The sequence below is a fragment of the Spermophilus citellus genome, assembly GCF_964194105.1.
Source record: "Spermophilus citellus genome assembly, chromosome: 14".
NCBI classification, from domain to species: domain Eukaryota; kingdom Metazoa; phylum Chordata; class Mammalia; order Rodentia; family Sciuridae; genus Spermophilus; species Spermophilus citellus.
The window spans coordinates 40,815,806-40,887,894 of NC_138194.1; positions in this window are offsets into that span (position 1 = coordinate 40,815,806).

A 72,089-nucleotide genomic window follows, 5' to 3' on the forward strand; every position below is an offset into this window, starting at 1 on the left:
CCGCCGGCCAAGCCCTCACTGACCCCCGGGATGAGTACGGGATTTCAGACGGGGAAGGAAGAGATACAGTCCCATCCCCCACAACGGAAACCCCTCCAAGGCAATCAGCGGCCACCATCTTGGAGAGCTGAAGTATCCACCACCACTCTCCGACAGACTGCAACAATAAAACAGGTCTGTGTCTCCTAGGCTCTCCTAGGCTTTCTGGGGGAGGGAGTATCAGAGTGAGCCCACATAAAGACTAGGGGAAAACTAGAGACACCTGACCTTCAACTCCCCCTCCCATCAGCAGCCAAAACGAAACCTGTCTAGCCAGCGCTGGGGGAGGGGCAAGCAGAAAAAATCAAAACTATAGAGTGCCAGGGATCCCAATAGCCAATTGTGCGACCCCGGGGATCCAGGCTGACTGATTCACCTGGCCTTCCCCACGGCTACAGAAGGCGGGGCGCCGCAGAGAAGTAATTAATTAGCAAGCAGGGAGAAAAGTGGCTGCAATTCTGTGGAATCCTGCTGGATGAGCCCGCACTGACCCCCGGGCTGAGTACGGGATTTCAGAGGGGGAAGGAAGCGGTACAGTTCTATCCCCCACAACGGGAACAAAACAATAGAGTGCCGGGGTCCCCAATAGACACCCTCCACACCCAACAAAAGGCAGGTCCAGAGTACAGTTTGAACTGCCGAGAGTCATCACTCAGGGGAAATCTGGTCTAGCAGGAGAAACCAAGACTAGCAGGAGAAACTAGGGGATCAGAGGCCAGGGCCTCGCGACTGGGCGGCTGGAAACCGCAGGCCCGCCGGCGACAGTTCACCCACTGTCCGCGTAACTGGGCGGTAGGAGAACGCCCGCCTGCTGGCTACCGACCGCAGGACGGGGTGCTAGAGATCGCCCGCCCACCGGCGACAGCCGGCCAGCTGCCCGCGCGACTGGGCGGCTGAAGTCCACTCCCCCGCCGACGACTGTTCACCTGCCCGCTGCCTGAGATACTGGGCAGGTGGAGACTGCCCGCCTGCCTCGACGGGGAGATGAAACCAAACAGAGACAGTCCAGTCACACAGCCCCATTAGGACACCCCAGCAAGGAGCCTGGGGCCCGTCATAGCAGAGTAGTGACGTCACTGGAGCTCGGTCGTTCGGAATTCCTTCCCAGCAGAATCCACATTAGCAGGCACAGTTTAACAACACAAAGAAGAAATAACAGAGTAATACAGAACCAAAACAAACCTATAGAAGAGAGCAGAAACACGGCAATCAAATAGAGCTGGAAAGTAACGTGGACAACATGAGAAAACAAGGGAAAAAAGGAGTACAAACAATACAGGACAACTTAATTCTACAGGAGGACATAGAAACATCAGAAGCAGGGATAGGGAATGAACTCAAGGCCTACCTAACTCGAATGGAAAGGAATATTAGGGAAGACACGAGACAGCAAGTCCAAGCAATAAAAGTATATTTTGAAAACGAATTAAACAAACAAATTCAAATGGCAAAGAACCAGGAGATAGAGATCTTAAAAAAAAAAATCAAACAATAATCCTAGAATTGCAGGAAAATATAAACCAAATTAAAAACTCAAACGAGAATATTACAAACAGACTTGATCAAGTAGAAGTCAGAACATCAGATAATGAAGACAAGGTTTATCAACTTGAAAAGAATATAGTCAACACAGAAAAGATGCTTAAATCCCATGAGCAATCTATTCAAGAGATATGGGATGTCATAAAAAAAAAACAAATTTGAGGGTCATCGGGATAGAAGAAGGCACAGAGACTCAAACCAAAGGAATGGACAGCATATTAAATGAAATAATTCTAAAAAACTTCCCAGAGATGAAATGGATTGCCAAATTCTGGAAGCCTACAGGATCCCAAACATTCAAAACCATAGTAGACCAACCCCAAGACATATAATTATGAAGATAGCCAACGTACAGAACAAGGAGAGAATATTAAAAGCTACGAGAGAAAAGAGGCAGATTACATTCAGGGGTAAACCAATTAGGTTAACGACTGATTTCTCATCACAGACTTTGAAAGTGAGAAGATCCTGGAACAATGTATTTCAAACGCTGAAAAATAATGGATTCCAATCAAGAATACTGTATGCAGAAAAATTAAGCTTCAGATTTGACAATGAAATTAAAATCTTTCACGATAAACAAAAGCTAAAAGAATACGCAGCAAGAAAACCAGCACTGCAAAGCATTTTGAGCAAAACACTACAAGAAGAGGAATTGAAAAATAGTGCCCAAAACTAACAGCAGGAGGTGTCTCAATAAAGGGGGAGGAAAATAACCAAAAAGTAAAACCAGCCAAACTAAAATAAATAAAGAAGCATGACTGGAAGTACAAATCATATCTCAATTGTAACCTTAAATGTTAATGGCCTAAACTCACCAATCAAGAGACATAGGCTAGTAACCTGGATCAAAAAAACAAATCCAACAATATCCTGCCATCAAGAGACTCATATGATAGGAAAAGACATACACAGGCTGAAGGTAAAAGGTTGGGAAAAATCATACCACTCACATGGCCCTCGGAAGCAAGCAGGAGTGGCCATACTCATATGGAATAAAATCAACTTTAAACCTAAGTTAATCAAGAAGGATAAAGAAGGACACTATATCCTGTTAAAAGGAACCATCCACCAACATGACAACAATTATCAATTTGTATGCACCAAACAATGGAGCTGCAACGTTCATAAAACAAACTCTCCTCAACTTCAAGAGTCAAATAGACCACAACACAATAATTATGGGTGACTTCAACACACCACTCTCGCCATTAGACAGATCCTCTAGGCAAAAACTGAATAAAGAAACTATAGAACTCAACAGCACAATCAATAACCTAGACTTAACCGACATATATAGAATATATCAACCATCATCAAGTGGATACACGTTCTTCTCAGCAGCACATGGATCCTACTCAAAGATAAACCATATATTATGCCATAAGGCAACGCTTAGTAAATATAAAGGCGTGGAGATAATACCATGCACCATATCTGATCACAATGGAATGAAATTGGAAATCAATGATAAAAGAAGGAAGGGAAAATCCTACATCACATGGAAAATGAACAATATGTTACTGAATGATCAATGGGTTACAGAAGACATAAAGGAGGAGATGAAAAAATTCTTAGAGACAAATGATAATACAGACACAACATACTGGAATCTATGGGACACAATGAAAGCAGTTTTAAGAGGAAAATTCATTTCCTGGAGTTCTTTCCTCAAAAAAAGAAATAACCAACAAATAAATGAACTCACACTACACCTCAAAACCCTAGAAAAGGAAGAGCAAAACAACAGCAAATGTAGTAGAAGACAAGAAATAATTAAAATTAGAGCAGAAATCAACGAAATTGAAACAAAAAAAAAACCATTGAAAAAATTGATAAAACTAAAAGTTGGTTCTTTGAAAAAATAAATAAGATAGACAGGCCCTTAGCCATGCTAACGAAGAGAAGAAGAGAGAGAACTCAAATTACCAACATACGGGATGAAAAAGGCAATATCACAAAGACACTACAGAAATACAGAAGATAGTTAGAAAGTATTTTGAAACCCTATATTCCAATAAAATAGAAGATAGTGAAGAAATCAATAAATTTCTTAAGGCATATGATCTGCCCAGATTGAGACAGGAAGACACACACAATTTAAACAGACCAATAACAAAGGAAGAAATAGAAGAAGCCATCAAAAGACTACCAACCAAGAAAAGCCCTGGACCGGATGGGTATACAGCGGAGTTCTACAAAACCTTCAAAGAAGAATTAATACCAATACTTTTCAAGCTATTTCAAGAAATAGAAAAAGAAGGAGCTCTTCCAAATTCATTCTATGAGGCCAACATCACTCTGATCCCAAAACCAGACAAAGACACTTCAAAGAAAGAAAACTACAGACCAATATCTCTAATGAACTTGGATGCAAAAATTCTCAATAAAATTCTGGCGAATCGAATACAAAAACATATCAAAAAAATTGTGCACCATGATCAAGTAGGATTCATCCCTGGGATGCAAGGCTGGTTCAATATACGGAAATCAATAAATGCTATTCACCACATCAACAGACTTAAAGACAAGAACCATATGATCATCTCGATAGATGCAGAAAAAGCATTTGACAAAGTATAGCATCCCAAAACAATAGAAAAACTAGGGATAACAGGAACTTACCTCAATATTGTAAAAGCTATATATGCTAAACCTCAGGCTAGCATCATCCTAAACGGAGAAAAACTGAAGGCATTCCCTCTAAAATCTGGAACAAGACAGGGATGCCCTCTATCACCACTTCTATTCAATTTAGTTCTCAAAGTACTAGCCAGAGCAATTAGACAGACAAAAGAAATTAAAGGCATAAAAATAGGAAAAGAAGAAATTAAATTATCGCTATTTGTGGATGACATGATAATATACCTAACAGACCCAAAAGGGTCTACAAAGAAGCTGCTAGAGTTAATAAATGAATTCAGCAAAGTAGCAGGTTATAAAATCAACATGCATAAATCAAAGGCATTCCTGTATATCAGCAACAAAACCTCTGAAATGGAAATAAGGAAAAACCACTCCATTCCCAATATCCTCAAAGAAAATAAGATACTTGGGAATCAACCTAACAAAAGAGGTGAAAGATCTATACAATGAAAACTACAGAACTCTAAAGAGAGAGAGAGAAGAAGATCTCAGAAGATGGAAAAATGTACCCTGTTCATGGATAGGCAGAACTAACATCATCAAAATGGCGATATTACCCAAAGTTCTCTACAGGTTTAATGCGATGCCAATCAAAATCCCAACAGCATTTCTTGTTGAAATACATAAAGCAATCATGAAATTCATATGGAAAGACAAAAGACCCAGAATAGCAAAAGCAATTCTAAGCAGGAAGAGTGAATCTGGAGGTATAGCAATACCAGAGTTCAAACTGTACTACAAAGCAATAGTAACAAAAACAGCATGGTACTGGAACCAAAACAGGCAGGTGGACCAATGGTACAGAACAGAGGACACAGAGACTAATCCACAAAGTTACAACTATCTTATATTTGATAAAGGAGCTAAAAACATGCAATGGAGGAAGGATAACATCTTCAACAAATGGTGCTGGGAAAATTGGAAATCCATATGCAACAAAATGAAATTGAATCCCTTTCTCTCGGCATCCACAAAAGTTAACTCAAAATGGATCAAGGAGCTAGATATCAAATCAGAGACGGTGCGTCTGATAGAAGAAAAAGTTGGCTCCGATCTACATATAGTGGGGTCAGGCTCCAAATTCCTTAATAGGATGCCCATAGCCCAAGAGTTAATAACAAGAATAAACAAATGGGACTTACTTAAACTAAAAAGTTTTTTCTCAGCAAGAGAAACAATAAAAGAGGTAAATAGAGAGCCTACATCATGGGAACAAATTTTTACCCCTCACACCTCAGATAGAGCCCTAATATCCAGAATGTACAAAGAACTCAAAAAATTAAACAATAAGATAACAAACAACCCAATCAACAAATGGGCCAAGGACCATAACAGACACTTCTCAGAGGAGGACATACAATCAATCAACAAGTACATGAAAAAATGCTCACCATCTCTAGCAGTCAGAGAAATGCAAATCAAAACCACCCTAAGATACCATCTCACTCCAGTAAGATTGGCAGCCATTATGAAGTCAAACAACAATAAGTGTTGGCGAGGATGTGGGGAAAAGGGTACACTTGTACACTGCTGGTGGGACTGCAAAATGGTGAGGCCAATTTGGAAAGCAGTATGGAGATTCCTGGGTAAGCTGGGAATGGATCCACCATTCGACCCAGCTATCGCCCTTCTCGGACTATTCCCTGAGGACCTTAAAAGAGCGCACTATAGGGATACGGCCACATCAATGATTATAGCGGCACAATTCACAATAGCTAGACTGTGGAACCAACCTAGATGCCCTTCAATAGATGAATGGAAAAAAAAATGTGGCATGTATACACAATGGAGTATTATGCAGCACTAAGAAATGACAAAATCATAGAATTTTCAGGGAAATGGATGGCATTAGAGAAGATTATGCTAAGTGAAGCTCGCCAAGCCCTAAAAAACAAATGCCAAATGTCTTCTTTGATATAAAGAGAGCACCTAAGAACAGAACAGGAAGGAAGAGCACGAGGAAAAGACTAATAGTAAACAAAGACGAATGGGGGGAGAGAAGGGAAGAGAGAAGGGAAAGCATATGGAAATGGTAGGAGACCTTCAATGATACACAAAATTATAAGAGGTTATGAGGGGCAAGGGGGAGGGGCGGGAAAGGGGAGAGAATTGAGCAACAGCAGAGGAGGTATAGAGGGAAGATGGGAGGGGAGGGGAGGGGAAGGGGGATAGTAGGGGATAGGAAATGTAGCAGAATACAACAGTCACTAATATGCCATTATGTAATATTGTGAGTATGTAACAGTTGTGATTCTGCAATCTGTATCTGGGGGTAAAAATGGGAGTTCAAAACCCAGTTGAGTCTAATGTATGAAAGACGATATATCATGAGCTCTGTAAAGTTTTGTACAATCAATAAAAAAATAAAAATAAAAAACAAAAACAAAAACAAAAATAAAAAATAATAATAATCATTTAAAATCCATGGAAATAATTTCCATGGAATAAAAATTAATAGATGAAGAGTCAGCCGTTCAAGAAAATCGATAAAATTGGTAGGAAAAGCAAGAGTCTTTGGTATTTCAACCCAAATCACGGCCTTCTCTCTTCTCCCAGCTCACCAAGGGGAAACTGTACTTCTGACTGCCAATGCCAAGAACACAGGACTCCTTGGTCCCCCACTCCCACCTGGACGGCTCTCTTCCTAGAAGGAGCAAGAAATCAGTGTTCCTCATTTTACCATGAATTACCTGTTCCTCAGGCTAGGTTCTGAGCAAGTGTGGTTGAGAAATGAAGCCTCCAACCTCTGCTCAGCCTTGAGTTGTTAAATGGAGCCTCTACATTAAGCAGGAAGCTGCTGAGAATACTCACCTCCTAACTGCTCTTGCCCCGGCTTCTAAGGCAGTGGTCCTCTACTAGAAGAGGAAACAAAGCCTGATACCCACCACCCTCCACTGAGCCCTCAAATCCTAGAGTGTGAGTGTCACCAGAAAGGAAGCTTTCTGTTGACCCCCATCTCCAGCTGCAGAGCCCACGCACAGAGATTTTATCTGGGTGAGAAGAAAGCTGCAAAAGAGATAGCACCTAAAGTATTTCCAAAAGTACAGACTTCATTTGCCACAGAGAATGTAGAAGTCAAATTTTTAGGACAGTGGAAGTTATAAAGGGGGACCAGTGGAAGGAGATTGAAAACACAACATAAACTGTAGACTAGTTAGAATTCAGGCAAGAGCTAGGAGAAGATCTCTTGGGATTAGAGCAAATAAACACCAAGCTTCGTGATTGTTCCTCTAGGGAGTTCAAATGGAATTGGTTTGTAGAAGAATTTGAAACTCAGTGGAGCCTAATAGTTGGGTGTGGTCAGAGAGAGGGAATATGGAACCCTGCTAAAATCACTGTCATGCAGAGTAATGAGGGTATGTAAAAAGCTGAGCGTCCTTTAGAAGCAAGATCATAGGCTTAATACTATGGAAGTGAAAATAGATTCCTAAAATAATCCATCCAGTCAATAAACAAAGAAGTAACAAGCTGCAGAGTGAGGGAGATCCAGTACCTAGAATTGCTATATTATCTCAAATGGCTATTTTCTAACAACAATAACAACAAAAAAAGTGAGATGTACAAAGAAACAGGAAATCAGGCGTCAGAAATAAAGTCAGGCAGCAGAATTTGCCTGTGAGAGTGTTGTGCAAATTAACACCAAAGACTTAAACATAGCCACTATAAATATAGTTGCTGTTCAACTAATGATAGAGCCACATCCCTATACGCCCAATATATAAGCTGAAAATCTCATAATCTGAAAATGCATTTAAGAGACCCAATCTACTGCACATCATAGCTTAGAAACACAGTGCACTGTGGATCCGTTATCCTCTTTCTTGCATGGTTAATGGGAGTTGCTGCCCTCTGTTGTCTGCTGCCACTGCTTGTCATTATTGTGGGGAAGACCTTATGGCACTGTACTAGGCCAGGAAAAGGTCAGATTCAAAATATAGTTTCTATTGAATGTATATTGCTTTTGTACTATCATAAAGAAAAAAAAGAAAAGAAAAAGAAATTCATAAGTTAAGCCATTTATAAGCCAAAGACTCAAAGACTATGTTTGAGGAGCTATAGGAATCCTTGATTAAAGAAGTAAAGTGAGACCTGATGGCAATGAGACATCAAATGCAGAAAACAACAAAAAGAAATTATTAAAAGATGAACACAAGGAAATTTTGAAGTTGAAAAGTATAGTTGCTAAAAAGACCAATTCATTAGAGCAGCTCAGGTAGGTTTCAAATGTCAAATGGAAACACGAGCAACCTGAAGGTAAATTGCTAATGCTGTCCTTTGAAAAAGGGAAAATGCAAGAAGGAAAAAATGAAGGTAGTCCAATAAAATAGTTCCTCTATTTTTTTGTGTGTGTGACTATTTTAATCACATCAAACAAAACAAAACAAACAAACAAAAACACAGGTAATGAGCATTTCAGGAAGAGGTGAGGGATAAAGAAGCAAGGAAATATTAGAAGAAATAATGGCCCAAATTCTCCCTGTTATTAAAAAACATTAACCTACATATTCAGGAAATTGGAATAAACAAAAAGAGGTCCACAACAGCCACAAATGGCCACAATGCTGAAAGTTAAAGAAAAGGAGAAAATCTTGACATTAGTAAGGAAAAAATTACTCTTCATTTACAGGAAATCTAAGAAAGATAAACAGCTGACTTCTCAGTAGGAAAGTAATAAGATTAAAAATGTTCAAAGATAAAAGCTCTAAACCAAGATTCTTATATCCAGCAAATCAACCTCTCAAAAATAAAGGTGAAATAAAGTCATTCCCAGGTAAACAAAAATTGAAAGAATTTATAACGAACCGATACTCCTTACAAGAAATACTGAAGGAAGTTCTTCAAACAGAAATGTGAATCCACATGAAACAACAAAGAGAACTGGTTAGCTGATTATGTGATTATAGACAATAGCATAAACATACTCTTTTCTTCTTTCTTTTTGTAACTAATTGAAAAATTAGGTAAAATACTATGCATGCAATGTATTGTTAGTCTGGCCTATAATACAGAAATCAATATATTTTTAATACGATTGCTAATAAACAGAAAAGACGTGGGTGGAGCAAAGGTATCTTTGGTTAAGGAAATGACTACATAAATTAATAATTTGTGTTTTAAGTTTTGTAACATTAATAGATGTAATGTGTAACAACAGTGCCATAAAAGAGGAGAAAGGAGAATATAGGAGAAACATTTTATATGATATATTATAATCATTATATATTTATTAAGAGCACTAAAATAGTAGAAGAAAAACCTGGCAAAAATAAAGCATGAAATAAAAAATTGAATAAATAGAAATCGTAAAGTTTAGTAGCCTCCTTTAAAAAATACAGCAACTACACGAAAGATCAACAACATCAAAAGGAAATAAAACACAATGAAGATAAAACATACTAACACTTCTGAGATGTGCTTAAGAGATTTACAGGTGTATATGCCTATGTTAAAGAAGAAGAAAGGTTCATCACTAAGCTTATTTTCCCCTTTAAGATACTGAAGAAAGGAGAACAAACTTAACCTAAGAAAAAAACCTAAAATAAGAAAAAGAAAGGTAGAAATAAAGATGAGCAGGCATATTGGTGAATAGATACTAGAAAAATAGAAAAAAATCAATGAAATTAAAAACTGATTCTTTTCAAAGACCAAAAACCTGAGACACTTGAGTTAGACTGATAGAAGAAGGAAGGGAAAGAAGATTTACTAAGAAAAGGGACATGATTAACGGAATTTACAGAAATAAAAACGATTGTAAAGGAATATCCTGCAAAACCGTATATAAATAAATTAGATGATTTCAATGAAATGAAGACACAAGATACCAAAACGATAAGAAAAGACATAGCTAATGTGAGAAGATCTATTTCTGTAGTGAAGAATTTGAAGTAGGAATTAAAAACCACCCCTAAATGAAATCTCAGTCTCCAAAGGCTTCGCCACTGAATTCTAACAAACACTTAAAGATCGAATGCTAATTCATCATAAAATTCATTTTACAGGGCTAATAGTATCCTGATATCAAACCCAAAGCTATCTCAAGAAAATTATAATCTATATCTTTTAGAAAATGTATTTTAAAAATACTCAACAAAATAGCATTAAACCTCACTAAGTTGCTTTTTAAATGTTCTTCAAGTGAATCTACATAAAGTTATAAAACACATGAAGTTATATCATGTGAATATAGACAATAGCATAAACATACTCTTTAAAAAGAACACAAATGCTGTTTAATGCTTGGAAATTAATTAATATGGCACACAGACTAACAACAAAAAACATGATTATTTCAAGAGACCCAGAGAAAGCATGTAAAAAACATCCAACACTCTTTCATGATATAAACATTAACAAAGTAGAAAGAGAATATAATTTCCTCACCTTAACAAAGAGAATTTATTTAAAAAACAAAACAAAACACAGCTAACATACTTGCTGAAAGACCAGATAATTTCCCCTTAAAATCAGGAACACGAAAGGATGTCTATTCTCATTTTCACATTTTCCTGAGTTTCTAGCCAGGAAAATTAGTCAAGAAGACTTAATTAAATTCATCCAAATTGGAAATAAATAAGCAAAACTATCTATATTCAATGATGACATGGTATTTATAAAAAAAATTCAAAGTAATCTTCTAAAAAATACTATTAGAACTAATACACGAGGCCAACAAGATTGCAGAATATAAGATCAATTATTGTATTATTTTATTTTTCTACACTTATAATGAACTACTTAAAATAAATTAAGAAAAAATCCATTAAAATAATGGGAAAATAATTAACAAAATACATATCTCATACTCTAAAAAGTACAAAATATTGTTTGATAAAATTAAAGAAGATCTAACTAAATGTAAAAACATCTGATGTTTATAGATCAGAAAAATTTAACACAGTCATACTCCCCCAATTTATCTATATATTCAATGCAACCCCTATTCAGAACTCCATTTACTTCTTCACAGTGACAAACTGACTCTCAAACTCATATGAAATTGCAGATGACCCAGAATAGGAGAAAGAATGTTGGGGAAACAACCCAAATTATAAAGATTTTGCATTTTCTAATTTCAAAATTCTCTATGAGCTGGGTGTAGGGGTGCATGCCTGTAATCCCAGTTAGTCCATAGGCTGAGGCAGGAGGATCACAAGTGCAAGGCCAGCCTCAGCAACTTAGCAAGGCCCTAAGCATCTTAGTGAGAATCTGTCTCTAAATAAAATATAAAAAGGGCTGGGGATGTAACTCAGTGCTTGAGCATCCCTGTGTTCAATGCCTGGACACACACACACACACACACACACACACACACACATACACACACAGAAAAAAAAAAGAAAGAAAAATAGAAATCTCTGAAGCAATGGTAATGATGGTGGCAGAGATGTCTATTCTCAGGTGATTTTCAGTAAGGGTGTCAAGACCATTCAATGGGGAAAGAAGAGTATTTTCAACAATTAGTCGTATAACAAGTGCATAGTCACATGCAAAATTATGAAGCTGGATGTTTACCTGAATAGTATACAAAATACAACATTAATGGATTGAAGACCTAATTATAGAGCTAAATCCATAAAACTCATAGAAGATAACTTACAGATACATCTTTATGATCATGGATATGGCAAAGGATTCTTTGTGTACCAGAAAAATACAAGCAACAATTACAAAAAAATAAATAATTTTTACTTCATCAAACTTAAAATCTTTTGTGCTTTAAAGGACATAACATAGAAAGTAAAAGGACAAATGCATAATGGAATGAAATATTTGTAAATCACTTATCTATCAAGGGACTTATATGAATAATATAAAAAGAAGTCTTATAATGCAACAAGTAAGAGACAGCTGACTTTAAAGTCTTTGTGAAATGGCAATGTATTATTGTAGTCACAGATATGTCAGTGATGTATGAGGTATTTTTTGATAGTGGGGTAGGGTATGAAAAAGTGAGGACAAACAGAACATATTTAAGAAATCTCTGTCTTCTATTCAATTTTGCTGTGACTATAAATTTCTCTAAAAAATTAAGGTCTGTAAACTGTAAATAATAGGCAAAGAATCTAAATAGATTTTTTTTTTCCAGAAAGATTCGAAAATGGTCAATAAGCACATGAAAAGATGCCCTGATCTTTAGTTTTCAGAAAAAGGCCAATCATGTTACACATAAATTATATGGAAAGATATAACCACCAATACAATACTATGAAAAAAGATAATAGCTATCAACTTGGGGCAACAAAAACTCTATCTTTGGTCATAAATAATAAAATATTCAGGCAAGCAAAGTTTATTGAAACTTGTCTAAAAACCTGATATATTAACAAATTGTATAGTCATAGTGATAAGAGTTTTGATATTATTTTATGATGTTCTTCATGGACCTAGGGAGCCAGAGAGTGAACACTACTGGTGTTTATAAAGCATTGTTCAAGGAGAGGTGCTCTTTGGAAGAGATAAATAGAGCAGTCCTTGGAGAAATTCATTGTATCATGAAACGCTATGAGTAGATTAAATTTTTCCAGACCCTGTAATTAATAAGTATTCTCAAAATAACTTTGGGTCTCATAATTTTCATGCCCCGATAATTTGAAGGAGAAGTAGTGTCAGTCAATATCAGTAGTCTACTATCTAGAAGTGCATCTGCTCTGGTTAAAAAGAATAAGTCAGTATTCTAATAAGTCAATGTCCAAACAATCAAGGATATTTGAACATGTAAAATTTTCACTTTTGTATCTTGTTTCTGAGACAGATACTGCACTTATACATACATATACATTTCCAATATAAAAATGCACAAATTATATGATGTAAATTATATTATTCTGTACCTAGAGATAGATCATATCCATTATGGCTAATATCTTCTTCTAATGTCAATTAACAAAATCACAAACTTCAATTCTCTTTAATATATATTATAAAAGGGTCATTTACCAACTCAAGTAAGACATTATACACTGATTACAGGTGTAATAGGTAAATATTAATTTAGTCTGAATCTCCATTCTGGAATGTCAGAAATGTGAAATTTAAATACTATCTTGTATTGACAGGCTGTAATGACTATCATGAAGGAAGAAAGTCTTAGTTAAAATGGAGAAAAGCTTATGTTGACAAAACAAATAATTCCTCTAACTTATGAACACAGCTCAATGTTTAATCTTTAGCTATGAACTATTTTATATTAGAGATTTTCATTAGAGTTTATTATTCTTCCAGTGGTTTAAAAAACACTATTTATATTAAAACAAATTCTAGTTTAATGATAAAAGTTTCTTCCCCCTGTGCTATCACATCTGTACCAATCCCAGAGACACTCAAATGTTTTAGAGTTATTCATGCTCCTTACCTTTATTTTTAGACATCACAAAAAATGGTCATATAAAAATTGAAAGATAAACTTGCTAGTGATTGAAGTAGGCAAGCAACAAAAATATAATGAGTGAAGTTTCAAATAAAAAAAATTACACAAATTGGAGTTAGTGTGTCTTTACTCTGTACCAGAGAGATATTATCCTATTTTATTTCTGACCACTGCCCTACCAGGGCACTCTGGACCAGATGGTGGATGTGATTAAGAGTTTAAGACCCTCTTCCAGATACCGTGGCTAACTAGGGGCCGTATTGAATCTGGATTCAGGTCTATCCATGCCCAAAGATCATGTTTCATTGTTATTACCAATTCCACTTGAGAGGGATCCTTCATCTAACCTCATAAACTCAATATTATAATCATTAAGAGTTTTCATTTCCTAAAGCAAAAGAGAGAATGAGAAAGACAGTCCAAATTTAAAAACAAAAATTCTGAGCAAAGCTAAAAGAAAAGATGTTTCAAAATCTAAAAACATACTACTTATGCACGAAGGTAATGTTAATAAGACATTTTTTAAAAGCAGGTATGATAGATATACTGAAAGCAAAGACATAAAAAAGTTAAAACTATCAGGGTAGAAATGTATGGCTCACACAAGTAGTACCCAGAACAGGGATTTTGTGGATATATTGATTTCAAAGAAAATAATTTTTAAAGCAAAAGATATCTTTAGGGATAGAGAGAGAATTACATAATGATACATGTATGGTGTATTGAGATGATAGAATTATTCTAAACTTGTGTGCACTTAATAAAACAAACTAAAATGTATAAAATAATATGAATACCATGAAGTAAAAAGAAAAACTGAGAAATTGTTCCAGATTACATGAAATCAATTATTTTGTAATAATTTGCATGTTCTTGGATTTGATCCTAAAGCAAGAGAAAAAAGACAAGCTTATTACAAAATATTTTATTCTGACTGGAGTGAGATGCTATCTTAGAGTAGTTTTGATTTGCATTTCTCTAATGGATAGAGATGATGAACATTTTTTTCATATATTTGTTGATTCAGCTCCAGTCAGAATGGCAGCTACTATGAAGACAAACAACAATAAGTGTTGGCAAGGATGTGGGGGGAAAGGTACACTCATACATTGCTAGTGGGACTGCGAATTGATGCAGCCAATATGGAAAGCAATATGGAGATTCCTTGGAAATCTGGGAATGGAACCACCATTTGACCCAGCTATCCCTCTCCTTGGTCTATACCCAAAAGACTTAAAAAACAACATACTACAAGGACACAGCCACATCAATGTTTATAGCAGCACAATTCACAATAGCTAAACTGTGGAGCCAACCTAGATGCCCTTCAGTGGATGAATGGATAAAAAAAATATGGCATATACACGCAATGGAATTTTACTCAGCAATTAAAGAGAATCAAATCATGGCATTTGCAGGGAAATGGATGGTGTTGGAGAAGATAATGCTAAGTGAAGTTAGCCAATCCCCAAAAAACAAATGCCAAATATTTTCTCTGATTTAAGGAGGCTGATTCATAGTGGGGTAGGGAGAGGGAGCATGGGAGGAATAGATGAATTCTAGATGGGGCCAAGGGGTGGGAGGGAAAGGGAAGGGGCAGGGGATTAGCAAGGATGGTGGAATGTGGTGGACGTCATTATCCAAAGTACATATATGAAGACACAAGTTGGTGTCAACCTACTTTATATACAACCAGGGATATGAAAAGTTGTGCTGTGTATGTGTAATAAGAATTGTAATGCATTCCACTGCCATTTATTTTTGAGAAAATTAATTAAAAATGACTTTATTGACCAATTGGTGAAATTTAAATATGGATTTATATTTCTTATTTTCTGAGTTTGCTTATATTACTGTGGTGACAGAAGAAATTTTTTTCATTTCCAAGAAATACATGCTGACATAATTAGAAGTGAAGAAGCATGCTGACTGCCATTCATTTGTAAATGGTGAAGCACATGTACATATGTTCTTGGAGGAGGGTTAAGAGGGAGAAGAGAGAGAGAGAGAAAGAGATGGACAGAATAAATGTAGAAAATATTCAGGATGGTGCCACTACTTTATGTTGCATTGAATAGTATCCTTGAAAAAAATATGTCCAAGTCTTCATAGCCAGTACTTATGAATGTGAACTTATTTGGAAATATAATTTTTGTAGGAGTAATTAAGTTTTGGATATTGAGAAGAGATCATTCTAGACTTTATGGTAGGTCATTGGAATTACAGGTATGTGCCACTGCACCAGGCTATATATACTTATTTTCTTAAAATATAAGCATACTTCATGTTACACATATTTCTATATTCTGAAGTTTTAGCTATTCTTTTAACATGAATCACTTTTGTTTATAGTAGCTATTTCCATAAGAGTTTTTTTAAATTTATAGCTATGAGATTAACTCATAATATTCTAATGAGTTAATTAGAAAGGCACACAATAATCACAAAGAGAGGCTAACACATAATTATAACATGTGGGCTTATTCTAAGGAACTTACAACTTACTTAGGAGACAAGACTAACAATCACAAAAAATAAGTATTTATAGGTAAATGCTATAATCATCCACAGCATACATAACTTTGTAAGGTGTTCATAGTGATATTGATTGTATGAAAGAAAGTATAGTCAGTACAGGTACATTGAAAGAATACAGAAATTTGAAATATTAAGTTGGAAGACAAATATAATTATTGTAAGTTCTTATAAGAAAAGAAAATTCCAGAGGAAAGCTCTGTTAAGAACTAAGAAATGAATCACTATATATTATTTTTTGTAAGAACCTTGAGGACACAACTTTGACCATTTTTGAGACAAATGTGACTTAATAACTACTGGGTAAAAGTTCTTAGGTCACCAGATGTTTAGACTTATTTTGCTGGTTAATGATTACAGCTAATCTTGAGCCTTTACCATGTTCTGGGCACTATTTGAAAGTTTGTTATCCTACCAACAATTCTGTGAGGTGGTACTCTTTCATTTTTCAAATGGGGAAAGTAAGGCACAAGTTATATAATTAGCCCAATTTGACAAATAAAAGTAGTAGACATGGTATTATTTATTTATTATTATTTATTTATTTATTTGTAAGCTAATGAAAGCCTAATATAGCATATTTCCCAGTGCCTAAAAGTAGATATAATTTGATAAATAGCAAGTTCTCCTGTTTAGAAAAGATAGGAGAATGGGTATTGAGGCAAAACTGAAACTGGCTAAATAAATTGGAGAGGCTTAATGTTGAACTGAGTCAAGAAGATGAAAATGGAATGGATGAAGATAATGGGGGTTGCAGGTTACAGAGTGTTTAAAAATCTTCAATATGTGCAGAATGTTGAGAGGAAAGTATAATCTTCAAAGAAGTAGGAGCGAACAAGTAGATTACAGAAAATTCACATCACTCTGTCTAGATGGTTGATGGTAAAGTAACTTAAGAGACACAGCCATGCCCATTTATTTACTTCAAATACAGGGCTAAACACAGTGCCTGGAAAAAATAAGTACTCAATAAGTACTTATTTAATAAACAAATAATTGGATGATTACAAAGCAAGGGGAAGGTGAAAGATAGGAAGGTGACTTCTGGGAAGGGTCTATGGTGTGGAAGTTAAATATTCTCATTTTGTATTTAAAAAACTCAAATTTCAAATTGTAGTCTGCTACAGAGGTTTTTGCTAGTTGATGAAGGAAGTCCTCTGAAAAGTCAGGCGATAAACATTTTCAATTTTATATCAAAAAACTGAATGATATTATTAAAAAACCATTACTTGGTTACATTCCTAAAATCAATAATTAATAGTACTAAGCATTTCACTTGCAGAGTAAAACCACAGAGTAGTAGACCACATTCTTTATGGAAATACCATCTATCATAGATTATATTTTTTTGCGGGGAATACTGGGAATTGAATTGAGGGGCACTCAACCACCGAGCCACATCCCCAGTCCTATTTTGTATTTTTTATTTAAAAATAGAATCTCACTGAGTTGCTTAGCACCTTGCTTTTGCTAAGTCTGGCTTTGAACTTGTGATCCTCCTGCCTCAGCCTCCCAAACCAGTAGGATTGCAAGCATGTGCCACTGTGCCCGGCTATCACAGATTAAGACTAGAAAATTTAAAAGTGTGTGTGTCTGTTTGCGGTGTATTTAAAATGTTGGCTCAAATATGTTTTGTGTAGCTCAAATTTATATTATGATATGTATTCATTTCATCTAAAATATTTTCACAGGAATATTTGCACTTTCCACAATATTTTGTTATCCTAGATATTTAGAGCCATGAACCTGTCAATTGTTTTAAGTACTTCAATTCTTCTGGGATTTTTGTACATAAATCTACAATAGTCTTCTCTATTTCTCTAAAATCCCTTCAGGCATTGTGATAGGAATTATGCTAAACCTATATATCAATTTGGCATCTTTATTCTCCCTGGATATGGTATGTCTCTCCAATATTCTTTGAGTTCTCTTATTAATGTTTTGTAGTGTTCAACATATAAATCATGTGTGCATTTTGTTAGATTTACACCTAAGTAGTTCATGTTTTGTGCAATTTAATTATAAGTAGTAATTTACTTTTTATTTCACCTCACTGTTCACTAGTTCATTGGTAATATACATGTATTTTGCTCTTGTTATCTATGGTCTTGCTGTCCTAACTTATTACTTAAGGAGAACTTTTTGTTGATTCCTGAGATTCTACTTTTATGTAGATAATCATGTCATCTGTAAATAGGGACAATTTCTTCTTGTTCCAAATTATATGCATTTTGTTTCTTTTTCTTGATGCCAAAAGTATGATATATAAAAAGAAAACTTGATAAATTGAAACTCATCAAAATGAAAATTTTTCTCTGTGAAAGATCTTGTTAAAAGGATGAAAATATAAGCTATGAAGTGGAAGACAATATTTGCAAGCCATAGTTTTGATAAAAGACTAGAGTATAAGATATAAGCAAACTCTCAACATTTGACAGTAAGAAAACAAACAAAAAAAAGGAAACACAAAATCCAAACCGCCCAACTATAAAATAAGCAAAAGACCTGAACAGCCATTGGACCAAACAGGATATTTAGATGATGATTAAGCACATGGAAAGATGTATGGCTGTGCTAAACATGGGGAGTATGCAAATAAAGATCATAATCAGCTGTTACCACACACCTACCAGAATGGATAATGTGGAGGACAGCAACAATATTAAATACTGACAAAAATACCTTGCGGGTAGGAATGTAAAATGGCAAAGCCAATTTAGAAAACAGTTTGGATATTTTCTAAAACACTAAACATGTAAACATTATATGACCTAACAATTTCACTTGTAGACATTTATGCCAAAGAATGGGAAATTATGTTTACAAAAAAACCTCCCATGAAAGTATCCACTGTTCTTATGCATAATAGTCTCAAACTGGAATAACTCAGATGTTCTACAATGCATGAGTGGCTAAACAAATACTACACATGCATACAATGGAATACTACTCAAGAATAAAAAAGGAACAAATTATTGACGCATTCTATTTGGATGAATCTCCAGGTGATTAACCTGAATGAAGAAAGATAATCACCAAAGGCTGCATATTTCATCAAAAATATTTTTATTTGTATAACATTCATGAAATGAAAAAATGATGAAAATGAAGAATAGCTCAGTGGTTGCCAAGGATAAGGGAAGGGGGTAGAGGGTTGTGGAAGGGAGTAGGAATAGTTGGAATGGTAACAAGATGAATACTTAATGTGATGGAACTGGCTTATATCTCCATGGTGTTGCTGATCAGAAGTTTATACCTGCAAAGTTATGTACAACTAAGCAACTAAACATACATCAGCACAATGATAGGAATGTATGTAAAACTGGTGAAGTCTAAACAATGTGCATGGATCTAAATAAGATTTGTGGTCAATTTCCAGTATTAGATATTATCCTATGGTACATAATAGGGCACCATCAAGGGATATTGAGAAAAAGGTATATGAGTGTCTTGTACTGTCTCTTACAGTTAGGTGTAAAATTATCACCAGCAAAAAACTAACAATGAATACCAAGAAGCACACATACAGGCAACGAAAATACAACAAGTTTTTGAGATTCTTTTAGCCTGTCAAATCACAGAGATAAAAGCCAACAATTGGCTTTTGGATTTGGTGATTTTAAGATCTGGGAACTCTTAAAAAGTGCTGCATTCAATATTTTGCAGTCACGGAGCACTTTTTAAATCACAGTATTTTAAAAGAATTTATTAACCATCCACTCAAGAAGATTAAGATCTGGCATATTTACCTACATTTAGTTACAATGTGGTTAAGGGACTTTTCCATGGGCACAAAACTGGGTACTAAGATGACAGGAAAGAGAAGTAAAAGTCTAGATTGGGGCCCCTTCTTCCAGGCCACACTAGCTTCCTTAAGCATCAACCACTCTTTACACCATCTACCAATCTTCCCTCCACACATTTCCTTGGTTAGCCACAGAGCCCACACCTTGCTCTCCAGAGATCAACTTCTGAAAAATAAGGGAAGTATGTTTGGACCTGATTACAGACGATTTTATACAACAGAAGAGAAGGTTAGATATAATTTGACTGGCAGTATCATTAAAAGCAGTTGAATAAAGAAGTACTTTAGGAAGATTTTATCTGTTCTAGAACATGAAAAAATGAGATTGGCAAAATTTAGTTATGAATAATCCTTGCAATAATCCAGCTGAGGATTAGAAAGGGTCAAACATGATTTTTAAGGATAGGAAGAAAGGGACAAATATTTATTGGGCACCTACTTTAGATATTGGGCAATAATAAGATTTTTAAAATGTTGACCATATGGGCTAAATTTTATTAATGACTTTTGTACACTATAAGATAAAACCAGGTTTACTAATAAAACACAGCAGCAAAGGTTTGTTGATACAATAGTGATTAAGGAATAGAGAAATTAATTTACGACTCAACAGAATCTCTATCCATGAAAAGAAGGTATTCAAAGAGTATGAAAAACTGGTTCTGCATTTTACCAGAATGGAAACGGAGTGAAGAGTTAGTAGGCTAATAGATAGCCCCACCAAAATTCAATTTCCTCTGCATCATTATGGCATTTTTATAAAACAGTTCAGATCTTCCAAACCAAACTGGTCCCTGATGTACATTTATCCATTGCTGAAATGATCAACAGCTCCAGATGAAATATATAGACACTGGATAACAACATTTATTATTAAAGTGAGCTTAATATAATCAGAGGAACTGAGCCTGTGGAACTGTGAAAACAAAACTTATGGATGGGGAAATGCATTCAACTAATGCTGCCCTTCAAATGGCTTCTGTCTTCACTTTGGAAGAACTGGCCTCTCTGCAAGGATTCTAAATGAGGATTGTCTGAGCAAAAGTGTATATGCATTGACTGCATATTAGTTGGTGGTTCTCTTCCTTTGGTGTATAAAAATTCCCTGAGGAATTTATTGAAATACAGATTCTTAGGCTTTGGTGCAATTCTTAGGCTTTGGTCCTCATCCAATAATTTTTATATGAAACAGGGCTTGGAACGAGGACTTTTTACATGTATTGTATTCCATTCTTGAAAAGCAGCTGGTTGATTCATAAACACTCTCTACAGATCATCTGGGAAAACATTTCAGAGCACATAGGATAGAATACAGAGTCCACACACCATAATATTGCAGAAGAAGGAGGAGGGACTAGTCTTGGGCCACACAATGAGTTAGAAAAACGTAGATGGATTTAACCACCGTTTCTGTACTGTTGTGTTTATCTTAGTCCTTTCAAAACATGTCAGTGGCGTTTTAATGTGTCAACATCTCCATTTGCATGATAACTTTTTTGACCTATAAAGTCCTTGACATGTGTATTGCTAAATGCTGGCTTCCAATCTTGCCCATGGTGTGATTTGATAAAGGAGTCAAATGAACTTGACAAAAGAGGATTAGTAGGCAGTGTAAAACCCTTTGTTTTTTCAGAAATACACTTTGCAAGACCTTGAATTACTATCTTCAAGATTATGTTTCCTGCTTCTCTAGTAGCTCAAATCTTAGCAGATTAGGTTTGTAGTCTAATATGGATATAAATATATGAGGATCATGCCCGTTCTTTTTCAGGCACCCTCTCTCTTCTACAAGTTCTTGTATTAGATTAAAATAACAAAAACATTTGTTCTTACCAAGACTACAGATCTCTCATAGCAAAAAAAAAAAAAAAAAAAAAAGTAGAGAGAATATTACATTTTTCTAAAGCCTGTTTCCTATTAAGCCAGACTTGATTGGTTTCAGACCCAAGAGACACAGGCCAGTGCTTATTTCCATGGTTTCCTTAAAGTTATATTCCCCCACAAGCTTCCCTTTTCCTATTTTTTTCTCAGGAAAGTAACCAAAGGAACACATTTTCAACCTTGATGCTATCTCCTAAGAGGTTAGAAGAATCAGTTAACTTTTTCCTGTATTTGGACTGTCAGTTTCAATATTCTCCCTGATATTACTTTATTTTTTTAATCACAGTCTCTCAGCAATAGCAAATTTTTATTCATGCACATGATGGCTGTGATTTTCTAGATAGAGTTTTGTGCTTTGGAACTTGAATTGCAATGCAATTATCTTTCCTTTTTTACCCTTGCTTTCCAGGGAGATAACCCTACAAATTTTGATTTTCTTGACACAGTGTGGTCTTTGAATTGCAAATTTTCTTTTCCTTCATCTTTTTAGTCTGAAATTTTTATATTGAAAAATGCATTCATATATATTTATATATACACATACCCATATGCATTTAAACATATATGTTTATTAATTCAAATATAGAAGATATATAATCACTCCCTGCTCAGTATTACCTTGAGTTTGTCTTATTTTAATATTTCATGTGCTTGGAAACAGAAAGAAACATCTCTCTGGTGCTTTTAAAATTGTGATTGTTTAATGTACCTCTTTAATAAATTATATTTTCACAATTTAAATAAATGCACCCAGTACTTTAGAATTAAAGTAAAATTTGAATATTAACCATTATTCTAGACTAATTTTGGAAAGGCAGAGAGATAGTAGAACATCATATTTCAAATTATTAAACTTAGAAGGCTAAAATAAGAAGGAATCTTAGAAAAACTCACCCATATTATTGGTGGTTTGTAAGAATCTGGTAAGAGACATGGTTTCTTCTCCCCTTTCCCAAATATATTTATGGTTTTACACACACACACACACACACACACACACATTCTTTTGGTAAATATTTCAGTATGATTTTTGTGTACCTTTAATTCTGGCTCAGAATCCCTGAGTAACTCTAGTACTTATAGATGAGATTACTTTTGTAATGACTTTGCCATAGAAGAATCTATCATGTCTAGTAGAGCATCTAACCTAAAGTATTTACTGAATAAGTCAAGGTTGATGAATAAATGAACAAGTAGTTTGTTTCCTCATAAAGACAGATAGTTATCTTTTCTCTTTTTTTTAATGCCACAGTTCTAATTATTAGAACACGTTGAAATTTTCATTCTTATTAATTTGACTTCTCTGTCCATTTCTGACTTTCATGAATATAGGACAAAACACAAAGGATAAGCATTTTTAAGTTTAACTATAGAGTTATTTTAATAGTTACCAAGGATTCCTTAATTTTTCTCTCATTTCTTCCCTCTTCCCTCCCTTTCTTCCTTCCTTTGTCTTTATGATACTGGGGTCAAACCCATGACTTCTTTGTGCATGGTAGGCAAGTGTTCTTCCACTGAACTACACCCCTATTTCATTTTTTAAAAAATTAAACATAGTTCTTGAAGTATTGAACAAGTACGTGTCCTGCATCTCTTACATCTCTAGTTTCACAATGATACTGCCCTGAATCCTTATATATCTCCTTTTAAAATTGTTCCACTCCTGAATCAGAAGGGGAACAATTCCCCAGATTGTGCTGTGGTCCTTGAAATAGGACAATGACCACTTTTAATCTGAGCATTTTACTTAAGTTTACTTTCCTCTTTTCTATACACTTCTGGTCATGGATGATGGCATAGTCACTTGAGAAAGCCCATTGCTTGGGACCTTCTTTGTCTTGCTAAAGATAAATGAAAGTTAAGAATACGAATTAATAAATAAGTTCTCTGTACTTGAGAAAATAAATGTCTCTTAAACTATTTTAGCTTTAAACTAAATAGGTTTTCCTCAAAAATGGAAAGGATTTTAATGGATAAAACAAGAGAATTTTTCTCAACAGTCTTAATTAATCCCTTTGATTCACAAACAGAGGACCACCATCCTGGTAGTGTTAGGGTGGGTATGCTACTGAACTCTAAAAATCAGAGATGTGATTCAGGACACATTGAATTATAACATCAATTGACCAACTTGATCCACAGCCAATTACGTTTTTGCTTATCTTTTGAATTTGTTGATCTTCTAGAATGTGTATGTTTGTGCCCATTATGAAAGCTGAGACTTTGGGGGCATTATTTCTTCAGATACTCTATGTGTGCCTTTGTTTTTCTCCTTTCCGCCTGGAATCCCCATGCTGCCTGTCATATATCAGGATGCTTGATGGTATCCCATATGTTCCTTAGGTTCTGCTTATATTTCTTTATTCCTTTTTCTTTATGTACCTCAAGTGGGATAATCCAATTGATCTATCTGTATGTTTGCTGATTCTTTTGTCTGCTCAAATCTACTATAGAAATCCTCTAGTGTTTTTCATTTCAGTTATTAGACTTTTTAGCTTCACCATTTATGGTTTTCTTGTAATATCTATTTATTAATATTCTCTATTTGTTATACATCATCTTCTGATTTCCTGTTCTTTGCCCATGGTTTCCTTTACTTCTGTGAGTATATTAAAACATTTTATTTAAAGTCTGTCTAAATAAGTATGTGTATTTTTTGCAGATAATTTCTTCTGTATAAGAGTCATAATTTCTTATCTCTTTGAAAGCTGGGCATTTTGAATGTTAAAATGTAGTAATAAAATTTTTCACCACCTTAAAGTTTTTTTTTCTGTTACTTTCTTTAGCTGTAGTGTCCTGTATGTAAAGATTTTTCTAAGTATATTTAGAAAAAATGTATTTCTGGCCATGTGTAATCTCTGAAGTCTAATAGTGAGGGAGGGAGGGAGGGAGGGAGGGAGGGAGGGAGAGAGAGAGAGAGAGAGAGAGAGAGAGGAGGGAAAAAAAAGGCTTTCCAGTCTTTAAAGATGGGATCTGTTTTGAGGGCACTCCTTAAGTTCTTTGAAGACCAGTTTGTTTAGTGGGCACTACTAAAATGCTTAGCTAGGCTGTTTGCAACTTTGTCTTAATTTTCACTTCCTTCTTGACCTTAGCCTAGAAAACACTTAATGGCAAAAACTTACTTTTTTTTTTTTAAAAATCTAAACAGTCTTTTCTGAGTGTTTCCTGTATGACAGGCACATTGTTTTCTAAATTTCTCAATTTACACAAATGCCTTCCTATGCCCTAGTTTACCAAACACATTTCCCCTAGCTTTCCTCCCAGGCTTTGGACATTCTATTGGGTTCCTCAACCTTAATCTTTTACCCAAACTGCTAAGGATTGTTTGCTTGCTTTACAATATTTTAAAGCAATACTTGCTGTTTTTTCTGCCCTGGGCAAATTCAGAGTTAACTTGAAATAAAGATAAGTAGCCTGCATTTACTCTTTCTCTTGTAGTCTCCAAAGAGTTTAGAACAGACAAATTTGCAATTCTTAGCAAATGAGGACTGCCCTGCTCATTTTGGAATCAGGAAGCAGAGACCCATAGTGGGAGTACAGGCTGCTGTTTTTAAGACCACTATAGGGAGGCGGAGTGAGTGGGACAAGGGCAATAAAAATGACACAAATCTTCTTTTTCTAGGTTCTGCATTCATTTGGTTGCTGTAGATCTTTGAACTGGTTTCTGGATTTCTAACAAAGTTGATTCTGACAGTTTGTACTTGATTTTTATGTTTCCATGGATGGACAAGCTTTTAGAGCTGTGTACTTGGCCATTTTTGCTGATGTCAATTCCTTCACAACAAATGCATTTTGAGGCTGCCCTGGATTTCATTCATAAATTCTCACTTAAACATTCCTTTCGTTACCCCTGATCAGTGGTCACCTTTCATGGAACATGGGTAAAATAGCTTCTTTAAAGTCATAGTATGATAAGTCCTGAGTCATTTCATGTTTGGCATCTAGGCATTATGTTTTCTCTTGAGAGTAAGCTGAGAAGGTTTGGATTGCATCCTGGACATTTTAAATGTTGTATTATGGCTGTCCAGGTTCTGTTAGAATCCTCCGAGTTATGCTCATTTTTTTGTTTGCTTTATGTACAATCAATCTGGTTAGTTTCACAAGCCACCTTCTCTGGGCTTTGATTCTAATGCCAGTATTGTTTCAAAAGATTTTGAAGTTCTGTTTTGGTGTTCCTCTGGGGCCAGTATGGAAACTGGGCTATAGTCTGTACTGTTGCATTGTCCTCATGGTCTTTGTTATGTTAAATTGAACTAGTTCTGCACATGTCCAACTTGGGGAGGAGTCTGAAATTTCATACATAGACTTATTAAAGAATACCTTTCCTCCATCTGCTTCTATGCTGTGATCCCTGCCCCTGTCCTGAGCATTTTCTATGCTGGCTTGGAGGGACTCCTTTACCTTGTGTTCTTTAGGGTTTTAGTTTCTGGGTGCTTTCACCTGCTTCTCCTGATTTTATCTATTTGAAGCAAATCAATGAGGAAAAAAATTGACAAGGTTACTTCTCACAATGTTTGAAGCACAGGAACCCCTTCCCAATACTCAGTTCAAAATGAAAAAAAAAATTCTTTTTCTGAATTTTAGGTGACCACAGTGCTAGACCACCACTGGCACAATCAGAGGGGTTTGGCTTCCTGAATGTGGCTTGCCTGAGTAGGGCTGGGAGAGTAAAGCAAGAAGGGAAGGAAGGACCTTTACACCTTCTGTCCTGCAGGGCCTTCTCTTCACGGTCTTCTACCCAGAAAAAGAGATTTTTCTTGGAGCTTTTTCTGTCTGTACCCACTTCCCTGTTCTAAGATTCAAGCTTCCCTTGAGAGAGGAATGGGATATGGGGTGAATGAAACAGACGAAAAAAAAAAAACACAGAAACTCAATATCATGCATATTTCACTCAGAACTTTATTTCCTTATTCCACTTTCCATCATTTGCTTTTCAGAGTCTAGATAATTATTTATTTTGTCCAGTATTTCCAGTTGTAATCAAAAGGAGAAGAGTGTGTTAAGTCCCTATGCATTGGATCTGGAAGCTTTTTTGATTTTAGGAAATAAAATATACCAAGAACCACATAAAAGAAATATGTGGCTGAATGAGCCACTCCGCTTTAAAAATAATATCATTTTGTACATTCCTACAAAACTTTCCGAGGAGCCCATTTCATCATAACTGCCTCTCTTCCTGTCTCCCAAATTAATGATTGATATGACTTTTGTAAAAACTACCTCTGCATGAATTTAGCATGTATTGTACATCTCCAGAAATTACAGTTTAATCTCCACCATCTCTTTTTATTTGTTATGTTATTCTAAGATTTATATTAATCATCAGTCTCCCTTTATTCCTTGATTTTCTTTTAAAAGTTGCTGTTGAAGAAGCCAGGTCATGTGATCTGTAGAGGTTCCCAGGACCCTGGAGAGTACTGAGGCCTCCTCATGGTCCACCTCATGGTGCTGTGTCTGTCCTGTCCATTTGCTGCAAATTGGCAGGTGGATTCCAAGACTTGGTCATGCTCAGATTGGGTAGTTTCACAAGATTATTAGTGATTTTTTTTTTTGTGTGTGTGTATGTGTGTGTTTAAATCAGTATGTGAAACTGGCTAAAGCTTGGATATGCTTGGACAAAAATTCCTTAAATAACAAAGTTTTCATGTTGTCTTTCAGGAAAATCCTCTAGAATTCACTCAAGGAGGAGACTTTGAAACTGCCCCCACCCCCACCCTTGAGAATGAACAGGAACAAAGAAGACAGTTCCTTCGGTCAATAACCTTTTAATATCATGAGCTCAAAATCTCCTGCAAGATTGTGATAACTGCCCCTGCTACCTCAAGAAGAAACACATAACATGGGAAGAGGCATGAGGACTATCCATATCTTGTGCAAAAATAAAACCAAACCCCTAAAACATGTCTTTCTCACATTCAAGGAACAAGTATTGTTTCTCTTCTCCCTTGCTATGAACTTCCTGATGCTAACCGATCGGGAAGACAGATTTGAGTTTTTATCTCCTGTCTCCTTGATTGTTGGCTCTTTGTACATTTTGCAAAAACACCATTCCCATACTGTTGGCTTCTATGCTTATTGGGCAGAGGTACTTGATATCTTGCTTGATATCAGAGGTACTGTACTTGATGTCTGGTTGTCACTATCTTTCTAATATTAGCAGTTCTTGTTGCTAAAATAACTAGTTCTTGTTGCTAACATAGCAACAAGAGAATAGTATATTTGTGGTATTATAGTTTTATTTTCATATACTGACTGGAATAACTTGATGATAGTTCCAATGGTAGTTCATAGATGAATATGAATTATATAGTTGATTATTTCCTCTTCTTTGACAGTTTTCTATATAATGAATTTATTCCCTACCATCCTCTGAAGATAATCTATTAGTATTTTTTGTATCACTATAAATTATGCGGTTAAGTATATTTGATGTATTTTAATCTATTGCAGTTATTGTTTCCATCAAAGCTCACATTAAACTCCCCTACCACCACATTTTGAACCAATCAAGCATTTTCAAACTGATTCTGAGTCCCTTTAAATGTTGTATCAGTCTTTGATACTATGATACTTTATATAAATTGGTGTGGGAATGTTCTTTGCTGCTGGATTGATTGTTTGGTCAATGTTTCTAGACCTTTCCACAAAATAGAATTAGCAAGTATTCAGTCTAATATTTGCAATTCATGCTCAGGACTTCTGAACATTAAACATATAGTTACAATGGGATTCAGGAAATGCCAACCCAAACATGACTATCATAGACCAGAATATGCAGCCACAAAATATGCTTTATTGACATATGGATTATTTTGAGATGATTAATTCTCATGCCAGTATCTGTATTCATTTTGGTTTCTGAAATTTTTTCTCTAGTTGAGTCTATTAAAAAAGGTCACAGAAGCAACATTATCTGAGTTTCTGAATATGGAAACAGTGTAACTTTTCTGAATCAAAAACTGAAATTACAATGATTTTCTTAAAATCCTTGATTCATATTTTCATTATCTTAGTATCCTAAATATTTTACTCTGTTTTCTTCTAACATCAAGTATGTGGTTGAGTGGACTTGGGATGATACAATTTTATTTAATACCTTGAATTCTTTAAAATCTAGTAATTTTATGGAATGTGCCTCATGCTGATTCAATATTGCCATATCAATTTCATCTCAGAAATGGCAAAAAGTTTATGATAGTTTGTTGTCTCACATTACATTCTTAAATTTTCTAATGGCTCTACTTTGGTCACATTATTTCTATAGGTGTCTATTTTTTTATTTTAATTTCAGGACAGTTTACTTCAATTACAACTCAATATTTTTATTTCCTTGATTTTTTTTCTTCTTCATTGTCTTCTATAATCCACAGGTAATAGTGTCTTCTATTATCCACAGTTTATATTTTCTTCCTTGGTTTATCTTTAATATCCATTGCTTCTACTCAAATGCTTTTATAACTACTTATTCCTGATTTTTAAAAATTTCCTCCTTTTTGCCCCTGTTTCATTCATGATGTTACCAATTATGTTCATTTATCTTGGATACCTTCTAATTTAGTCTTAATTTCTGAAGCAATATTCTTTTCCTATACTTTCAGTTCTCTTTAATGTTTTCTCATCTAATTTCTCAGTTTTTCTCATTCTGATTCATGTTTTCTTTTATACCATGTTGAATTGTATTATTGTTTTTAGCTCCTTTTGAAATAGCATATTGTCATTCTAATTTTCTTTTTTATCTTATTTTCTGGAGTGCCTTCATACCTACATACCTACATATGTAGATGGGTATCCTGGTCTTTATTTTCTTTGCTATTGTATTTTCTTTTGTGGAATTTGACCTCGAACATTTTCTTTTTTTTTTTTTTCCTTTTTTTTTTTTTTTTTTGCTTGTTGACATTTGTATTAGTTTTTGTGAACTTTTCAAAGGAGATTTTGTTTGGATAACCTTTTTAAATATAAATGTTTTGTTTTAGAATACAGTTAGTTTTTCAGAAAATTTGTGGTGCTAGTACAGAGAATTCCCCTATATGCTCCACTCCGTTTCTCCTATAATTAACATTTTATATTAATTTAGTAGCTTTATCATAATTCATGAAATGATTTTGATGAATTATTTTTATTTAAAGTCTATATCTTATTCAGATCACTTTAATTATTATTGAGTGTCCTTTTATTGCTCCAGGATTCTGTTGAGAGAGCATATTACATGTAGTCATCAGGTCACTGAAGGTTCTTTTTCTGTGTGGCAGTTTCTCAGACTTTCCTTGTTTTGATGGATCTTGACAGTTTCTAGGTACACTGGTCTAATATTTGTGGAATGTCTAATAGTGGAAATTTGTTTTTCTCATGCCTATTATGGAGGATGGGCTTTGGAGAGAAGGACCACAGAGGTAAAGTGCCATTATCATCACATCATACTGAGGGTACATCCTGTTGTCATGACTTATCATTGATGTTGGTGAACGTGATCACCTGGCTAAGATAGCCCTTGTCAACTTTCTCCACTGCAAAGAGAATCTTTCCCTGCCTTTTTCATACTATACTCCTTAGAAACAAGTTTTAATGCTCAGCTCACACTTGGATTCTTTCCAGAATCCTACCTGACTTTTTTTCTGATTGGCTATTGTTATATTTGGATATGGGATGTCCCCCAAAAGCTTCTGGGTTAATGCAGGAATGTTCAAAGGTGAAATGATTAGATCATGAAAGCTGTAACCAAATTAGTGGATTTATCCTCTGGATGGATTGATAATTGGAGTAGACTAACTGGGTGGTAACTGCAGGCAGGTGGGGCATGGCTGGAGGAAGTTAGGTGAGTATGGGTGTGCTCTTGGGGAGTATATCTTGTCCCCCTGCCTTCTCCCTCTCTGCTTCCTGGCCACTTGAGTGAACGACACTTTTCTTCCATGCCCTTCAATCATGATGTTCTGCATCGTCTTGGGCCCAAAGCAATGAAGTTGGCTGACCATAGACTGAGTCTCTGAAACCATGAGTCAAAATAAACTTTTCCTCTTCTAATTTGTTCTTGTAGGATATTTTGATTATAGTGCTGAAAAGATGGACTGATAGTTACTGATATTACATTCATACAAAATCACATATACATATAGTCTATACATGTATATATATGTATATATATATACATATATATATACAAACAAATGGAAAATGCATAAGAATATTATGAAATGTTTTCTAAGCAAAATTATGAGACCTTAAATCAAGTTTGTATTTTCAATACAGTCTTGGTCGCTTACTGCTTTCAAAAGTTCATACAAAAGGACATTTTGTTATTATATAAATATGTATTGTTAGAATGAATGCAAGAGTTAATAATTTACATAAAAAAGCCAAAGATACATACTTCACATATAATTTGGTCAAAACCACATAGGATATACAGAAAATGATATCACTCATCACTCCCTAGACCATAGTTCAATCCATCATCTAAACTCTCATAGTCTTCAGATGATTATATCCTTCAAATATTTTTTCCCTTAAACTAAATAAAATCCAATCAAAAATAAAATACTGTTTTCTAAGGTTCTGAATTGAATTTTCATATAAGATATACAGAGAAATTTAATCAATGATTGTGGTTGGGGATTTAAATCTAGTATTGTTCCTTAATTTGCATGATAAAGAAATACCTTTGTGAATTCTCCCTGAAAAGGTAATCACATACTGTATTTAAATAGACTTGTATCTTTAGCTTAATTTATCTTAAAAAAGAAAAATTTATGTTTTCATTAAATCTGTTCTACAGTTTTTTTTCCATTGATTTAAGATTCTTTTAAGAATGCACATAAACTGCCCACACCAGTAATTACCCTAATTTTTACAAACACAGTCACAGTTCAATCATTAAGAAGGGAAGAAAACCTTCAGTCCATTAGCAGTTGTTTATAATAGCACATCTCAATTGATTAAACTGTAGGTTTTTTGTTTTTTTTTTTGTAGGTCTTGTTTTATAAATTGAGCCTAGTCAAGTAAACATAACATTTGGTAATAGTCTTCGTAGCAACTGTCAAAATGACTTATTGTTTTTCCAGGCCTGCATTCCTTCAGAATTAATAATACCTTTATGCCCTTTATAACACTTATTATTGATGCCATGAAGTTCTCTATATTTAATGAGTAGATGTTTCATTATAGTACATAGTTCTGTTGACAGATAGAAAATTTTTCTAATCTGTTTCTCTTTTTCCTCTTGATTGAAGGACTGTAAATATGCAATTAGCAGTTGAAGTAGAAGTAAAAGGAGGAAAATATCAGCTGTCAAAATTTCTGTTGAAAGATACAGGATGCTTTAAGCTCAGAACAACATGACAAAAGACAAAAAGCATCCTTGGCTGATGTGGGTGAAAGTTGCAAAATGCTTAAAAATTTTTCGATTTATCTTTTCTTCTTGAAATACTTGTAATCATTGTCTTCTATAAAACAGAAATGAATGAAAAGACACATTTTAAAACTCTCATATATGCTCAGCTTCTGATTTCTCTAATTAATTGTCTCCCCAGTATTTTTCAGTAATGAGGGGGTCACTAACTCATTAGAATGGAAGAAAACAGAAAACACACCTAGAAGAGTTGAAAATATTTAGAAGTGGTGGTGATGAAAATAATAGTATGAGGGCTGGGATTATGGCTCAGTGGTAGAGCACTCACCTAGCATGGGTGGGACCCAGGTTCAATCCTGGGCACCACATAAAAATAAAGGCATTGTGTTGTGTCCATCTACACCTAAAAAATAAATAAAATTTAAAAAAAATAATAGTATGATGCTAGGAATACTTAGTCAATACCAGCTGGATTATTTATTACTGCTTTAAGTTTGTCAATTTAATCTTGGAAGTAACAGGAGGGTCATGATAGTCGGATGATCTCATGTTATACTCTCCAGTTTTCTCTTACCTCAATTTTGGTCTCTTGATTTCCATAGCTGTCTATTTTTTTTTTAATTTCATGAGGCCTATACATTTTCAGCAGATCGCTAGATATAAAACAAACTGGCATCATTCTTAAGTAACGATCTTCAGATATTTTGAAATAGAAAACTATATTAGAATTTTGACAGTGAGAAATGCACATCATTCCATTTTCAAATATTATTTCCTGACTAGTTTTATTAGGTTTGGGAGACTTTGTAAGGAAAGAAAAAGGAAAATCTGATTTTTTTCTTTTAACTAGGTTTGATGAAGAGTAGAAATTTGTGGGAAAATGTAAAGTACAAGCGATTTGAGGTAAGTAAAATTGGGGAAACTTGGAGAGACCTACTCATTTGGATGCTTCTTGATGTCTCTATTTGGAGATAAAAAAGTTCCTTTTTGGGTCTAGGAAGGGTATCTCTCACATGAGCATTTTATGACCTGCTTCAGGAGGTCAGATACCTTCCTGAAACTGCTGTTGCTCAAAATTCTTCAACTTAACACATTTAATAGACTTTATTTTAAGCTTAGAACGCCCTCAGTCCTGCCAATCATTTATGAAGAACCACCTTTGATTTGACTCAATTTTTTTTTCTTATTTTGAAGAGACAAGGAAAGTCTACATTTCTTCTCTGAATTTTACAGGATTATCATTAATGGCTAAGTATTTGATTGACTTGGAACTTTTATTTTCATATGCTGTGAGGTAGTTTTAATTTTCTTTACGTAATCAGCCCTGTTTCCCTTCAACTCTTGTTGAATAACTCCTCCTTTCTCAGGCATTTTTAATGCCATCTCCACCATTTATCAAATTTTCACGGTAGGTCTGTACTTGGAATTTTTCTTGTGTTCTGTGATTATTGGTTTACTCTCCTACCTGCACATATATATTATTACCATGATTTTTTCATAGGCTCTGAACAACAGCACACGCTTCTACTCAATTGTTTCTACGTTTATTTTTTAAAAATATCCCCTTTGGTATTTGTGGATATTTTTCCATATTAACTTTAAAGTTCGTATTTCCAAATTTTCCTCCAAAATATTGGTGTGAATTGACTTGGACTATTAATTTTGTGGGGGTGTGATAGGAATTGTCGTCTTTGCCATCTTGAGTAATGCCAATCAATGCTATGATATTTTTTACTTCATTTGTTTACATGTTTGTCTATATCATTTGAGTTTTACCATTTTTGCCTATTCTCCATTTTTAAAAATATTTAATTGATTTGTATCTTATTTCTTAAATTTGATTTCTACTTATTCTTGGTGTACTGAGACGAACAATTGAATTTGTAAGGTAGTCTTATATCTGACCACTTTGCTGAGTCTCCCTCAGTTGTGACAGAGTCAAACAACTATCTAGGACTAAGGAGTGGAAATCAGCTCTGACTGAAAAAGCAGAAAACAGTTCTGCCATTAATCAAGACAGACACAGATAAAGTCAACTGCAATGTGAACAACGTTGTATCTCCAAAGGTCTTGCTGCAGTTGTAAAATGCCATAAAGACCCCACAATGAGTGATTATTGTTTACCCCCCAATAATGACCCAGATCTGCTTTGCTTGTTTCAGTAATTATAGGAGATATCCAATTGCATACCCTTCTTCATCTCAGAACAGCCAATCTCTGGTTAATCCCCGAATCTTCAAATCCTTCTTTAAAAAACTGCAACTGGCCCAGAACTAGCCTTTTTTCCTTTAAACCCTTAGAATCTTTCAGAAGGAGCACAAAAGATCACTCTCTTTTTGGTCTTGTTTACTAGCCTTCCATCTTTCCCCAGAATTTCATCCCTAAATGCAAGCTACAAAAAATTGTATTTTATCATACTGTGGGCTAATCAGGCAGGGCAAGGTATAGTTGGAGCTTGTCTCTTCATTCTGTTGGGGTCAAATATTTGACTCAATATAATTTTCTTTCTTTCTTTTTGTCTTTTTTTTTCTTATACCTTTTAGCAATTTTCTTTACAAAATGCATTGCCCAGGTTGTAAACACTATGTTGCTGAAGCAAAGCAAAGAGGGTGAGCATCCTGAATTAGCTTCCTGTCTTAAAAAGAGGCAATGTCAACCGCCAGATGTGGTGGTCCACACTTGTAATCCCAGAGACTGGGGGACTGAAGCAAGAGGATTGCAAGTTTCAGGCCAGCCTCAGCAACTCATGAAGACTCTGATTCAAAATAAAACACATAAAGTTGTGGGGAGGTAAAAGTCATAAAACTCATCAGGCTCCTTGTCCTAAAGGAAACGATATCTCCAATTTGTTTCATTGTGTTATTCTAGCTAAACATGACTTTTGGTAAACTATTAATAATAATAGTAATAAATAAACAACTTGCAGTTAGCCTTTGTTAAGGAATTCTTTTCTTTTAGTTTTATCATTAACATCTTGTTTTTATTATACATAGAAATTAATAACTATTTCTTAAATTTACTGAGATTTTCCTCTTCTTTGGAGCATATGCAGTGATAAAACATCCTTGCTTACCTGGAATAATCAGAACCATATTATAATGTATTATTTATAAATACAGTTTTTGTTTATCACTCTAATTTTAATTTACAATTCCCTGATGGCTACTAATATTCTAATATTGATCTCTATCTTTCTTTCTTTCTTTTTTTTTTTGTGTGTGTGCTTGGTAGCAATTTGTAGATTTTCTTTAAAGTGGAATTCAAAGAGTTCATTTTATATTCTGGAAACAAATTTCAGACTCCCAATTTTTTTTTCATTTTATTTATAATGTCTTAAAGAACAATGTTTTAAATTTTGATACAATCCAGTTTATCAATATTTATCTATGGTTTATGGTTTTTGTGTCATATGAAAAATGTTAGCCTAACACAAAGTCTGATAATTTCACTCCTATATTTAATTATAGAAGGCTTTTTTAACTACTTAAAGAAATATAACTTTATAACTATAAAAGAAAGTTAAACTTTAATTTTTGCTTTGAAACTATTTGACCAAAAATGTATATAATATCATTATAACATGTGTTTCAAGGGAATGGAATAAAAACAAGAGAAATAATTGTGTAATCAACAAATTATCTGATATTTATTTCTCATTTCTACTTAGTGCAAATAATAAACAAGTTCCATGAAGTTACAATGTTTCACATTTTAATCCAACTTTAAATCAAGGTTTTATTCTTCTCAAGGAACTTTCTCTAAGAAAATAAAAGTGTATGTAATGTATATTGCTATCTCCAATAGTTGGTACTCTACACAGTCAAGACAATACAAAAAAAAACTTTATAAAAATAGGCTAACAAAAAATGCACAATGTTGGATAATATATTACCAGTATCTTAAAGTTTAAAGTCAGGAGGAGAAAAATAGAAGTTATTATTGATTAACATTACTTAAATTAAAAAGTCAGAAATAATTCCAAAAGATGTGATTTTACTTTACCCTTTTAATGACAAAGTAATTTTTTTTTTTACTTTGGAGAAAATAATTCTGACTTTAAGGTTTTAAAATTTTCTTTGTTGAGAACAGGACCCCAGTTCATATTTATTGTAATTTGAATTTGCTGAGCTTCTTAGATCTGTGTGTTTATAGCTTTTATAAAATGCAAACAAACAAAAAATTCAGCCACTATATCTTGAAATATATTTTTTTCCTATTATTCCTTATCATTATAGGTCTCCACTGACAACATGTTTGAATGCCTGGTATTGCTTCACAGATCACTGGTGATTTTTGTTTTGTTTTGTTTCTTATCAACTTTGTGTTTCATATTCATAGATTTTATTTCTTTATCTTATGATTCTCTTATCTTTCCTTTGGTAGTGTGTAGTATGTTTTATTGCCTAATTTCAGATTTTGTTTTACTTCTTGATAGTTTCTATTTTTGTGTTTTTCATATTTCCTTTTTTCTTTCCATCTTGTTTCTATTTTTCTCCATATTCTTAGAGAATATTTTTTTTTTTTTGTGGTATGGTTTTGGTGATCCATCATTGCATCATTGATTTTTTAAAAAATTTCATTTCTGGTTCATATTATCTTGCTTATTTGCAAGCTTTCTGATTTTTAAAAATTGTATTCCAGATTACATGTTGCTGAGGTGCATTCCTATAATCCCAGCAACTCTGGAGGCTGAGGTTGGAGGATGGAAAGTTCTTGGCTAGCCCCAGCAATTTAGTGACACTTTGGAAATAAAAAACAAAAGGCTGGGGATATAGTTCAGTAATAGAGCACTCCTGGATTGAGTTCCTAGTGAAGCCAGAATTAAGACCTGCAGATAGGCAAGGGTAGGATCCAGAGAATGAAAGAATTGAAATGTTAATTCCTTCAGAGCCCTTTCTTCACCCTTATCAAGATAACCTGCCCCTGCTCCAACCTGTTGCTAAGGTACTCTGTCCCAGGGATTGTCTCTCTCTACAAGGAGTGGTTAATTATATCACTTTCCTGCCAAGATCACTCCACCTTGGCCCCTCTAGCCCACATGCTTCTCACCTTTTGGTCATCACAGTGCACCAAGAATTTCCTGGGCCTAATCATTTATGCAGGAAGGAGAGAGATAAGGGGAAGAGAGAAGGAGAACAAAGGAAGCCTAGGACTATCCTTATTCTGGGCATACCAGGAGGGCCCCCTTCTCCCTCCTGGGAGAAGTCTATGTTACCACTTTTTAAATAAACCCTGCTTTATATGCTTGCCTTGGCGTGCTCCTCTGGTGTTGTAGGAAGCAGAACTCATCCATCACCAGTAACCAGGGGAATGACTAGTACCAAAATCAACAAAAACAACAAAAAAGCATGTGTCTAGATTGTGTTGCTCACGTTGGACATTTGTCTAATACTTTAAAGAATATGGGGTTTTGTTTTGGTTTGCCCTTAAGTTGTCTGGGATCTGACCAGTTATCTATGGCTTTCTGTTATTTTCTGGGTGTACCACTTCAGACAGACATTTTTTTTTCTAGTGTAATTAACACCACTATTGAGGCAAGACCCTTCCAAGAACTCATATTTAATGCCTCATACTTGCAAGATCTGTCCACTATGACTGGTAGCAGGCTTGTGTAAGCCTGGGGAATTGCTCTCTGGGGGTTCTATCATGATCTTTTGTAGACACAGTGAAGTACTTAGCCCAAGTCTCATAGGCACTCTCTGGAGATCTGCAGAACGATTCCTCTGTTTTAACTCCTCCCCTCAATTTCCCTGTCCCACAGATTCTAGCCTCTTTGGTCTGCCTGAACTCCATGTCTCTTCAGGCCCAATGCTCAACTCTCTTTGGGTTCCTGTTCTCTATGCTACAGACTGAAAACTATATCCTGGTACTAAGGATGGTCAGTTACAGGACTTGCCTCACTATTTTTCTCCTTTATTGAGGCTCTCAGTCCTGCTCTGACATTTTCATGGCTTTGGTTAGTTTTGTAGTTTTGTATGGAAAACAATTCCTGTAGTAGCAATTTTTTTTTCCATGACCCAAAATGGAATTGTCTATTTTTTTTAACCTGAGTATTCTTTTAATAAACTGTCCTTATTTTTTAAAAATAAGTAACTTTATAAGTCCCACTAAATGAGATGTCCAACTTTCCTGTTTTTGAAATATTTTATATAGCAATATATATATATAATTATGAAAAACTTGTTCAAGCTTACCTCTAACAAGGTCATCTGAGCTTGTTGTGTCTTTTGTTTTAAATCACCATTTTAATAAATCCTTTAATAACAACTTTTAAAGTTTTAAATCTGTTTTTGAATCCTATTTGAATCTTTCCAATTTACTTGCTGCATCTTGTAAAATTTTGCTATTGTATGTGCTTTTTCCCTAAGAAATCAGCTTTTTTAAACTATCATGTCTTTTTTGTTTTACTGAGATCATTTTCCTCTATTTCATTGAGTCTGGAATTTTTTAAAGCAATTATTTACTTTCAATCTTCCTATTTTAGTTTCATTATGTTATACTCTTTCTATTTTTTTTTTATTTTTTCAATTGTTCTTACTTTCTGATAAAAAATATTTTTGAATGCTGAAAAGTTGAAAAAAAAGAAATAGCAGAAAAATTTAAAATAATTAGGAATAAGTACCTCTCCCAAGGGTAAGACTACATAATTGAGAGTTATGCCTTACAAACACTAAACTTTCTAGTAATCAGGAAAGTAAAATGCCATTTTATTTCTGTCAGGTAGTAGAATATTACAGCATTGCAAAATTCCCTAACCTGCACGCTGTGGGGCTATTGAGCAAAGGTACTCATACACTGTTTACTGATGGATATTTAACTTGGTGGAACTTTTCAGAGGGTATTCTAACAATGTTTAGAAATTAAGTATGAGTATGTCATAAAATACAGCAATCCCGATCTTGGATGTATTTTTTAGAGAAAATCAACTAGAATGCAAACTTCTTGGAGACCAGACTTTTTATTTTGTTTGCTCACTGAAGTGTCCTACATGCTTAGAACAATGCATGATATTTATTAGGTACTTATTACTTTTTATATGATATTGAGGATTGAATCCAGTGCTTTACCACTAAGCCTCATCCCCAGCCCTTTTTATTTTTTTTTATTTTGAGACAGGGTTTCTCTAAGTTGCTGAAGCTGGATTTGAACTCGCGAACCTCCTGCCTTACACTCCTGAGCAGCTGGGATTACAGGCATGCACCACTACACCTGGCTATTTGTTGAATTTAATAATTCTCTCACATAAGTGTTACATATAGATATGGATGAGACTGTTCACTGCATCATGATTTGCAATAGCAAAGAGGCCTTCATTGAATTTATTACAAAGGTCACATACATGAAATGTGGTAATAACTTGGAAAGGAATACTACAATACAGACAAAATCAGAGAACACAAAATAACATGCTCAGCTACATATCAGGGGAAGAGTAAGCACCTAGTCCAAGTTCAAAGCAGGGTATCAGTTAAAAAAAATAATATATATATAACAGAACTTTTATATATATATATATTTTATATATATATATATATATATATATATATATATATAACAGAACTTTTTGAAGGAAGCATACATTTTAAAGTTATGAGTTACAGCAATTAGAATAGGTATGAAAATGGAAATGAGAGAGAAAGTAGGAAACTAATGAAGAAGAAAACAAACAAAATGAAGCTTCAAAAGAGCCTTGCTCTGGTTGATAGTAGTTGCTGTATGTCAGGTCTGAGTTCTGACTGGAGTCTAAGGGAAAAAAAAATGTGTGCTCATGCCATTTTAACTGGTTTTGTCTTTTTAAACATATAGTCAATTTACATATAGCATAATTCTTTAAAATGGCCTTAGAATTACAAAATTATTACTTTGCTAAGTGAATTGATGAATTTACAATTAACATTCTGGCTTCCCATTTTGTGGCAGACAGACCACCTGTTCATTGGGTTATAGAAATCATCCACCATGGTACGCAAAGGAATCATTTCAAAATAATTGATAAAAATAAAGGAAATAATACACAAGGCGGCGATATACAAAGGGGCTCTGTTAAGTCAAATTGGTATCTATGAAGTGAAAATTCTCACCATTAACAATGGTCTACTACTAGCATCACCTTTGGGAAATGAAGTTTTGCCCGGAAGCTGTGGTCTGTGTCTACCTCCATAGAGGCAGCAGCTCTGGGAAGAGCTGGGATGAGGCCTGTCAGGCTCTCACTGTGAGACACTGCAGGGTCCTTGCAAAGTTCCAGGGAGAGAACACAGCCAGCTGTAAAGGGAGCAGAGAGGATGCACAGGGAGGAAGTGAATGGAGTGTTGTGTTTGAATTCCTGCAAGAGTTAAAGAAAAGAGCCCAGAATGCAAAGCACAAGGGGAAAAAGGAAGACAACAAAAGAGCCTCTATTTTAAAGTCTCTATTCAAAGATGTAGTTCTCTTTTCAGACAAGCACAGCAGTTAAAAGAAGTGGGTTTGTCTCTGCCTACAAATGTCATGCTGCTCATGTTGTCATTTTAGACAGCTACATTTTAAATAAAGGATCCTCATTTTCTGTTGCCAATAATTTAAAAGAGAAGGAGTTTGGAAAATAATCGTAAAAATCATTTTGTTTAATCAGAGTGAGGATTTTTGTTTTATTCCATCTATAATTTGTACTTGCTTACTAATTATATGCCAATGATATGTATTTATTATTTACATGCACATAATTCTAAAAATTATTTGGGGTGATCATCCTTGTAGGGTATTCACCAGGATAATGTGCCATATTTAATACATATGTGTGTGTATGTGTGTGTGTGTGTGTTTGTGGGCAAGAATTCTTACCATTGAGCTACATTCCCAGCCCCCCAAATATTTCTTATGATGCCCTAATATTTTAATGAAATCTCAAATAAAAACCTTATGATCATAAGAATGAGTGGATCTTAGAAATACTTTAGTACAGCATGATGACTATCGGTAATAATGACATATTGCACACTTGAAAATTGCTGAAAGTGTAGATTTTAAGTATTCTTACCACAAAAGATGATAAGCATGTGAGGTAGTATATATTTTAATTAGCTCCATTTAGTCATTCCACAATGTATACATATTTCAAACATCATGTTGTATACCATAAATATATGCAAATGTTATGTGTTCATTAAAATATATTTTAAAATAAATCTTTTCCTCTAATTGTATTTTCTTCACTGTATTTGTTTTTCTGAAATATATGAATATATTTTCCAGGAAAAATTATAACAGAAAAAAATGTACCTAAGACTATCTCTATTGAAGAAAAATTTTAATGGCGTTATGACATACATATGAAGTGTCTCCCAAAGACTCGTGTGTGGCTTGGTCTCCAATGTGACAATATTCAGACATGGGACTTTTGGGAAGTGATTGGATCACGAGGGCTCAGACCTCAATGGATTAATCCGTTGATAGCTGAACGGATTACTTACTGGAAAGTGGTGAAGGCTGTGGGATATGAGACCTAGTTGAAGGACTGGGTCTTTGAGGTCATGCCCTTGAAGACTATGGCTTGTACACGGCCCTCTCTTCTCTCTCTCTCTGTTTCTGGGATGCCTTAAGTAAACAGTTTTCCTGTGCCACACCCACCATGGTGTTCTTCACCTCAGGCCTTAAGCAATGGAGGTAGCTGACCATGAACTGAAACATCTGGAACCCTAAGCCAAAATAAGTATTCACTCCTGTAAATTATTTTTCTTAGGTATTTGTCACAGTAACAAAAACCTCACTAAAACAGGTAAGAAATGACTAAATTGTTAATCCAAGTGGAAAGAATAGCTGTTGGGATATACTGGCTTCTCTCCAGTGGTAGTAGTGGTGGTACAACTCCATTTTCTCATAAGTCATCGCGTGGCACTACTGCCACAATGCTGTCAATTTCTCATGTTGTTTCTTTTCTTTTTCTTCTTTTTGGTACTGGGGATTGAACTCAGGGCACTTGACCACTGAGCCACATCCCCAGCCCTATTTTGTATTTTATTTAGAGACAGTGTCTCACTGAGTTCCTTAATCCCGTGCTTTTGTTGAGGCTGGCTTTGAACCCGTGATCCTCCTGCCTCAGCCTCTTGAGCTGCTGGGATTACAGGTGTGTGCCTCTGCGTCCAGCCTCAGGTTGTTTCTTTAGATCACACTTGACTGTATTGTCTTTAGCTTTTCTCCTTCCACTTTCACATTTTATAATAGCTTTTGGAAAGTTCCTGTATTTGAGTTTTATTTATTCTGATTTACAGTTTTCTGTCACTATTTCCATGAAGCTGGGAATCATCAGTCAACTTTGGGTCTCATTTGTATGTTTCTGTATTGCATTGGATGTTTATTTCCATCTGAACATTTTGTTGAGGCTTCCTCTGAAGTAAAATTATGTGCCATAACAAGGGAAAGTGTATACAGGGGAGTAAAAATAGCAGATGTGTGTATTTGCTCCTTTGATGACCCCTGCCACATGCTGATTTACTCCAAATTCCTTCAATATAATCAGTCATCCTGTTTTTTCTTTTCTTGGCTACTCATCTGAATATTTGTTTAGTGAATTTACATGAAATATTTGTATACAGAGCACAAGAGTTTATTGTATATTCTTGCTTTCATTTTTTATAGTAAATGAAGGAAAGTTTTCTTACAATTTTGTTTTTACAATTTATTTTGATAAGTTAATCATATTAGTACAAATAGATATAGCTTTACAGTGTAAGTATATGAATCCTAGCTCATGAAAACTGGTATCTGTAGATCTATCTTGACAACTACTGTGTGGTTTTACATAATGAGTGTGTACTGTTGCTCATTTGGTTATATGAACTGCAGTGTATATAACTATTACTAAATTAATGGACACTAAGAATGTCTCTCTTTCTTTCTCTTTCTTATATTAAGCAATGCCATAATGAATATTCTTGTCCAAATACATATGGAAGTAGTTCTTCAAAATAAACTTTGTACTAAGAAGTGGCATTATTTAATAATGCCATATTCCTTTTCCAAATGCTTGCCAATTTATACTCATAAAAATTTGCTTTGTAGAGCAGTATATAGGACTCTTGGCTGTACATTAAGAACTTCAACAATTCTTAATATAATCAACCTGAAATTTTTGCTAATCTAGAGGCAATAGATTTTTAATTTAATTTTAATTTCCCTCTTTATATTATTGTAGTGTATTTTATTATTGTAGTGTTTTGATTTTTATTTTCTATGTATTTTCTGTGCATATGATTTATTTGGCAATGAATGTTTTTCTCTCACTGAAGTTTCTTATGTATTCAGAACATCAATTCTTTATTGCATACGTGATACATACATTCAGTTCAGAATTCATATTTTTAAATTTACCAATTCATTCCTATATGGCTTTCACATTTTTGAATTGGGATCATAAGCATTTGCTGACATTTTTTCTTTGATACCTGTATATTTTTATTTTTATATTATTAACTTTTGAGATGATAATTCACTTAAACTCTGTATTATGACTAGGATGAGAAAGAATTTACCTTCATTTTTTAAAAAAAATTTCTAATACCTCATGAGGAAATATGCATGTTTTATTGACTAACTTGAGATATACACTAAATTTTTATGCATACATGACTTGAGTCAAAATACCAGGGTTTGAACTTATTTATCCTGTTTTGTTCTTCTTTGTGAGAATGGTCTTGGAAATTCTGATCCCAAATTATTAAACATTGACTTGTCAATGACCATAAGAAATGTTTTTTGTACATTGGATTGAAATAATTTGAAGTCATAGACAAGTCAAGGGAAATGGACGGAGATTTGTTGTGGAAACTTAATAGTTTTATCTGTTTTTATATTACACATAAAATGAAAAAATTATAAAATTTTACTTTTTTTTATTGGAACTGGGAATTTAATCCAAGGTTGCTTTACACTAAGCCACATCCCTTTTTATTTTATATTTTGTGACAGGGTCTTGCTAAGGCCTCACTTAGTTGCTGAGGCTGGCCTTGAAATTTTAATCCTCCACCTTAGCCTCCTGAGTTCCTGGGTTTATAGGCATCCACCCCTATTCCTGGATAATTAAAATATCTTTTGAAGTAAACAAGACATAAGGGAAAAAACAAACAAATGCATGTACAGTAAGCACACAGCTTGATGTATTTCACAAATTCAACACCCAGTAAACAGGCTGAATCTCACGAGGTCTTGAGAATCCATTTTATACTTCCCTGGAGACAATAGCCCATCCTTTATGAATAAACACTATCCTGAATTCTTACAGCTTAAATTAATTTTGTGTGTAACTATAATTTATATAAATGGATACAAACTGCTCTTATGTGTTTGGCTATTTTTACCAAAGACATATATTATTTGTCCATATCATTGCAAGTGCTCTGGAGCTTTCAATCTGTATCATTGATATGCTATATTCCACCTTATTAATATAAAATTGCTGATTCTACCATTGATAAGTATTGAAATAGTGAATTTTTAAACTACTTTAAGTTTTGTTATGTTGAATATTCTACTCAATGAATTATGGTGCAAAGTTTATGTGAATTTATCTGAGGAATGTACCTAGGACTGCAATTTCTGGGTCATAATACAATTAATAAATACAAAAGAAAATGCTTTTTGGCTTTATTAAGAATTGGCGCTAAGTTTTCCAGAATGCTTGTGTCGATTTGCACTTTCATTGGTGATGCAGGAGGATTCTATTTACATCCTGGATGACAATTGGCATTTTCCATCTGGTGGTTGTATAGTGTATTGGTATCTCATTGTGGTTAATTTGAACACATTTGATGTCTAATGCAATTGAGATTCTTTTCATATTTAATTGTCATATCAAGCTTCTTGTCCAGGTCTTTTGCCATTTTAAAATATTGATTGGTTTTTTCCTAAATAATTTAGAATTTCTTTTTACAGTTATATGCTGCTTAGTGATGCGGAGACATTCCGAGAAATGTGTTGTTAGGCAACTTTGTTGGTGTTCAAATACCATAGAGTAAATGTATGCAAACCTAGTCAGAATAGCCTACTACCTACCTAGACTATATGGCACAGCCTCTTGTTCTTAGGGTCCAAACTTGTACAGCATGTTACTTTATGGAATACTGTGATTGTAACATGATGGTGTTTGTACACCTACACATAGAAAAGATACAGTAAAAATATAAAAGATGAAAAGTACAATGTCTATCCAGGGCACTTGCCATGAGTTGGGTTTGCAGGACTGGAGGTTGCTCTGGGTGAGTTGGTGATGAGTGGTGAATAAATTTACAGGCCAAAGACATAAATGTGCACTGCAGTAGACTTCATAAACACTACAGAGAAGCTCCCCTAAATTATATAAAAATATTTCTTCAATAATAAATTACCTTATCTTAACTTCATTACTTTGTAAACTTTTACTTTTTACAGTTTTTTCTCTTTTTAATGAGACATAAATATATTGTAGAGTGGTACAAATATATTTTATTTTATATTTTAATTCTTTAATGTTTTTAATTTCTTTTACTTTTAAAACTTCTTTAAAAACTGAAAACAAAAAACATGAACACACTCATTATTCTATAATTCTCAAGGGCCAGCTCCTCAATATCATTGTCGGCCTCCTCTGCATCCTGTCCCCCTGATAGGTCTTCAGTCAATAACATGCATGGATCTCTCATCCCCTGGGATAACAATGCCTTCTTCTGGAATCCCTCCTGTAGGGCCTGTCTGAAACTCTTCTTGATGAGGTATCACTCTTTTCAGGAACATGTTCATGGTGAATTTGTTGGGGGCTTTCATTGCAAGCACGTAACGCATCGTGAACATTTCTCTCTATTAATGAAAATCTATCAGTGTTGAGACTATTTTTTTTGGTAACTATTCAAGGAGCTTGTTCTGCAAAAGTTTATGCTAAATGCATTCGTGTTTAAATCTTCAATCCAGTTAAAATTGAATTATTTGAAGTTATTAGTTTTGATATGGCTTACTAATTTCTTGGTGGTTCTTCTTTCTCTTCTCTTGCAATTTCCTTTTATCTTGCCTCTTTTTCAGATATGTTTTTTTTTTCTGTTCCAGTTTCAACAACTCACTAGTTAATTCCTCAAGAACCACCTCTAGGAGCTCCTCAATGTCATTCTCATTCACACCAGATGAGTTAAAAAAAAAAAAGTTATTTGCCCTCTCAACCACAGATTTTGATTTTGTAATCTCTTCATCCTTGATGAATCCTCTGAAGTTGGGAGCAAATCTTTTAAATGTCTTCTTCCAGATGTCATTTATATGCCATTTATACAATTTTTGGTGCCATGATGCCAAGAAACATTATTGATACAGTCATGGATATTATAATTCTTCTAGAATTTCATCAGTTTCTTCCTCAGTTGCAGCAACCTACTGAACAAAGATCCTGGTCTTAAAGGCTGTTTAAAATCTTCTTGATACATTGGATCAAAGAGGTGATGTTTACAGGGACAAACTCCATTTTGGTCTCCAGATGAAGATCACTAATACAAGGAAGATATGTAAGAACATTACCAACAAGAAGCCAAAACTTGAAATCATTATTAAAGATTTATATTATAATCTAATTATAATTATTACATTATTCTCCAGGCAGTGCTTCTCCATTTTGCTGATATGGCAATTTATTAGAAGTTTCTCCATATATGATATGAGTCCTTCTCAAATTTTTGTTTGTCTTATTTCTTTCAATGAAGCAGACTGGTTAACACTTTTTCCTTGTTCTTCATAATATAGTTATGGCTATAGGTATAGTGATATTGATGAGTACACCAGCACATAGGTGTTTTGGGAGAGTAACATCTATCCTCTCCCAAGTTACATCCATCAATATGACTAAACCTCCCACAATGTGGCCCATGTCAAACAACTGTCTGTCAACCAGAGTGCCTTGAAAGAGAACACTTTATGGAGTAACCTCTCCGGGGAAGAAAAAGTACAGCTATATTCCTTTCAATTAATGGAGAGCTTTGCTGAGATGACCAGAGGCACCAATGAGCAGAAGACAGTTGTGACCATAGCTATATTCTTCACAGGCTTCACTGTCCTCTTTTGATCTGGAGAAGCACCACATGTGTGGCTCTCTCCCATATATCTTTATGGTTATTGACTAACTGATGAGCAATAACCATCACTGATTTTCCATCTTCATACTCCTTAATCACTTTTAATTTTGTTTCCATATCAATCAGTCCATGTGGACTCTCACTGGCAACATTAACAGTGGATCTCATACACTTATGGGCCATTTTGAACAAAACAGCATGAGCTTAAATCAAGCACAAGAGAAAAATTATGCCATCAACAAGTGCTGTAAACATGAGAGGCATGAGGCTGCTGCCAGTATAATATGGCATGTTGTTTTACAGTAAATTTTTCTTAATATATAGAAAGAGTACACTGTAGAATAATTATTCAAAGTAGAACAAATATATCAAATAATAATATAAAAATTTATTATCATTATCCAATATTTTGCACTGTGATTAACTGTGCCTGCTATGTTTTATGACTGGCAGAGCAAGTGTGCTTAACCACCATGATGTTGGGATGGCTTATGATGTCATTAGAGGATAGGAATCACTCAATTCTGTTAGGATCCTATGGGACTACTGTGTTATATAAGGCTCATTTCCATCTTTCACCAAAAGTGTCATTATATAGCACAAACTGCATTTGCTTAATATGGACTCTTCCCTAGATATATTGTGCCTGGACTCTGTAGTTACATATTTACTGTTGTGTGTGTGTGTGTGTGTGTGTGTGTGTGTGTGTGTGTGTATAATGTTGGGAATCAAATCTAGGGCCTTGCATACTTTTTTACTCTTAATTGTGTCTTCTGATGTACTGAATTTCTGAGTTTCAATAGAGTTCAATTAAACATTGAAAAAATTTGTTTTCCTTTCTCATATAAACTGATCATGTATTAACATTGGTGCTTCTTGACCTAATGGGTATCCAGTAAATACACTGAGTAGTATGAAGGGACAGATCCATGAGAAGTATGCTCATACTTCTTGCACTCACTCTTGTTTGTAATCCTATCTGGAAGAGAATTCCTGGATGACGCTAATCTTCATGTGGAGCATTGTCATGGTTTACACACCTACTCTTCTGCAAAGATGTGTGGAAGGGGGGCATATACATGACACTTTTTCCATATCAGAAGAGGACAGTGAAGCTCATGAACAATATAGCTATGGCTACAACTGTTGAATATTCATTGGTGCCCTTGTTCATCCTAGCAAAGCTCTCCTTGAACTGAATGTCAGACAGCTTGATGTTTTTCCTTCTTGGAAAATGTTATAGTTTAGATGTGGTGTCCCCCAAAAGCTCACATGTGAGACTATGCAAGAAGATTCAGAGAAGAAATGATTGGGTCATAATCTTAACCTAATCAGTGAATTGATCCCTGATGGGGATCAGGAATCTGCTGGTAACTGGAGGCAGGTGGGGTGTGGCTAGAGGAAGAGGTGTATTGGGGGCGTGGCTATGGGTTATATATATTTGTATCTGGCAAGTTGAGACCTCTCTCTCTGCTTCCTGATAATCATGTGAGCTGCTTCCTTCTGCCACACACTCTGCCATGATGTTCAGCTTCACCTCGAGACCCAAGGAATGGAGCCTACTGTCCACGGATGGAAACCTCTGAAACTGTAAGCCCTTAAATAAACTTTTCCTCCTTTACAATTGTTTTGGTAGGTCTTTTGATCACAGCAGCAAAAAACTGACTAAAGCAGAGAGGTTTCCCCAGATGGTGTTCTGTTTTAAGGCCTTCTTGTTGACAGTCACATGCTTGATATGGGATATGTTGCTCCAGAAATAGTGATACTGATGGGCACAACTTGGAGTATAGGTCTCATTCTTCCCAGTCCTCCCATATGCTGGTGTACATACCAAGGTGGGAATTACTCACTTGCTAATAGAGTTAAATATCTGGGTAGGCAATGCCCCATTCCCAGCCTCTGCTCTGGATCAGAAGAGAGTGAGTACAGCCACACCCCAAAGCAACATGGTGTTGAAAACTGTCCTTTAAAATTACTCTTTTTTTTTTTTTTGCTTTGTTTTGTTTTAAGCCAGGAATTGAACACAGGGGCTCTCTACACTGAGCAAAATCCCTAGTCCTTTTTATTTTTTGGATGATGCATTTTATTTTTTTCCTTTTCTGTGTGTTATGGTATATAGATATTATGGTTTGGAATGTGAGGTATACCCTGAAAGATCACATGTGAGATGATGCAAGAAAGTTCAGAGAAGAAATGCCTGGATTATGAGAGCCTTAACACAATCAGTGAATTAATCACCTGGTAGGATTGAGTGGTAGCTAAAGGCAGGTGGGGTGTGGCTCAAGGAGGTGGGGCATCGAGGCTGTGGCTTTGGGGTATATATTTGTAGCTGTCCAGTGGAGGGGAGATCTCTCTCTCTCTCTCTCTCTCTCTCTCTCTCTCTCTCTCTCTCTGTCTCTCTGTCTCTCTCTCTCTCTCTCTCCTGAATGGTCATCATGTGAGCCTCTTCTCTAAAGCGCACTCTTCACCATGATATTCTTCCTCACCTTTAGCCTCGAAGAAGGGAGCCTGCAGTCTGTGGATTGAGACCTCTGAAACTGTGAGCCCCCAAATAAATTTTTTGTCCTCGACTCTTGTGCTGGTCAGGTCTTTTAGTCACAGCAAAGAAAAATCTCACCAAAACAATAAAATAACAATTAATTCTTGAACATTGATTTTGTATCCAGTACCTTCTATAATTTAAAGGTTATTCTGGATTTTCTAAATAAATAAATATGAATTCTATGAATAATGATATTTATGTCTTTCTTTACAAACTTTATATCTTTAATTTATTACTCATTTCATTCACTTGGGCCTCCCATATTTTGTTTACTGGAGTTGTGAGAGAAAGCATACATACTCATTCTTAATTTGAAGGAGATTCAGTATTTCACTATTGAGCAGGATACTTACTATAGATTTTTTAAAAATATTGTTATATTTAGAATATTCTTTTTCATTCTTGACTTACTTAGACATATTATAATAAATAGATGTTAAATTTTATGCAATATTTTAATCAATTTATTGTGATAATCATAGGCAATTTCTCTCATTTTAATGTGCTAAGTTGCATTGTTTTCTAATATTAACCACAGGTGCATTCCAGGGATAAACATTAATTACCTATGATATGCTATACATACATCACTGAATTACTTTTTCCTTATAAATTCTTTCAATTTCTGTTAAAACATTTTGTGCTGTGTTTATTAAGAAGTTGAGTCTGTAATTTTCCTTTTTTTGTACTGTCCTGGTTAGGTCTTGGAACCAAGTTTTGTAATTCCCATAAAGAGAATTAAGAAGTGTCCTTATTTTGCTATTCACTAGAAGAGTTTAAGAGCTGTGCTATTTCTTTCTTACCATCCTGGAATAAATCCACTGGTGAAGCCAAGTGAGCCTGAATTTCTATTTTTAATTATTATTAATAAGGATCTTAGATTTGGATTCCATTTCTTTAGGATATATGAGATTATTCAGAATTTTATCTCATTTGCCATCTTGAAAAAGTTATTGCTTTTTGTTGAGAACGTCATCTATCTTATATAAAATTATCAACTTTGTCTTTATCAAATAGAATCTACATGTAAAGTTTGCTTTTCATTTGTGATATTAGTAATTTGCATTTTCTTTCTGTTTTTTTGGAATGAATCTTGCTAAAAGCTTTATCAAATTTTCTAGTCTATTTACAAAAACATTTTGGCTTTATTTTTAATCTTCACTGTGCATCTATGTGTATCATTAAATTATTTTATAATTTTTGTTATGTCTCTCTTTCAATTTCTTGAGATATGATTTTTTTTCAAGTATCTTAAACACTGAAGTAAGAAGTACTGCTTTTCAGATTCTCTTTATCTTCAATATATGTATTTAAGGCCAAAGTATTTTTAAAATATCTCTTTAACTCTATTTCATAAATTTTGATATATGGTATTTTTATCTTTTCCTCTTTTTAAAAACATATTATAATTTCCATTTTTAATCTTTTTTATCCATAGTTTATTTACAAATATATTTTTAATTGGCAGGCATGTGGAGTTTTTCTCTTCATATTTGTTGTCAATTTCTAGTTTACTCCAGTATGATCAAAAGGCATAATATAAAAATATTGAATCTTTTGAGATTTATTTAGCCTTTTTTGGCTCCAGCTAATTATATCTTTTGATAAATGTTTCTTGTATCTTGGGAAAATATGAATTATATTACTATTAGATACAGTGGTCTATCTAGGTTAAATAAGTAAAGATTGTAAACTATGTTTCTCAAATTTACATATCTAAACTAAGTTTTTCTTTTCTATTAACTTATGAGATAGGTATGTTAAAATATCTCATTATAATGAGATGTGTAATTTTTTCTTTCAATTTTGATAATAATTTTGATTCACAAGTTTTGAGGCTATATTTTTTGTGGGCATATAGATTTAGGATTGTAATGTCTTCTTGTTAAGATGACGATTTATAAAAGGTCTCTATATTATCGACTCTGGATCATTTATTGCTTTCCAGTTTACTTTCTTTGCTAATAGTTGTCAATAACTATAAATGATTTGATATTTTGGTCTTCTTGCAAACTAAGTTAGCCTGCCACCATTTCATGGATGATGGCAGAAGACACAAAATTCCTGACTCAGAAATAACAAAAAAAAAAAAAAAACCCTTTTACTCACAGCCATGGTAGTAACCACAGTGTCAGAATTTTATTCTTTGGAACCCAGTTCTCACAGGGTATTGAAATCCACTGGATACCACTGGAATTTTATCTTACCCAAATTACTAGGGAATCGTCTATGAATCAAGGGCCCGATTGAGCTAGTGACTTCACTTCATGAAAGGGGCAGGTTTATTTTTCTCCTCTTGTATTTCGCTGAGCTTCTGAATGCTTTTATTCAGTTCTGAAAAATTTTCCTTGCTTGGCAGACTTTTTATTTCTCCTTATTCGATTTTTCTGTTGATTTCCTTGTTTCAGCCCTGCCTCATACAATTTACCATGTCTCCAATTCCTGAGCCTTTTGGGGACGATGCAGTGTTGGTTGACTTGCTTTTCACTGAAATTACCCTGTGGAGACACTTGGTTTCTTTCTTCTTAATTCTTCTAAAGTCTGTGTTTTCTACTTAAAAAATGTTTGCATGCATTTATTCACTGTTTCACTCTCTTTGTTTATTTTATTTTTCTTTACTAATTTTTGATAAATTTTTAAGAAGAGATCATACATAAATCATGCATTTGTTTCATCATGTGTAAACTGAATTCTCTATCCCAATATTTTCTCTTTTTTCTATTTTTATTTGGCTTTAGATATATCTGTAATAATCATAAGCTCAGATTGAACATGTCTGTATTTTAGGTTAATTTAGACAATTTCTATTATTTATTATTCACATTTGTTAGTAATATTTAGAACTGATTGTACTTCTCAAGTATTAGATGATTTGTTATTTTGTATTTCAGTTTGCATTTATCTTCAGTACATAGGGGAGGACTAGAAACCACATCCAAGTTTTTTTTTTTTTTTTTTTTTGTGAGCATGTTTTCCTTGAACATGCTCTTTTATTTGAATTCTTTGAGGTCTTGCTTCTGGTAGCCCCCTTTTTTTTAATATTTATTTTTCAGTTTTCGGCGGACACAACATCTTTGTTTGTATGTGGTGCTGAGGATCGAACCCGGGGCTGCATGCATGCCAGGCGAGTGTGCTACCGCTTGAGCCACATCCCAAGCCCCTGAGCCACATCCCCAGCCCCTCCAAGGTTAAAGTTTACACTATTTCAGGGAGAATGGTGGACAGGATATGCAGCTACATCACTGTTTTGTCTGTCTTCCCCAAACTCAAACAATGACTACTTATCCTCACAGCAAGGTATTCCTTTCCTTACTATTTGTCCTTGGGATTATGGAATAGTGAAGGATCTCTGTTTTCTTTAATTCATTTATTCTAGTTCTTAACCCTACTTACTTTTGAGGAGTTCCTTTTGTTCAGAGAATCTATCATTGCTGGTCATGCTCAAATTGGCAATAACCTTCAATGACAGTGCTGTAAGGTAGCATACCTTGTGCCCAACTTTGCAGGTCACACTGTGAAGCAAACTCACCCTTCTTGTGGTTTTCATCTCTTAAAGCTTTCTCCCTTGCTTAGGAGCACCAAGAGTATTCACCTCAGTCTTGAGCAATGTCATATATACATATATATGCCATATACACATACATACCTGCCAAACATGTTTGCACATACATATGTGTACACACACACACACACACACACACGAAATTTATTAGATTTGGTACTGGAGGTGAGAATATTGATGTTAGATGTGATCACTGTGCTCTCTTAAAATCAGATCCCTCAAGCACTGCCATATTTAGATACTTTGTAGCTATTCATTAATGAAAATTAGACTCTACTGTTAAATTCTGTGTCTCAACACAGTTTGAGTGCCTTGTCATTAAATCTGTAAGTTTTCAATTATAATCATCTCATGTGATAATACATAACAGTATAAGTCATCTGAGTTCTTTGGTAATATGACTATACCTCCCTTTAAGAAAGAGTAGCCCATCTTTAATTTCTAGGTTGTACCATTTTGGTGCCTGAAATGTAGTATCCCCTGTGACTGCCTACTCTTTTTTTCACAGAGTCTTAAAATTCTTGCTATTCATGATGAAAGTACATTTTCAGGCTAGTTTGGGAGATTGCTTTTATTTGTCTTGTATCACCAGCTACTTTGGAGGATAATCTGATTATTCAATAATAAACTTAGGCCCTTTGCTATGGTTGAATGTTCATTACTGGATTCATCTCTTCCATTTCCCAATCTTATGTACTTTCTAGAAAAATAAATCAATTCATTTTCCTAGTTTTTTTTTTCAAAATATATTCTTATATAGATTTCTTTTTTCAGTTACTTTTCTTTTCAATCCTTGGTCTCTAGAGGATTTTGAAAGGCCAGAAATGAAGGATAGTATTCGAATAGACTAGAAACACATGCATCTCATGTCTAACATTGACTGAAGTGTTGACAGTTTGTGGTAGATGCAGCTATATTAAATTTAGTCAGGTATCAATGTTCTCTGAGTTGTAGAAGACTCAGCTATATTTAATTTAAATTTAACCTGCAAAAAAGTCAAGAATTTTCAAATAGAATGATGGTTTAAAGGTGGAGGTTTATGAGAAGCACCATTAGGATTGACTGTTAGGCTGATATGAGGGAAAAAGCAAATGGAAGTACCAATTGGAAAGAAGTAAGCATAGAAAAAATATCCATCTTGCAAAATCTGGCAACTTCAGAAAAGCAATGTTCTTAGATTACAAATTAAAGTGATCTTAATCCAGATTTAAATTGGGAAATACAGGTTTGATCTCTACAAAACTATTTATAGATAAAACTATTCTACAGTCTAATCACATTATGCCCAAATATTTTTGTACCAAGAAAGATAAAAAAAATTCTGTTTATTGTTTTTGTATATTGGAGTTAAGAAAGAAGAGAAAATGCTATTGGTGGATGTTGGAAGTAGATAGCAGGGCCATTTTCTCTCCTTTTCCCACCAAGGCATCTGTTATAAATTGAGTCCAGTCTTCACTTCTCAACCTCCCTAAACTCTTGTGTATCTGTATCAATGTTAATGTTTCACAGCATTCATATATATTTTTGATATGCATATGTTTTTGTTTATCATGGTCTAGACTATTCTCTGTCCTATTTTTCTGTATAGTGATGTAGCATACTGGGATCTCATTGAGAAAATATTGGCTAAGGTTAAGTGTTCTTGAGTTTCAAACTGATACCATAGAGAGACGCAAGAATAGTGCAAAGCTGATAAGTTAGATAAATATTTAACAGGTCCAATACTTCCATACAGAGCTACTAAGCTAAATTTGCCTTAGTTTTAATTTTTTTTCTTACTTCTCGATTGTATAATGCAAACAAAATTTTAAAAAGAAGGATTCATATTTTTCTTTGCCCAACGTCCTTTCCAGACACACTAAACTATAATTCTGACATCAACTTAGCAATTAGATATTTATTTATATTTAAGCCTCATTGAAATGTTGTTATTAAGTGATTTTACTTTTTAAGCATTATAAACATGAAATAAGGATTAGATGCAGACATATTTAGGACAATCCAGCATCAGTTGAACGAAAAAAAAAAAAAAAGCCTGACTCCAATGCTCTGACTTCTGTTTCACTCAGTGTGATCCACTTATTACTCTTCTATCTTTCTTGAAAAGATTTTTTTTCATGCTTAATCCGAACATCTTTTCTTCTTCTTCCACCTGCTCATCTTCTTTCAAAAGAGTATTTAAGGGCCTGTGGAAATAGCTCAGTTGGTAGAGGGCTCATTTAGCATCATTACATGAGTCCTGGATTGATCTCAAGTAGCATAAAAATAAATGAATGAATGAATGAGTGAATGAGTGAGTGAGTGAATGAATGAATGAATTAGCAAATAAACAAAAGACATTTGAATAAGCAATCAAGGTTTTGAAGCCTATAGACCTTAGACCCCCAAGGTGTCCCTAAGACATATATGCTGGAGGTCTTGATTTCTACAGGATGTTTAATATGTTGTTTATTTTAATAACATTCTAACACAATTATACAGATATTCTTAATTATTTAAAAGACAACTTTATAACAGAATAATCATATATGATCTCAGTGTCTCTGCTGGCATTAGTGCCACCACCTTGCTCATGTTCAAGGAAAATAAGGGTATGTCCTGGTGCAATTGAAAAGTGAAAGCAGAATAAGTGGTGGAAGGGTTCAAGCAAGCATCACATGAGCAATGTGTAAATGCCGTGCTTGCATTTTGAGTGGACTTTTTGAACAGCTGCTCTCCTGTGTGTTAGCGTTGTTACTATCACGTATCTAAAGTAATCAATTTATACAGATTAAAAAGATCTATTTTGGCTCACAGTTTTTGAAGTTCCAGTCCACGGTCACTTGGTCTCATCCTTTTGGGCCTGTGATCAAGTAGCACATCATGGTAGCAGCCTGTGGCAAAACCATTGACTTCATGGCCAGGATGCGAGGTAAAGTGAGAATGGGAGAGAGAGAGGAAAAAAAAAGAGAGAGAGAGAAGAGATGAGACCAGGGTCCCATGATCCCCTTCAAGGGCACTACCCTAGTGACCTAAGACCTAGTGACCTATGACCTAAAACAGAAACAACAGGCCCTACATCTCAAATGTTCGACCTCCTAATAGCATTAGGTTGGTGACCAACCTTTTAATACATGGGCCAATGAGGACATTCTAGAAATTAAAATACTTTGTATTCTTAACTAAATATGAGAGTAGTAATAAGCATAAAATTGTCCACTTTTTTTACACAATTCAGTTCTATGGAGTATTAAGATTTTTAGTCATTACATAGCTACTCAATGGAATCAATGATTAAAATTTGGTTCATTGTTTAAACATTTGGAATGGCTTATATTCATTGACCTAAAACTCAAAAGAACAAAGATGATGGTGACAAAGAAAACAAAAAAACATAAAATTAAGCCCTCTGTTAAACCTTATAGATCATGGATGTTCAACAGTAAAACATCATCTAGTACTTTACTGTTTTTACTTCTGAGCACATTGATTTTGTAGTTTTGCTCGTATTTAAATGTTTAATTAAAATATATAAAGACATAAGAATAAGCAAAATTTTATCAGTTTTCCATTGCATATATTAAAGTTGCATTTAAAATATTTGAAGTTGGGCTGGGGATGTGGCTCAAGCGGTAGCGAACTTGCCTGGCATGTGTGGGGCGCTGGGTTCGATCCTCAGCACCACATAAAGATAAAATAAGGATGTTGTGTCCACCGAAAACTAAAAAATAAATATTAAAAATTCTCTCTCTCTTTAAAAAAACATTTGAAGTCAATACTGTGCATATATTAGAATTAATTTCATATTAAATGAAGATACATGATATATAAGTTATATAATGGGTCTATGTGGTTTTTAACCTTACATAGAGTGATATGGTTTAGATGTAGTGTCCCCTGAAATCTCACATGTGAGACAATGAAAGAAGGTTTGGAAGAGAAATGATTGGGTTATAGCCCTAGCCTAATTAGTGAATCAATCCCTAATGGGATTAACTGAAGTGGTAGGGTGTGGCTTTGTTGTGTATATTTGTATCTGGCAAATAGAGTCTGTCTCTCTGCTTCTTGATCACCATGATGTGAGCCACTTCCCTCTGCCACCCTCTCCTGCCATGATGTTCAGCCTCAACTTGAGCCCCAAGGAATGGAGCTAGCCTTCTCTGGACTAAAACCTCTGAAACCCTGAGCCCTCAAATAAACCTTTCCTCCTCTGTAATTGTGCTGGTCAGATCTGTTAGTCCCAGTAGCAAAAACTTACTAAAACATAGAGCAAGACTTGTCCTGAGAAAAATTAATGGTGCAAGTATGTGATGAATCAAATATGAATTAAGAAGAAAGAGAAGTGAGAAAATGAAGCTTCATTTTCTGTTTTCTATGAACTGTATCTAATATGAAATTTGCCAAGCATCAGTGGAATAAGTTGACACTGTGTGGAATCTTGGATGCTTCTTACAGAAAAGTTTCAGAAAACTACACACATATAACAATTAACCTTAGCATCGATTTGTGGACCAAATCAGATGTAACTTTACTGTATTCTACAATAAACTCCAGAAGTCGAAGACAACATCTATTCTTTAATTTCTGAAGTATTCCTTTCAATATTTCAGCATATGTGAAGTCATAAATTGGATAATGGAATTAACATGACTTCAAGTAATCAAAGTAACACCTCATTTTGGGAAAAATGTTAACTTAAAACACAAGTGAAAACAAATCCCAATAAGCCTATATATTTTGTTGAGAAAACAGAAGCATACAATAAGGCTTTTTAAAAGCAGAAATCAAATTGGTTTTCTGCTTTTAGTGAGGAAAAGAACTATTTTTGAAAAGTGCCTGGGGAGAGTTTTCCAAATTATATGAAAGTGTAGTGTAGATAAGTTTCCAAAATAAATGAACAATAAAAAATAAATGTAACCAATTTTTATTATAGCTTAGATTTTTAATGGAGCATAAGTATGTCAAAATTACATTATAGGAAGCTATACAATTTCAGTAAAAAGAGTTTATAATCCTGTTTAAGTCATTGAGAAGTAATTTAATGTGCTGAAATTTCCTTCTTAAAATCAAATTTCATTTATAATTCTAACTTTGTATAAATTGCTTTAAAAAAATCTGCTGAGTTTCTTTGTTCTTTGGACACAAGCTAATTTGACTTGAGCCAAACAGTATTTGAGCTCAGACCTTTCTCATATAATAATTTGAAAAATTATTAGATATAGGTGAAGTTAAAATATCAGAGAATATGTGAGCTTCTAGAATATTTACTTTTTGGCAAATAATAGACACACATCTTGGGCAATATTATTTTTAGAGAAAAAATGAACTTTTAATTCATATTCTCATGAAGTGAAAATTATTTTGAAGAGAAATAAGTCTTTGAGGAATGCAGTTGTTTGGAAAATAATTCAAAGTGTGAATATAATCTGCATCATTTTAAAGATGGTCAAAGTCAGTGATGACTTAGAACTCTGTTAACTGGTGGTAAATAAAGCAGAGGCATTTAAGATTAGAGAAAGGAGAAAATGAGGTAGAATGAGGATGTGAAAAGAAAGGAAGTAAGGGGAAAGAAAATGTTCTTATTGAGTTTGTGATCTTGAGTTTCACTATGGCTAGACTGGGTCAGGCTTAGAACTAAACATTTGTGGTTAGCTATGTATTAAGGACTAATCAAACTACTTTTTTGTTTTGATTTTTAAAAATGTTTCTTCAGACAAGTCCAGCCAAACAGAGGATTTTCTAGCTATAAATATGTCTTTTAAATTAGGATAGTGAGAAAAGGGGAAAAGACACAGCATTTCCCACATACCATAGATACACATTCCATGTTCATTATGTAGGATGTGGACTGTAAATGACATTTTACTCAATGCAAGATTTTCAGGGACTGTCAGTTAAAACAAAACCTTTCAGTAAAGTGTTACTTTATTTGGGGAACTAAAGAGCAATACATACTAAGTACTAATTTTATTCTCATTCCTATATAGAAGAAAAAAATCAATCCCCCACTATTATCAAAGTAGCACATACATCTGAGTTCTTGCTCTCATCTGTTTCTTAAAAGAGGCCCAAGAAAAATACCCTTGTAGAAACACAAACTGAAATTCATTGGAAGGCTTGGAAAACACAATGCACTCCATTATTCGCAATATCCTTATGAGTTATAGACACAAATTTTTCTTTCCAAAACAGCAGGAAGTGTCTAAAGCACTCTAGATAAATAACTCTTGTTACACTGTTTGTACACTAAGAGTTAAAAATCCTTCCTTAACCTGTAAGTTCAATCAGATATTAAAATACTTAGAATATATATCACCAAAAAGGAATTCAATAAATGCATGTTAAAATGTTTTAAATCTAAGCTGGTTTTAAAATAATTTTATATGACTGTACAGGTTTGATATTTAGCTCTACATCTCTCAATAAAATTTCGGTTTTACTTACATAAAATTCTTGATTTTCAGTAGTTAACCAAGAGTTTCCATTGTGGAAAATGTGAATTTGCACTTCTTTCAATCCTTTGACTCTAGTATATAGAGAAACCTTCCCATTTCACATTTTTCCCTTCGCTTTCTTCACCCATGTCAATACATAGCATGTAATATAATGTATAACATATTAAACATATAAATGTTCAGCCATTCAATATTATGTAATGTGTAACTAATTAATAATGTAATGATTACATTTTTCCTATGTAATTTTCACTTTTCTGACTCAATTAGTAAAATTAATCTTATATTAGATTAATTTTCTGTGTCATTCATCCCATCCCAAAGTTCCAGTCATCTAACTAGGTTCCATGTTTAGATGCATCAGTATTTTATCAACCTCTCCTAGGACCTTTTTAATTTTTTTAAAAATTTATTTCTTACATACATGACAATAGTGGAGTGCATTACATTCATACTTATCCATTCACAGCACAATTTTTCGTAACTCTGTATATAAAGTATGTTCATACCAAATTATGCCATTACACATGAGCTCTCTTATTTTTTTGCATACAATTCTTAATATACCTTTATACCACAATTTATCAATTCTCTGTTTGTATATAAGGTATGTTGACACCAAATTCACATCTTCATACATGTATTTTGTATAATGATGACGGTCTCCTTCCAACATCCTAGCTATTCCCCTTCTTGCTAGGATCTTTTTACCTAACCATTATGGACTGATTTTCTCTGCTTGATGCAAACTATTAAATTGTATTATCTCTTCACCAGTATCTTGACTATCTCCTTGGATTTGTTATTCTGTTGATTATTGTGATTCCATGTCTTATTTTTTCTTAGATTATCCTTTTCTTTTAAATAGTACACCCTCCAGTACATTCCAGAGGAAGGATGCACAGGAAGTATTTTTTTATAACTTTGCATGTCTAAAAATGACTTTATATTAGAGTCTCAGAAGAGTAGGGATTTGGCTTGGTATATAAATTCTAGGTTAAAATTTATTTACTTCAGGATTTTTAAGATGTGTACTGTGCTGTTGTAGAGATACAGGAAGCCATAACAGTTCTCAATCATTTTTTTAAATGGAAAATTGTAGGCACTTTCTTTATCCTTGGTATTTTGAAATTCACTACTGAGAGTATTAGTATAAGCCTATTTTCATATAGATTTAACTTCCATATTTGCAGATTCTGTATCCCTTGATTCAAACAAACACAGATCAATAATGTTTTTTAAAAATTTCTTCTAAACAAAGAATGCAGACCTTTTTCTTGTCATTCATAAACAATAGAGCATGACAATCTTTATGGTTTGTCCCAAAAGCTAACCTGTGAGACAATGAAAAAAGTTTCAGAGGAGAAAAGTCTGGGTTGTGAGAGCCGTCACTTAATCAGTGAATTGATTCCTGATGGGATTAATTGAGTAGTAACTGGAGGCAGGTGGGGTGTGGCCATTGGGGGTGTGGCTTTGGAGTATATATTTGTATTGGAGAGTGGCGATCTCCTTTTTCTCTCTCTCCCCTCTCCCTTCTCTCTCCCCCCTCCCCCCTCCCCCCTCCCCCTCCCCCCTCCCCCCTCCCCCTCCCCCTCCCCCCTCCCCCTTCCCCCCTCCCCCTTCCCCCTTCCCCCCTCCACCCTCTCCACCCTCTCCACCCTCTCCACCCTCTCCACCCTCTCCACCCTCTCCCCCCTCCCCACCCTCTCCCCCTCTCCCCCTCCCCCCTCCCCCCCTCCCCCTCTCCCCCTCTCCCCCTCTCCCCCTCTCCCCCTCTCCTTCCTTCTGCCCAAACTCTTCTGCTGTGATGTACTGGGTCACCTACAATCCAGAGGACTGGAACCCGCCTTCTATGGACTAAGAGCTCTGAAACCGTGAGCCCTCAAATTTTTCTTCCCTAAAATTGTTCTGGTCAGATATCTTAGTCTCAGCACCTTCAAAGCTGACTGAAACAACATTTTTTTTTTTTTAGTTTTTGCATTGTATTAGTTATTATAAGTAACCTAGAGAGATTTAAACTGAGCAGAGGGATTATATAGGTTATCTGCAAATATGGCACCATTTTATATAATTCACAAGTGGATTTTAATATCCCCAGGATTCCTAGAACCAATCCCCTGTGGATACCATGGGACAACTGTATTAAGCTAGGGAAATAATTGTAAATGATGCAAAAAATTTTAATCTATGAACTCCTGTTTTTTTGATTTGGAAAACATTTGCTGAGTTATTTCTCCTTTATATATTACTTTGTTCATCTTCTGAGAAATCATTATTTGGATGTCACAATTTCAGGACTGAACTGGAAATCTAATTTTATTTTATTTTTATTATTATTTAAACTTTAAAAGTCTTTAATTTACAGAAAAGTTGAGAATACAGCAAACTTTCCATATACCTGATGAGAATCTTCTTATTAGTGCTCCTCAACAGTAAATTAATAGCTAATAGTACGATTGTTATATTTAGCAAATAATGCATGGATTATTATTTACTAAAATCATAGTTTAATTTGGATTTCCTTAGGTTTTTATCTAGTATCCTTTTTTTTTGCTTCCAGTATACTACATAACATATAGTTGTCATATTTCAATAGACTTCTCTTGACAGTGACAATTTCTCAGACTTCCCCTTGTTTTCTATTATTTTGAATGTTTTGAGGAGTACTGGTCAGGTGATTTATATTATGTCTGTCAATTAGAATTTTTATGTTTTCATCATGATAAGAATGGCTTATGAAGTCTTGAACAAATTTATACCTAGGTAATTTCTTTTGCTATCATAAATGGGAGTGTTTTCTTAATTTTCTTTTTAGATAGTTCATTATTATGCCCCTGATTTTGTGTGTTGATTTTTGTGTCCTGAAACATTATTGAATCAATTTATTAGTTCTAATACTATTTCAGGTGGAATCTTTAGAGTTTTAGATACATGTAAGACCTTGCCATCAGCAAATACAGATAATTCCACCTCTTCCTTTCCTATTAGAATGCACCCCCTCTTCTCTTGCCCAATTCCTCTGATTAGAAATTACAGTACTGTATAGTACTATGTTAAAAAAGAAGTGCTGAGAACTGGCATCCTTGATTTTAGAGGAAAAGCTTTCAGCTGTTCACCATTGAGATTAGATACGAGTTTGTTACATATAGTCTTTAATGCATTGAGGTCCTAATTTCCTGAAAGTTTTTTTTTTATCATGAAAAGGTATTGAATTTTTCCAAGATATGTTTTCTTTATATATGAAGATTATCTTATTGTTTCTATTTTTTAATAAGGTTCACCATATTTATTAATTTGCATATTTTGAATCTTCCTTGCATCCCTGGGATAAATTCCATTCATCATGGTGAATAAAACTTTTAAGGGATTGCTGAGTCCCCTTAGGTAATATTTTGTTGAAGTGTTTGCATTTACAATTATTAATGATGTTTTCTGCAACTTTTTTCTTATATATATATATATATTTTGCTTGAAATAACTTTGGAAGTATTCACTTCTATTTTTTTATTGATTTTTGGAAGAGCTTGAGAAAAATTGCTATTGACTCATTTTTGAATGCTTGGTAAAACACTCAGCATTGAAATCACCCAATCTTGGAATTTTATTTGATGAGAGAATTCTTATTAATAAGTCACTATCTTTATTCATTATTTGTCTATTCAGATTTTTAAAAATTTTTAGTTATTAATTCACTGAAAGTTGCATGTGTTTAGAACCTTAACCACTTCTAGATTAACCAATTTGTTGTTGTAGGATTAACAGTACTTTCTTTTTATTCTTTGCATTTCTAGGACATTAGTTGTATTATAGCCTCTTTCATTTTTAGATTCTTTTAAAATTTTTGAACTAGCCTTGATGAGGGTTTGTTGGTTTTATTTATCTTTTAAAAAGACCAACTCGGTTTTCCTGATTTTTCTATTTTTTTTTTTCTGGATTCTATTTTGATTGCTTCTGCTCTGATCTTTGGTGTTTCCTTCCTTTTGCTATCTTTTGGGCTTGATGTTTTTTCTTTTTCTGTTTCCATGAGGTATAACATTAGATTGTGAAGAATGTTCCATGTTCACTTGAACAGAATGTGTATTCTGCTGTTACTTGATGAAATATTCTATTAATATCTGGTAGGTACATTGTGTCTGAAGTATAATTCAAGGCCATTGTTTCTTGATCTAAATGATCTATAAGCTGTGTGTAGTTATGTATTTGGATCTCATTTTCATAGCTACTTTTTACTGAGTGTCTTGTGTTTTGATAATTGAATCCATTTACATCCCAAGTCATTATTGACAGGTAAGGACTTGCTATTGGAACTTAGTAATTTGTAAATTATTTTTGCATATCATTTGTTTCTTTATCTACTTCCATTTCTTCCTTGGTGGTTTGATATTTTCGGTAGTGCTCTGTTTGAAATCTGCCTCCTTCCCTTTTTTTTTCTTATTTATTTGCTGTTCTACATTTTATGCAGAAGGTACAGGTGCTTGCCCTGTGGTTAACATGTCAGGCGTACATAAAACATCTTAACCTTACAACAGGCACATTTAAGTTGATAACATCTTAAACATAGAAAAACTTTACACTTTTACTAACTGCCGCCAGTTTTTATATTCCTGTCAAGTTTATATAATTCTTTTGTAGTTTGTATCCCTTACGGTTTCTTGTAGCAATAGTTGCTTTTCACAGGTTTTGCCTTTTAATCCTCATGTAGAGATAAAATTGCTTTATATCCTATCCTTATAATATTGGAGAATTCTGAGCATGACTGTATTTTTTATACCTTTGAGTTTTTTTTTTTTTTTACTTTCATGTGTTTTTTGTTTGCAATTAGCAGACTTTGCTTTTAGCTTAAAGAACTTCTTTTTGCAATTATGAGAAAGCCAACCTAGTGATGACGAACTGCCTAAGCTTTTCTTTATCTGGGGTGTTACTGGTTTTTTTTCTCTCTTATTTTTGTGACAGCTTTGCCAGGCAAAGGGTAATGGTTGGCAGCTTTCTCTTCCATGCGTTGAATACATCACCCCACTTTCTCCTTGCATGCAGAGTATCTGCTGAGAAATCCAGTGCTGATAGCCATACTGAGGCTCCCTGCAATATTAACTATTATCTCTTGCTGCTTTCTGTATTTTTTTCTTTGCTTTGGTTTCTGAAAATTTGATTATGATGTGTCTTGGTTAACTCCTCTTTGGTTGAATTTGGGTGAGGACCTCTGAGCCTCCTTTACCTGGATGCTGTGATAAAGTGGGGGAAATTTCAATCATTAGTTCCTAAAATGTGCTTTTTTTTTCTCTTTTCCTTCTTTAACTCTCATAATTAAAGAATTATTTAGAGTGATGGTGTTCCATAACTCCTGTATGCCTGCATTCGTTCTTCATTTTGCTTTCTTGATTGGATAATATCAAATGTCCTGTCTTCAAGCTCAGTGATTCTTCTACCTATCAATTCTATTGTTGAAACTTTTAGTGGGATTTTTCAATTGAGTTATTATATATTTTACCTCTAAAGTTTACATTTTCTTTTAAAATTTTTTTTGTATTTCTTTGTTGAACTTCTAATTTTGTTCATGAATTTTAAATTTTCTATCCATATATTATTGGAGTTCCTGGAACTTCTCTAAGAGGATTATTTTAAATTCTTTGTCAGTCATTTCATAGATAACAATGTGATCAAGGTTCATTTTTGGAACTTTGCTTCCTTTGATAGTGTCATAGTTCCCTGACTCTTCATAACCCTTTTTACTTGTGTCAGTGTCTGCAACTGAACTCTGTGATTAGATCTAGTTACTGGCCAGGCTCTCTGATTATCTCTGATTGGAAAGGGTTGGTTAGCCCTTTTCTTTATATTACCAAATAACATTTGATTGCATTGAGGTAACATATCTTATTTATTTACTTATTAAAGGGCATCTTGGTTACTTCCAAGTTTTTATACTATTGATCGAAACAATTATCAAAATTGGTATGTAGGTTTTGTTTCCAAATAAATGTTTGGGGAAATACAAAGAAAGTTTTGTTTCTTTCTTCCCAATATGTATGCCTTTCATTTACTTCTTCTGTCTTATTCTATCATCCAGGACTCTTAATATGATGTTGAATATGAATGGTGAGAGGGACATTCTTGCCTTTTTCCATATCTTTGTATAAATGTCTTATTTTTTACCCTTTATGTATGATGTTCCTTCTAGGTTTTCTGTAGATTTTAAAAGTCAAACTGAGGAAGTTCCCCTCTGTTTTGTTTGTCTAGTTTTTAACATAAATGGATATGGGATTTTATCATGTCTTTTTTGCATCTAATGGATATAATAACAATTTTTTGCTTTGACCTGATGTTATTGATGACATAAATTGATTAGTTGTGTATAAATTTTTATTTCGTTGAATTCAATTGTTTGCTCAGGACTTTTGTAGCTATGTTCATAAGAGATATTGGTCTCAAGATTCTTTCTGATAATGTCTTTGCTTTTGTCATAAAAGTAATGTTGCCCTTGTCGAATAAACTAAGAAGTATTTCTTCTGTTTACATAATTTGGAATAGATTGTATAGAATTAGTGTCATTTAAAAAAATATTTGGTGTAATTTACCAGTAAAATATATCTGATGTTGGTGTTTTGATTGTGAAAGATTATTAATCATTGATTAGAATTACTTGATATATAAGTATATTGAAAACCTATTAAGATGTTCTGTTTCTTCTTTTGTGAGTTTTGGTAGCTGGTGTCTTACAATGTAGTGATTCACTTTATCTTAGTTATCAAATTTGTGGGCCTAGAATTATTGATGATATTTCATTATTATTTTTTCAAAGTTTATGTGGTGCATATTGATGACTCTCCTTTCTGATTAAAGTTATTTATGTCTCTTCTCTTTGTAGGTTAGCTTGACAAGAAACTTAATCATATTTTTTCAAATAACAAATGTTTGGTTTTGGTGATATATTTTTTTTTCTCTGTTGATTTCAACTTAGTTGATTTCAGCTATTATCCTTCCCCTTTTATCTTTTCTTCTGCTTTGGATTTAATGCATTCTTTCCAGTTTTCCTAAAGTAGAAGCTTAGTATATTGATTTTCAAATTTTTCTTCCTTTCTAATAGGTGCATTGAATGCTATACCTTTTCACTTAAGCACTGGTCTTGTTCATCCCACACTTTGATGAGTTGTATTTTTATTCATATGTGGGTCAAATATTTTATAATTTATTTTGCAACTTTTCTTTGATTCATTCATTTTAAAATATATAATCTATGAATATTTGGGAATTTTCCCCTATCTTACTGTAATTTATTTCTAACTTAATTTCCTTGGATTTTAGAGAATACTTTTGTATGAATTGTATTATTTTAATATATTAAGGCAGTTTATGCCTAAATGTGGTTTATTTTGGTGAATTTTCAAGGTGAACGTGAGAAGAATGTATATAATGCTTTTGTTGCATAAACACTTCTACAAATTTCACTTAGAACTGGGAGATTAATTGGGCTGCTTATTTCAACTATATCTCTAGCTCATCTTTTGCCTGCTGGATCAAGCCATTTCTGATAAAGATGTGATAGTTTCCAATTACAATAATGAATTCATCTGTTTCTCCTTGCATTTCTCATGTATTTTGACATTTCTGTACTTTGCTTCTTGTCTTTTGACATTCTATTGTTATGAATATACTTATTAAAGTTTGTTATTTCTTCTTAGTGAATTGACTCCTTAAATATTATTTAATGTCCTCTACCCTTGATCATCTTCTATGCTCTGAAGTCAGATTTGTCTCAAATTAACATAGCTGCTCCAACTTTTTAAAAATCAGTGTTAGCTCGGTAAATTATTCATCCTTTTGCATTTAATCCATTAGTATCTTTATAGTTAAAATTAGGTTTCATGAAGATAACAGAGTTGAATTTTCTATATATCTATATACACTCTGGCAATCTTTGTCTTTCAATTGGTGTTTTTAGACCATAGTAAAGTGATTATAATTGCAATTAGATTAATATTTACTATTGTTTTGTATTCAATATCCCCCTCACTTTTTTGACTGTTCTTTATTTTTACTCCTTCTGTGGCTTTGAGGACTTTATATGATTTCATTTTTATTTCCTTTATTTTTATTTTTCTGTAAACTCTGCATTTCTCCATTTTTGTTTTAATTGCAAGGAGTTAACTTACTCAGTTGTGGAGACTTTCAAGCTAAGTCAAAATTCCAGATGGAAAGCTGTCAGGAAAGTCAGGTTGAAACTCTCCGCCTTATGCTGAGACTCTACACACCATATAATTTCTTCTTGGAAGATTCAGTTCTGCTAAAAGGCCTTCACCTGACTTAATCAGGCCTGTCCAGGTTATCTAGTATCTAGTTATCTAACTAAAAGTCAATTGATTATACAATTTAGTCATATCTATAAAATAAGTTTTTTTCAATAAAACACTAATGTTTGTGTTATTGTAAAATAACTTTATAATAACACGAACATTAGTGTTTTATTGAACTAAAGATTAGCCAAGCTGACACTCAGAACTGAATGTCACACCAGATCAATAGGTCAATATTCATATAGGCAATTATATGTTCTGGGGTTTTTTTCCTTGTTGTGTCAGGGTATAGTTTTATCTTTTATCCTTTTATCTAGGGGGCTCCGCCAATGCTTATGGCAATGGGCCAGGGAGCCTGGTGGCCACTGTGGCTGTCATAGGAGTTGATGGAGGTGGGGGAAGGGCGAGATGGGAAGTCCTGGCTCAGGAGTGCTGTGGCAGCCAGGTGTTGGGGGGATGCAGGGGTCCTCTCCTGACGGGCCCCAAGGATCCCAGGAGGCAGGGGCAGGTTTATATTCCCTATAAACAAAGTTTGGCTTCAAAGGCTTGATCTAATTCAAGTTCAACTATTTTGGCACAAATACTTCATAACTATGTGTTTTTCATGTAAGGAGGCCAATAATTTCTGTATCCTTTATATTTAAAGGATAAGTTTTGAAGGATACAGAATTTAAGGTATATAGTTTTCCTGGCATATAGTTTTTCTTTAAACCCTCTTCTTGCTTATATCAATTCTGAAGAGAAAATTGATTAATTTCTATCCTTCTTCCCCTTAAGTTTATCTTTCGCTTGCTTTTAGATATTTTTTTAATTTGCTCTTTGGCAGTTTGAATACATATGCACAGGGATGATAATTTTTGCATTGAGGTTTTTTTTTTTTTAAATATGCTTTGGTGTTTATCTGCTTAAGCTTCTTCCATCTATAGTTTGATATTTGTTGCTAATTTTGGAAAATCTTCAGTCATTGTTATTGAAAATTTGATTTTATTTCCTCTAGAACCTGGAAGAAGATTTGGCATAAATACATATCCCCTAAATATTTGACTGAATTGAGAGCTAATATAATTCTTAAAAATGTTCTTTCAATGAGAATAGTCATTATATCGGTAAAGGATGGTGGCAAATGATCTGGAACATTCTGGGAAATCGGTGTCAACAAAGTGTGTGAACTTTAAAGTGTTGCTCAACCAGATGAGACTTTCCTATTGCTTCAGCATGGCAGGCAGGCCACAGTCAAGGGTGTGTAAGTTAAAGTTTCTAAATTGGGCTGTTATTGAAGTGACACACCATTGCTTGGAAGTTCATCTTCCTGGTTTATAGGCCACACAGAAAAAAACAGAATATCTGGTAAAGATTGCATTTTGTAATTCTTATGTAAATAGCTCAGCGATGATTCAGAATTCAAAATAGTTTGCTTGAATTAATCACACAATGAATGTGTCATGCTTTTCTGATCATCTGTTTGGGCAATGATGGGTAAAATGTAGTTCTACAGGTTTCTTCAGAATTTTTCAGATGTCAGGGGGATCTTGTGTTTTTTTTTGTTTGTTTGTTTGTTTGTTTGTTTGTTTTTGTGTGTGTGTGTGTGTGTATGCCTCCAGTAGAGGGATAGAGACTATCTTATTAAGACTAGGGTTTGGGAAATATATTTAGATTTTAGACATGGATCTCATTACTAACCCTGATGTCTCAGTTCCAAGTAGAATTATCTCCAAGGTTAATTTGATGTTAAATAAAAGGAATTACTAACCAGAGCTCTTTAAAAGGTCTCTTCATGGAAGCTGAAATGGATTTCAGTTTCTGGGGTGCTGCTTATTGCTTCAACTTCCTGAATGAAAAAGGGGTCTTTTAAGAGTGTGAAACAATTTGTGTCTTGGACCTGGGTTTTTGGCTTTATACTCAGTTGCCTTAAATCTCAATTTTTTATTGATATAATCAGATGGAATCACCTTAAATCTCAATTTGTATTTCAAGTCAATATAATAAGATGGAATCAAAGGAAAATAATTTTTGGTTTAAAAATCAAACAATGTTTATTTTTTTACTAGTTTAAAAAATAAAATAATGATGTAGTAACTGTTAGAAAATTCATCAAAATTACCCATATTATCTGTAAAGTGTTTTGTAACCAGGATACAGTAATTATAAAATGAATCCCTACAAGAGATCTACCATACATGAAGACAACAGTTTTCACCCAGCACTGGCAGAACAAATATATTGTCATGAATATTGATAATCTAAACTGGCATTCCTAAGAAAAAGATAATTCTTTATCTAGGTGTTTTTCTTTCTTTCTTTTTCTTTTTTTTTTTTTTGTTTAGTTTGGGTCTTATTCTCTTCTTTATCAGAATGAGGAAAGTAGCCCAAACAAATAACTCATCTTCACATCTTAAAGCACTATTGTTAACACTAGATTTTGCCTAAATTATCTTCATTGCACCCTGCTGGGTGCAGCTCACTTACTAGATGTGAACTATGAAATTAGCATGAAAAATAGTCTAATTTATTCCCATAAAAGTGCTTTTCCATTCATGGTAAAATAAGCTATGGTCAATTATTGTGAGACTTCAATTTTGTTATAACTCATTCAAGATAAAATCACATTATTATATTAATGCATATTAATAAATAAAAAGTTGATAATATTTAATTGCTAATATAATAAATTCTTTGGGATTTGAAATTATACTTAGTAACACAAAGGGGGAAAAAACTAAAATTAAACACCTAGTCTATAAACTTATTGCTCATTTTTGGTATAAAGATACATATTTCAAGCATTTTATAATGATAAATCTATTTAAAATCATTTCATACAAGTGTCAGTATCACATGAGTAGTCTCTTACTGAAATGAAGAATTCTATTAAATTTATCAGATTTTTTAAAATATTTGCCTTAGAATTGGTTATCAGTGGATTTTACACTAATAATTATTAATAGAAGCCTAATTATTTCATCCAATAAATCACATTTCTTAAACCTGGTATAAAGAGAGGGTATTATATTTGTTTATAAAATGGAAGATAGATACAAAATTATATACCATAGTCAAGACCATGAATCTGCACTTGTTTGTAATATCACATTGTGTTATTACATAAATACTTTCAATTTCTGTTTCATACTTTAATTTTTGGGAGAGAAAAGCACATTATAGATGAATAAAATATTATAACTATAAATACTTGCTTTTTGCATATATGACTAAACTAGATATTTTCTCTTCCAGAATTGTCCTAACAAAATTTGTTCTAAATGTTAGATCCTAAGTGTAAACTTGGCATATAAAAATAAAATCTTATGGCTCTGATTATTTTTCTCATCCCTCTATAAATTTCTAAATGGAAACCATAGAACTTATATGAGAAAAATGAGTTGCTAGAAATATAACAGGAAAAATGATAGTAACTTCAGTTTATGGTGTGTTTCTTAGAGTTGAAATTTATTTCATAATGAAAAGGCATCAGAAAACCTATAATGTCATCAGAAGGAGATAAGAGTACCATCTTAATATTGCTGAATATAGTTGTTTTATTTTTCACATACGATTTACTTCAAATATATGTTTTTAGTTATCAGTTACTTTAGAAATAAGTTTTTTAAAAAGCAAAAGTAATGGAGGAGCTGAATATTATTGAGATATTTTGAAAAGCCAAATTAGTGATAATTCACATATTAAATCACATTATTCACTGCTGTTTATCCACAAAAAGTGTTCAGATTCCCTTGTAGAGAATATTGGGCCTCTTCCTTTTCTTTTCTGTCATCCTTCTTTCACTCATTAGTGAAGAAATATGAAACGAATCTAAATATTAATAAACTAAATACCTCAGCATATTGCTTTTCTAATGGTACTTCTTAACAAGTACATGAGTAAATGATTGGAAATCAATAGTAAATCCAAACATAGTGTTTTATATTAGGAGCAACATTGCTCAATATTTAAATAGAAAGAAAAGATTATAACAGAGTCAAATCTATATAGAGTTACTAATATGTAATTATCTTCCTCAACCCAGGGAAAATTATAAAATACAAATATTGA